Here is a 62,122-nt window from a genome sequence, read left to right as displayed (position 1 = left end):
TATTATATTTTTTTTCGGGTGAGGAATGATGTAACTGTGACAGCATACTATTGTACTATTTGATTTTAACCATACTTTTGATATTTTTTGTCTAAATGTTAGTATCTGTAGTATTAGCTTCAGATGACATGGGCAACATTTTTATAGACAATAAAACACACTTTTGAAAGTATGTTTGAATAAATCAAATGCATCCTTTCATAAACAATTTCATTTTGTTGAAAAGTGTGCGCACATGTTTGTCCAAATGAATACATTTATTAATATTTAAAACAAGAGTGCACACGCTGACATGTCTCATATGCTTTACTTACCATTGATTTGACGTGTAAGTATGAAGGATAACGATTTTTTTTTTAAATGTCAAAATATAATATTTTTAAAATTCATGAAAAAATTAGGTCAATGTCACATATATCCTATCACATCAAAAGACATGTACATCTTACAATAACAACATAGGCCAAATATAGTTAGCCTTTTGATATGGTAATTGAAAAAAACAGACCTAAACACACACAAAAAAAAACTATCAATGACCAAAGAACCATGAAAATAACGTGAAGGTCAAATGATAGCTGCAAGACAGACATGTAACAATTATTATGTATACCAAATAAAGATGACATATCCTCATGGTACTATAAGACAATAACAATCAAAACAAAGGAGTAAACAAAGACTCAAAAACCCAAAGGACAGTTACATCAACAGTTATAAATAATAAATAAGAAACAACACGAACTTCACTAAAAACCGGGAGTGAAATCAGGTGCTCAGAAGGGTAAGCATTTCCTGTACCGTATAAGGCACCCGTCGTGTTATTTCTGTATTCAGTTCGGTAATGATGGAAGGTTATTATGACTGAGGAAGAATATCAGATATGATTTTTGACACACTTTTGTCATAATGGCCATTCAGCTCATGATGGCGACCGTAAAATTTCTTGAGTATTTGAAAAATAGACCAAACCACAAAATTTAACATTGACTTTTGGCAATAAAATAGGGGTTAAGGTCAGATGATACTTTTAAGTCAGACATATACACCTTACAATCATTCTATGCACCAGGTATTGATGCTCTTATTACTTATGGAACAAAACATAAATGTAAACAATAACCAATGAACCATAAATATGAGAACATAATCAAATCAAACTTGCGAGACGTTAACGTACCCCTATTGATCATTTCATACACCCCATACACTTGCTCTACTGCTTATAGTATCTGAAAAACAGACCTAATCATAAATGTTAACCTTGATCATTGATCCATAAAATTGGAAGGTCAGGTGAACCATGTCTACGTTGCAAGGAACCTATCAACTAGATATAGTTATAATAGTACTCATAATGAGGGAGAAATTCACATGACAAAAAAACTTGTGTTCATGTTTGTTTTTGTCAGTTATTATACTGTTTCAAACGATGTATACCAATCAAATACACTAGGTGATATGAGGATTTATTAGAAATATTCATTAGAACGATGCAATATTGGTCCACGGTTTCGACCAAACCTTTTCGAAGTCATATCTAATGCGACAGGTACACTGTTCCAATTATTTACTAAGGTTTTACTATTTTCTACTGCTTGCACATGCCTCTTTGAATAGTTGCAATCATTTCGTGGATGACACATTTGCAAAGTTATATATTTGTGTCCCGTCAATACAGGAGATGATATATTTTTGTTGATGGTACCTTTGATGGATGCAACAGACATCCTATAAATATTTAAATCAGGAACTGATGCAACATAAAAACCTTCTTCTGGCTTTTTATGAACAAAGCTATTACGTTCATAAACATGACTAATCCTTTCACTTGACTGTTGCAATGACTGGTACGGGTTCAAATACTCGGATCGGTCTTTTTTGTTAAAACTAGAATTGTTCGAATCATCCGAGCTTTTTCTACCTTCCAATTCATCATCTGGTATATGACAAGGATATAGATAGCTCCCATTATTTTCAGGCTCAATATATGATCTCTCCGAACTACTTTTACTGTTAATTGATACTGTTTCCTTACTATGTTGCATTTGACATACAATTCCGACAATCGCATTGTCATCGATTTCCTCATATTCATTTTCGACATCGATATATTCATGATGCTGAAGTGATATAGCTTGGTCGTTATGTCTTTCTTTATCTCGAGCGTGTGTTCCCTGAATCTGAAGTGTCTTTGTTAAGCTGTATTTCCAAATAAGGATAGGCACACACACCAAAAGGACGATACCAATTATACAAATAGAAAATATCCAACCACCACTTAGAATCGCTGAAAATATAGTACATGGTGCAATGATTAACGACAGAGGCAGTAGTATTTCTAAAATCAACATATATAAATTGAAAAGTCTTAGTGTGTAATATGATTATTATTATAACAAATTATGAGAATTGCAGATTTCAAACTAATGTGTATAAACAATATTCACATGTGAAAAGTTCTCCATTTGACAGAGGCCTGCACTTACTTTTGTCGCCATCATTCTGAGTTAAGGTATCTACAGTTATATGAAATGCACTTATTTCTGTATGAGCATATTCTGTAATTAAAAAAAAGCCGGAGTTATACACTTGTCTTTTGATTTTCAAATAATTTAATTCAAGTGGCCAGAAAAAAAACTCAATTTATTTTTCATAGCAATGGCCTGTTCATTGAAACAATAAAATTTCGCTTCATTTCACAATGATTAATGGTCTTTTATGTATGGTGAACAAATGCTTAATTACTGCTTTCGGGTAGATAAGCATTGTGTAAGATACTAGTACATATAATCAGTAATATGTTTTAATAAGTAGTATGCAGTTCTTTATAAACCTTTATGCACATTTCCTGAATAATCAGGTCAATGATTTTGCAAACTTTCCTGAAGTATTTTTCACTTAAAATACCCCAGTTGGTTTGCATTTATGGGAATCTTATACCCATTTCCGGAATAAAAAAAAATAGCACATGTATATCGATTCTTACATTAGTTATCCCGTAGATTATCGGGTTTACCTAATCGAGATAGTTAAATTATTGAATTTTTAAGATCGAGTCTCGACGTTTTGTACTTTTTGATTCATGCAGTGAGCTGATAAAGTTCATATGATCCTTAAATTCATCCAATCATCTTCTGAAATCATCGGCAACAACAAGTTGATTACCTTTTTTTATAAAATGGTTTCGGCAAGGTTTAAATCGATAAAGAATTAGAGAAATCCCGATATACCACCGTTGATGTAAGCTGCTTAGTTAATGACTCATAAACGGATATCATGAAATTGATTTTTAGATTGCAACAATTACCTTTATCCTTAAAAAATAAGGATATCCTGAAATTGGATTGTGATAGTCACAAATATATTATCATGAAGTTTCGTCAATATTAATAATATCCTAAAATATATCTCTTGAAATATAAGGTGGAACGATTTCTTGTACAGGACTTTAAGTATTTCAGGCTATCATGCAAACAAGTTATGGACGTCCTGAAAGTTTTAGGATATCTGGAAATCGAAAAAGGGACGTCCTAAAATATTTCAGGATATCCCGAATTCCACTTATGGAGCTCATGAAATGTTGAATGTTCCAAATAATTTGTAAAATCCGTAAAAAGAGTTCTGAAGGTCATATCAGGAATTTCTGAAATAAAACTATGTTGCCTCAATACGCAGGGCATATAACCGAGATCACACAAGTTTAAATGGTGTTCGAATTTCATGTTCTTTGTTTTTTTTCAAAGCTGTTGTTTACCTTTTTTATCTGTTTCGGTTTTTTTGTCATGACGTTGCTGTTTGTCTTCGACTTCAGGGTTTGAATGTCCCTTCAGTGTCTACCTCATTTGATGTTGTTCCAATGTTTTATTGATTTTTGTTAAATATATTGAGAATTTCGTTTTACAATTTTTTTTGAACATGGATTCGTTTATTTTCGTTTGTATCAATTTGCATTGATTAAGGAAAACTTACATATTCGTGGACATTTAATTTCGTGGTTTTTCCTTAATTTGCATACAAGCCAATAGAAAAATTGTCATTCGTTAATCATTCAATTCCGTGGTTAACCTATACCAACGAAATCCACGAAAATTGGTATTCAACGAATGATAATGAATCTACACTAGATTTGTTTGCGATATGTGCTTTAATTAGTTGGACTTTCGACTTAACCTTAAACATAAACTGATCAATCAAATATATATCACTAATTAATTTGTTATGAGAACAGGATAAAACAATAATTTCAAAATTGCTGGCAATTATATATTATCACACAAAATATATAGGAGCTCAAACCGATGCATCTAATGTTATATGATCTTCTTACCATTATAGTCGTTATCATTATGAGACAATGTATCTACAGTGATATGCAATGAACCAGTTTCTGTATGCACTGATTCTGAAAAAATTACTTTATTCGTTTTATGCAATCATACTGTTAGATGCTACAGCTAGTATTATATTTTAAAATATGTTTGATATGGAGTTTAAAAATCTATATTTAACGTTATGCCCATTTTTTAAATAATACGGTCACTGCGTGTGGAGGTTTTGTTGTGGTAATTTTCACTTACTTTCCTAACAGTATTTACGGGAACGATAAACCTGTTTCCAATAAACGATTCTCTGAAATTGCACATGCCGACATATTTCCCTTAATACTTAACCAATGACCCCTAGATACGGATATCCTAAAATTGATTTGTGGAGGTCCCAAAATAACAGTGTACCTTTATATATAATTAAAAATAGTAAAGATTGAATTAAGGAGGTTTAAACATATACATAACATCAATTATATAAGGACCGCGTTAATTAAAGCAGTCTTAACCGATTATTTGTAGGGGTCTTAAAATCTTTCAGAATACCCACAAATCGAATGTTGGACCCATTACATATTTCAGGATGTCCGCAATAATCTATTGAAATCCGGAATTCGAAAAATGAAGGACCTTAAACACTTTAAATACAAAATTTAAAAAACATCGCGCCTCAATTGCATGAATTAAGAACCATTGTTTAAGTGAGGATCGTGTTTCTCGGTCCTTAGTTCTCTATGTAGTGTTATGTTGACTGATATTTGTCTTTTCGTCCATTTTCGTGTTTTGCCAGGGCGTTGCCAGTTTATGTTCAACGTTCGAGTTTAACGGTTCCTTCAGTGTCTTTCGATCCATTAAATAAAAATAAATTCATTAATTTTTTTATGACGATCCCAATATCACACATGCAAGTTTTCAGAAAGGTTTTATTCCAAATAGGCTTTAATTGAATTAAAGGAGTAGGTCCGGTAAGGACCGATTTTGGCCTCAAATTTCAGGTTCATCTGACGAAAGATTTTGACCACTTTTTAAACACTTAAGTGTCTATTTCTTTTGAATCAATTAGTTTATGTGAAAGATTTTAACTGATTTAGTCATTAAAAACGATCCGATTCAAGCTCAAATATGACAAATCTACCAAATATGCAAAAAAATGTCACTTTTCAGATGGTTTTTGTCAAAAATGAAAGTGGCCGCATCCGTGTTCATCCTCAACCTTTATATATGTTATGTATTACCATAAAATACAACTTACATTTCAATATTAAGGATGAACACGAATGCGGCCACTTTCGTTTTACTAAAAAACCGTCTAAAATTTAACTAAAATGCTAGAATTATGAAGATTTCAGTAATTTAGCATGACTTAATGGTGCTAGTACCCGATATATGTGCATTGTATTGTAAAAAACAGCCCATATTTATGTAGCAGAAGCATTCTACTGTACAATAAATAACTAAAAGTTTACATTTTAACAATTTTGTAACACTGCTATATTTTGGGGCCAAAAAGGGGTCTTACTGGACCTACTCCTTTGTAGCTAACCTTGACCATCAATTGATAATCTAAGTACATATGCAAGCCAACATAGACGCATCTAATGTTACTATTTACTTACTATTGTCTTCATAATTTTGAGACATTGTTGTTTTAGTCACGTACTTCGTGTTCTCGTCGTCTGTTTCTCCTGCTTCTATATTGAAATAAAAAAAAGTAATGAGAATCTTTCCTTTTTTTTTTTAAATCGAAATACTATTTGATTATACATTTTCTCTGAAATAGACTTTTCAAGTACAGTGTTATGATTAGTTGATGTCACATTTAAGTTAACCCAGCAGGTGTATAAATTCCAGATTTAAATTCACAATACACTGCAATGGAAATTAGATATTGAAGAGTGAAATAACAAAAATATCGAACTCCTTGGAAAATTCGAAACGTCATTATACCTGACATGCCACAGGAATTTCTCTAAGTAGAAAATGGTGGATTAAACCAAGATTTAAAGCTAGCTAAATCTCTTCCTTGTATAACAGTCGATTAAAATTCCTTTATATTGACAACAATTTATTTGAACACATCTAACATACATAATAGGAAAAATGTCGAAAAAGAAGAAAGCAGCAATATAAAAACAACATAATTTGTTAACAAAAATAAACAAAATGATATATAGACAAAAATAAAAGATAAGAATACTAAAAAATGACCGGAAATTAGATATTGAGCGAACACAATACCGGGATTGAGATAATTTGCTCTGCTATGGTAAGCTGTTGCGTCACCCTAGATGTTCATTCACTATCTATTATCTCTATGAAACTATCGTAAACGTTCAGTTATAATAAATGTTTTGTTAGAATGTCTTATTCTGATTACTAGTAAAATCTTTTGACATTTTGGTATGAAGCCCATTATATAAACATTCCTTGTCGACACCAAAAAATAAATAAAAAAATAATTCAAATAAAAAAAAATAGTTTTACCATTAACTGTTGTGCTGCGCTCAGAGGTCGTCATTACTTTTATACATCCGACAACAGGGTCACATCTGTAAATTAAAATGAATATTTCTATCAACGAATACTTTCAAAAATGTTGTTTTGGGCAACTCTTTGCAGAACTAGTCAATTGTAATCAAGTAAACAAAATATGCAAAGGTAATAAAACAAAACAAGCTATCAAAATCAGTTGATAAGGGCTAAATTAACTCAGCAGAAAGATACAAAGCAGAAACACAGACGGGCGTGGCAGGGTCTAACAACAAAAAAGACACACATTACAGATCTGAAAGTACTCGCAGTAGAAGGCATTGAGTTTGAAGTCAATAGCAATTACACAGAATCATGTATCTTAGAATAAAACATCAATCAGTTCACATCCAATATCCAATGGATTTGGTGTGAAGACGTCATTAGAGAAAAACATGACCTTGATCAATGCCAAAATATAGGTATCGATAGATTGTAGTACATTTATATGATATGTGTTTTCAGCGTGTATCACCCTCACTTGAGATCAAATGAATGGTTATGTCGTAGAGTTGTTATTTTATTTTTAGACGTACTATTTAGTATGGTTTAAATTTTCTGATAACAAAATCAATATGTATAGCAATAAAAACAATATCCAGGCAAGATGAGTTTATCTAAACGGTAGATAAATTTAATCATGCTAATTTCAAGGCTTGGTTAACAACATCACAGTAAAATATATGTACTATTCCATTTGAAAAAAGATTTCTACAGGTACAGCAGTCAAAATTACAACCCAAATCCTTGTATCTATGAAAAAGTTTATCTATCAAAGGTTTTTAGTCATTTGTTGTATCCAAATCTTTCACTTAAATGTAGACACTGGCATAGCGAACGAATTGAAAAAGAAAAATTAATAATAGAGAAGGAAACAACCGTCACTTTTGACGAACATGTGTGTATAGTTTCTACTGAGAGTCCGAAATGTCAGGGCACTTATTACTGTTAATATTTGAGTACGTTATATTTAAAAATAAGTCATTTGTGTACTTTTAGTCGGTATATTAAAGACTACAATCAATGTGCATTATTAGTTTCATCACTGCATAGAAAGTTACATGAGGACTTAAATAGTGTTTTACCTGTGCAAATAGTTACACCTACAAGTTTTAAGACATTTTATTCCATATCTATTGTCCTTACATGACAGACAAGGGCCTCCATCCCATGAGGTCGAACCTCGTGTGCACTCTGAAATTAATCAACGAAAATTTTGAGAGTTCTCATAATGGTAAAACATGAAAAGCGCCACGGACGCATGAGCATTTATTAAGCGTTGTTTTCATCTTTTTCTTCATCTTTTTTTTTATTTTCTTGTATCTATTTGAATCTTTAATAAGACATTAGTGCATATAATGTTGTTAAAAATCGAATTTCAATGTGTTAAGGGTTTGCCTTTATTTTTGGTTTAGTTGTGTTTTTTTTTTTCGCTCTCAATGTAATAAAATAACACTGCTTTTATTTTTTTTTTATTTTTTATCTATCACATTCGGTCAATAAACAAAACTAACATGTTTCAACAGAATTAGCATGTACCAAAGTTGTGTAAATGTGTTAATGTCTTAAGTCGAAATGTCCAATGGAACAAAGTGGGTTCAAAAAAAGTCAAAGGCGAGAAAATACAGATATTACCATAGCTGAAGACACAAAGCTTGTCACTTCGAAAAAAATATCTAAACAAAAATACCGAATGTAGGTTAATTCAAATAAGGAAGAAGTCCATAAACACTGACAAAATCAAACGTTAGACTATATCAACCAACGGAACGAGTGGCAAATTACTGTAATATTGCTAATTCGAGAAAATGGTGGGTTTATTGTGGTTTTATATCGACCTAATTTTCTCACAAGTAATGATCATTCTGTAGAAGTCATATGGTTTTGTTATATTTTTCGGTGAGATTGTTTTGTTTATTCTGGATTTTCTGTGTCATTTTGGGGACAATTGTTTGTGTTGATTTATGCATCTGTTTAAACAATATTATTCTTTTTTACTTTTAAAAGAAATTATTTGATTTTCTAATAGAATCTATGAATACTTTGTCTGAACTTTCAGCTACTCTTTTTTCGAGGTTATAAAATTAGAGAAAAGAAAACAAGCAAAATTTGTGTTTTTTATTTTATTTGTCATTGAGCCATTAACACTTATATTATGTATTTGAAAAGGATCCTCTTTAGTAATCATGGTTTGATAATAAAGTCAAAAAGACAACCCATCTTCTAATAATAAAGAAAGGCCTAAGGGTGTATTGTTATTAAGCTCATCCTGACGCAAAATTTAAAAAAAATCAGTCTCATTTTTGAATCATACAAAATACATATTTACCAACACATTCACCATTAACTTCTTCGTAATTGAAACAGCAAATAGATTTTCTGAAAATGAATACCAGAATTTAGATTTAAAAGGTATACTTATTATTCAATCTTGCCAACAATTTATTTTATTATCAATTTATTATACACTATAGCTTTCTTAATTGATATGTCGTATGTCAGCAATAACAAAATTACATCAACGTTAACACCCACAAAGGGTTGACTGGGGTATAGCTGGGAAAAAAAGTTTGGCTTCTTCATCCCTACGTTTACGACTTCTGCGGGGGTGTTTAACGACATTTACTACCCAAAAATGTTTTGTACGGTATTTTCCGATAATTCAACTTTTGCTAAAGCAAGCTATGTGTACGTTGAAATATTTGATACGCAGCTGCATCGGTTCGAAATAAAGAGTTTAAATTCAATGAAAGAATGCTACGCTTTCCGCATGCTAAAATTCCGGTTTTGCAACAACTCTAAATTTTACTATGCAAACCATTTTGAATGGTAAATATTTTCTAATCAAACATGTCAAACATACGCTCATGATTAGTTTAAGTCAGAATTTTCCACCCTTAATTAAAATCAATCAACTTTGCGTAACGTACCTAGTGTAGTGTAAATATTTATAATGTTAAGAAAAAGTATATAGCCTCATTACTTTGAATTAATAAAGTTTTACTCTTGAATAACATAAATGTGTAGTAAATCAATTTTCAGTAAACGGATGTCTATTTTTCTTCAAACATTTTGAGGAGGAGAAACTCTTAACAATGTATTCACTAGGACTACATGAACTAAACATCTTGACTACCATTTAAGACAGTTTGGTGGCGTATCATGCCACCAACAAACTCCATATAAATATGTTGCAAGGGTTTGTATCTCGTATAGAGAGCCAGGCATTTACAATCGCAATTTTGACCGGGCATTGCTGCGAATTCACATATCGCGCACTGCCAAATAGATGTTCCACTTTGAAATAGGTTATATTGTCGTTCGATCAGTTCAGTCACCTTTGTGGTTTCAGTGTACGGGCATAAAAACACACATTGATATAACCATACTTATATTGGTGCCGATAGTTTAATCAATAACAATAGAGAGGAAATATAGAAAACATTAAAAGTACATTGATTTTAAAAATATGTATCCGCTAACCGAGTATCTATTGTTTCATAAGTGGATCACAGATTTATCGTCTCCAAAATGTTTTGTAGCTAGAGGTCAAGGTTTTTCGAAATTAATAATGAAAACATGTCTCATTTTATACATTCATTAACATGGTCATCATCCTTAATTTCAATTAAATTCTCATTCAATAGTTTGCAGCAATCCATCAATTTACTTAATTTCTCTGGAATATTCAGTGAAGATTGTGATCACAGATTGAATAAGAGTAAACTGATACGTCATTCTTATCAATAATTCCTACTTGTCATACACAAGCCGAATAACGCAAACGGTACCATAAACAAATAGCAAGAAACACATGATTTACTTATTATATGTAAAATGATTTGAGCCATCTTTTAGTTTCATTGTTGAAGAATGTACGATCATATTTATAGTTGCTTACATCTATACAAGTACTAAGATGGATATTTGACAGCTACAGTAAATGGGCTATACTACAGATGTCAGTAAAATTTTGCATGCAACTCTGGCTCGATGAACTTCAACTGAAAATCGAAAAAAATAAAATTAAGAATGGAAATGGGGAATGTGTCAAAGAGACAACAACCCGACCAAATAAAAAAACAACAGCAAAGGGTCACCAACAGGTCTTCAATGTAGCGAGAAATTACCGCACCCGGAGGCGTCCTTCAGCTGGCCCCTAAACAAATATATACTAGTCCAGTGATAATGAACGCCATACTAATTTCCAAATTGTACACAAGAAACTAAAATTAAAATAATACAAGACTAACAAAGGCCAGAGGCTCCTGACTTGGGACAGGCGCAAAAATGCGGCGGGGTTAAACATGTTTGTGAGATCTCAACCCTCCCCCTATACCTCTAACCAATGTAGAAAAGTAAACGCATAACAATACGCACATTAAAATTCAGTTCAAGAGAAGTCCGAGTCTGATGTCAGAAGATGTAACCAAAGAAAATAAACAAAATGACAATAATACATAAATAACAACAGACTACTAGCAGTTAACTGACATCCCAGCTCCAGACTTCAATTAAACTGACTGAAAGATTATAATTTCATCATATGAACATCAGGCACAATCCTTCCCGTTAGGGGTTTAGTATCATACCATCATAACATATATGAGAAGAACATAACCCGTGTCATGCCAACAACTGTTTTTAGAATAAATGTGTTTAATTCCGATGCAAAGACCTTATCAGTGAGTCAATATTAAATGCATTTATCTTATTTATTATTAAAGTATTACTGATTAAATTTCTTTCCAGGGAAGCAAGTCAAAATTGGTGAACATTTGTGTAGGAAGCATATAAATTCTGCATAAAATCTTCTAAAATTTGTCTTAAAATCGCCAAATTTCTAATTCTGGTCTATAGATTATTCTAAATCAAAGCGCTGTAAGCACTGTAGGCAGTTAACCAAAAACCAAGGCAAACATAATTATGAAAACTGTGGCAATGTTGCTTCAATTTTTTTTTTAAGATTTAAAAGAACAAACATTAAACATTCATATATAATTGTACATTCATGTTCATTTAATGAATTAATCATTATGGCAAATAATTCATAGTTTATCAAGGTTTTCTATAGCAACGTATATATCAAGTATATTTTTTTTCATGGTCATGAGTCTCGAGTCAGCAGTGGTACAAATTCGCAATGATTGCAGTTCTTCTAGTTGATCGTAATTGTTCGTATTAGTTGACTGTTAGTATTTCAAGTTGACTTTAGTACGAGCTTGTAAAAGTATGAATGGACTTGCTTCCCTGGAAAGAAAACTGAGTTTGTGTTCTACAGTACAAAAGTTATGAGACACAAATCAGACAAATGTTTACTACTACAGGGATCAATAGTGAGGTCTGACTGACCTGTCCATAGTAAATGTAAATGACTCCCACCTTCAACCCAAGTCCATGATGTCTAAGTTTGGAATAAAATGACAGGTGTTAGGTCTAGCAAAAAGTGGTATGCATATGTGACGACTATGAGATTGACCTTGTATGTCATTCAATCTTTTTGAATATATATGGTTGAGGGGTGGGGATCTCATCTGTTTCCAAGTTATCAAACAGGAGTAGAGTGCCCCAAAGGACTCCACATACATATAATTTGCTTACATTCAGGTATCATATAATCTAGTTGCACTATATGTGTAAAATAAGAAACTTCCAGCTATTTTAACTGACCCATCAAAACTGAGAAAAAAAATAACCATTTAGTAATATGTTTACACTTTTTAAAGCATCTATCTTGCTTTACCAACATTTATTACTGATAAAGAAAATTTATACTGTCACCAGGACCATATATATTGTTAGATATACTGTTCCAAGCGGTCACAAAGACTCACATTGTCACATTGTATTGGATTTTTACATTACAATTTGTCAAAAAGTAATTTTGAGTTTCCTATGGATACCTATGGATCTTCAGAACGCTGGCAATGTTGCACCATTATATTCTGCTCTACTTCATCATCTTTGTATTTAATTGTACGTTTCTCACATTTTCTGTACAAAATATTTTCTGTTTTTTCATTCTTTTACATATATCTTTTGGTTTTCAATTCTAGTGTTTATATTTATTTACCATGCAAAGATGTATTTTGTCATCTGTCTGATTTTTTTAAAAGTTCAAAGATCGCCAAAACCCGGAACTACCCATATCCGCTTCCGGAATCGGATCCGATATTAGAATTTTCTTCTCATGTCAGCCATTTTGTTTTCAATGTTGTTTTTGTCAGATACGATTTTACACATTATTTGTCTGAGATTTTTTGTATAAAGCTAGCGGTTGAACAAAATGAACATCGCTGTCATGAATAATAATGCTAAAAACAAGTTTAGAGATCGTTTACTAGTAGACTTTGGTAAAAAGGTTTGCAAAGTTATTTTTTTTTTATTTCCTCTCAAGTCGTGCATGTCGATCGTAGCAAGTAACCAAGTCGAAAGTCCGACTGCAAAAGTGGAAGTTCGCAGACCTCGGACAACCGCTAATTGAACCCCTGCCTCCAAATTGAAAAGATACAAAAATTTCGTCTTATAATTTAAAATTGGCGCCAACAGTGGAACTTATTTTAAGACTACTGACGTAGTTGACTACGTATTGACGACAAACAATATTCCTTCGACTTTTGCCATTTGGTAAATCTAAACTACTTGTCTTTAGAAATTTTCGGCGATTAAACATTTCATACATTTGTTCTTTGACAGCTTAGCCAAAATGTCAGGGGATAATAAACTACATAAAGATTCCTAATGTGCCCTACTTCCTGTGTGCAACTTCACTTGAAACTTTTGGATAAATCGACGATCATTTAAGGTTTTTCTGATCATATTTTTTGTAATCAAGAATTAAAAGTATGAAAAAACTGTCCAATTAGTTATGAATAACATAACATCTAGCTAGATAATAACAATGGCACAGATTTCAGCATGTATTGGGTAGAACACAAATCAAGGGTGCTCGCTTAAGGCAGCTTAACTGCCTAAAAACTATATGTTGTCGATACACAAATTTCCGTTATAATGATGCAAAATAAAGGTAGGATCAACGACTTCGTTTTTTACGGTATAAATCATTTAAAGTTGTGTTCCGTGTGACAAAATCCAATCAAACGTCGAAAAAATCGTAAAGAGGACGCGGTGCAGGCCGTAAAACGTTGATTTTGATGTTTTTCACTACCAACAAGGTAACCCGGTGAACATATGATTTTTTTTTATATCGTTAAAACAGAAATGCATATGGGTTTTTAAGAAAAATCTATAGAGTAGAATTAGAGATTTTGCGATTTTAAGACAAATCTTAAATGTTTTTTCGCCGATCTTATGTGCTTCCTATACAAATATTCACTAATATTAAACGAAATCAATCTTAAATATTTCAGATAATTAAAGAGATCAATGCATTATTTTTTTGACTTTCAGTTGTAGTTCACCGAGCCAAAGTTGCATGCAAAATCTTAGCAAAATCTGCGACATAGCCCATTTACGGTTCCTTGACCTTAAGGAAATACTATTACATTTTTATTGTAATGTGATAATGCGATCTTTAATCTTTAAAACAATTTGAATGTATATACATATTATGCGATTAAATCAAAGCAATAAACTAATCATAGATATCACAATTCGATCCCTTTTATGTTAGACAATTCACTTTTATCAAACCTAGGCAATTTAAAGTAAAATAATTACAATTATTTGAAAGCTATTGTGAAGTTTGATTAACGAATGGATGTATATAAATCACGTGTACCATACCCCGTGCGATCCAAACAAACATTGCTTCCATTCACTCCATACAATGAAAATCTTATGATAAAAATCGAAACAAACACAAAGCTTATTATTGCCATATTTTGTTTTTCTATAAATTTAATTTTAGGATACTTTAATTTATGATCACTTGTAACTATTACATATGCGGAAGAATTAACTTGATAAAAGGTTAACAAGTGAATTGTAATTAAGGTACTTGAAATGTATCATTTAATAACCAAGATTTGTTTTCAATCTATTTAATAAAAAGAGGCATTACACTACGAGTTCTGATAAAAACGTATTCAATTAAAGTGGTTAATTAGTGAAATAATAATTCGCCTTTAACCACATTTGCTAGTGAATAACTCGATCTCATTGAATCTAAATTCTTTTGACCTTAAAATAAACACATTTAAATACAGATAGGTTACGCATAACTCGGCGTGTTAGCCTAATAAAAGATAAAGAAACGTCAACATTGAACAAGTAAAACAATGGTTAACCATTTGGTTGATCAAATCACCAAAACTAGTTCTTTTACATGTAAAAATGAAGATGATCATAATTTTTCGCCTATAACGTGAAATCAAATAGATTTGAAAAAAAAATTCACGTGTTCGCTATCTATTTAATTTCTCTCTTAATGCTTATATCAGGAGAAATGGTCGACGGTAGTCTTGAGATGTCACAACGACAGTTACTTAGATGGCGTTTAGACTACAATACACACCGAATACGTGCATATAAGTCCATGCATCGTACACTGTTTTATTATATACTGCACGGCAAAAGAAACGTAGCAGTAATTTAAGGCAAACATAATGGAAGAATAAATGCTATATTTTTTTTATTGAATAGGCGTATAAATAACCTTGTTATTTAACAAACTCTCATCATTTCAGTTCATTTACTGTTCATTGATAAACTCTTTCACTGCCATATTACAGATTTATTCAATTCAGGTCTACCATTAGCGTTGAGTACGTGGACGGTCATGTGTACTGTTTGTTGCATTGTGGCGTTCACGTAGACGTTTGGTGATGTGTACATTGCAGATAAATGCATTTTCAAAAATTGAAAGTCGCTGTCCAGCATTCAAACGTCCTATTGCCCGTTCTCTTTAGTCGTGGGTTAAGTCGTGGCATCAGTACTGCATCAAACAGATTATGATGACACAAAAACTTCGTACCTCTAAAGTACCCTATTAGAGGCACGGATTCAACGTGCTTCTCATCATCATGAAATGTGACTGCGAAACGTGTCCCACGGAACTATCCAAAACCCCTATTAGAGCGATCGAATTAATAAACGCAGTCAGCCAAACGGAGATTTAAACATAATCTCAGCATCATTTTAAGGTAATTTACCTAAACCAAAAGGAAATAGATATTCTTTTCAATGCGTTTGGAAATTTAGGCTTTCGAAAAATACGACGTTTCTTTGGCGGTTCCGTATAGTTTTTTTTTTTTATTTGGATATATATTTTGTATGTTATAAATAAAGTATGCTAATTTTAATCAAATCGGTAAACATGAATGTGACAATTTATACCCTTTTAAACCCAAATAAACTTTGTAAATACAGCTGTTTCTCAAATCACGCCTCTTTTGGGGAGATCTTGAATATTCATAGAAAATTAATTTTGTTTACATACTGGTTCCAAGTTAGGCTCTCTGTGTTCCATCTCACAAAGACATAACTTGGGAATGTTACCAGTACATATTGTTTACATTGAAATCTGTGGTAACCTTTCATTCGAGGTAGGGGTAGTTAGGAAAATGAGTGTTTGTTTAAACTGTGAGAAGTTCAGGGCATATAAACGTTGAAAATATGCCGCACAGCCCTATATTTTGACCTTTGAAAAATATTGTGGTGCATATGAACATTCAATTCTCGGATAAGATTTTTTTTCTTCTTCAAAACTTCATAGTAAAAGTGGTACAGTTTTAGTCGTAAAAGGAGTTCCTATGGGAAATTGCATTGTCAATATTTACAGAAATGCAACCTATAGTAATTGGTTTATTGTTGGTAATATTACTTTCAGTTCACTTGGTTACATCATTGCGGCTAATTTCAGGATAAAACCATCAACCTTCCGCAGGAAAAACTTGCGAATCTAGTCCATTAAGATCGAAATTCGAATCAATCGCAACTTACCAAACTTGCGAGTTACGAATTAACAACGGACAGCCCAGCGATCAATGTAAATTAACTACAAATTCTGAAAAATTATTAAACCAGGGTTTTCGATGTTACTAACATGTCACCACATTTACTTAATTTTATCATCGGTACAAGGACATCATTAGTTAATATAAATTTACATGCAGACTTCTTATACGTTCAGGTATTTCACATCTAATCTGTTATGAAATTCTTTACAAAGCAGAAAAATGTGCGACGTCCATGTTCACTAAACTAGCTAGTACATGATTATTTTATAAAGCCATCCGATGGGTGTTGGATTTTCTCGCTAAGTTGAAGACCCATTATTCGCCTTCGGCTGTTGTCAGCTCTTTGGTCGGGTTGTTGTCTCTTTGACACATTCCGAATTTCCCAGACCATTATGCATACCACAACTTCACACTGATTATAAATGGCCGTTTTGTAAGATAATTGAGAAAACTTGGGAGTTTACCCATATGTTCTATTGTTAGCAATGTCGGCCATGTTAGTTTGTAGGAGGGATCATCTGATACATTTGTTAACCTTATTTTAAATGAAGAATATGGTCAAGTTTATTCCCAAATGGCCCAGTAGTTTCAAAGGAGAAGATGTTTTTTTCTGAAGTAATGGACGACCGATGCTTATTTGTTTGGTAATTGTCAATGATGCCCAGGCGAATTTATAAGTCTTCTTATAGATGTAAAGAAAAGTAAAGGTCATTCAAATAATAAATAATGTCAAAGCCGAAGTAGTGATATCTACTGTTATGCGCAGGGACTTATAATTTAAAAAGTAAAATAACAAAAATACCTAAATTCGAGTGGAATTCTAAACAGAAGTCCCTAAGCAAATGGCAAAATCAAAAGCTCAAACACATCAAACAAATGGATAACAATTTTTCACATTTCTGATTTGGTACAGGAATTTTCTTAATAAAGTAATAATGAAAAATGCTTAACTGCATCATATTTTATCTAAAAATTTAAAATAAAGGCAACAGTAGTATACCGCTGTTCAAAGTCATAAATCCATGGACAAAAAACAAAATCGGGGTAACAAACTAAAACTGAGGGAAACACATTAAATATCAGAGGAGAACAACGACACAACACTACAATGTAACACACACAGAACCGGACCAAGCATCAGACAAAATCCCTCGAGAATAACAAATATAACATCAAAACCAAATACATGAATTTGGGATAGACAAGTACTGTGACATGTCTTATCGCAATGTGAATTTACACTCAAAAATAAGAGAAAACAAACGATGCAACGTTAAAATGTAACACACACAGAAACGAACTATAATATAACAATGGCCATATTCCTGACTTGGTACAGGACATTTTTAAAGGAAAAAATGGTGGGTTGAACCTGGTTTTGTGGAAACTACTATTATAGCAAATAAATAAAATTATACTATATAAGAATGAATATTACTAATTGGATAGTGAAAATCGTCACAAAGAGTTGCATTAAATCACCAATAATATACTTTGCAGCCATAATGTTACATGTGACGAAGTCTCCCTTATATTAAGTTGTGCTATAGTATACTACAATTGCAGAAAAATCACTGAACTGCTTCCATTGTCATGATTGTAAAACATTTGTGTTAGGCAGAAGTATATGGGAATTATAATGACACCTTCAAAACCTAGAAGCTATCTGCTTTATTTCAAAGGATATTTATGGAGTATGTAAGATCTAATTTATTTCTTTGTAAAACAATATGTTTTATGGTGTTTATAAGAGCTAGCCCATTCCTGTTTTACACAAGATTTATGAGGAAGATTGTAAGACTCATATAAAAAAAAGGAGATCTGGTATGATTGCCAGTGAGACAACTACCCAACAGAGTCAATTTCTTTGAAACAAAAAATAGTTAATGACATTTATAAGACATATTCCATTCCTGCATTTCACAAGATTTTTAAATGCTTATATAATACATGTAATACTAGTCCTTCACTTTAATAAACAAGATTTCTGATGACGTTTATAAGACCTAGTCCATGCAAATATTTTTCCACAATGGCAAATTATCTGTTGTTTCTTATGTTTCCCCTTTATATGCTCTTGCAGGAAACGTAAGCTTTTTGTCTTTGTACCACAGTATTCACAACTATATTCTTCTCTATTTTCTTCAGGTGAAAACTTGCATTCCCTTTTATGTCGGTCTAAGGAAGTTTTATATGAAAAACCTTTATTACAATGTTCACAAATGTGGTCACGCTTGTTCAAATGTACACTATCTATGTGCCCTTGATAATGCATATGTGTACTGAAGCTTTTTCCACACTCATGGCACACAAAACGTTGATTTCCGTCGTGCCTTCTCATATGCACATGTAATCCTGAACTGGACATAAAAGTTTTACCACAGGTATCACAAACATAAGGTTCTGAATGACGTAAAATATGATTTTTTAACGCCCATGGTTCTGTAAATTTGGCAGTACAAGATGGACACTTCAAATGATGACCATGAGTACGCTCATGACGTCGCAAGGAGCGTTTACCTACAACAATATCACATAATTTACACTTTACTCTTTCATCCATGTTTTTACCCTCCTTTGACAAATCTTTGGTAGTGTTCAAATGCTCCTTCGTGTCTGTAATGGACGTTTCATCCTGTTGAATTTCAGGTAATGAGGGTAAAATGTTTGCAATTTCTAGAATTTGTTCTAAATTTTCTAACGGTTGTGGATCTAAAATATCGAAGTCTAAATTTTCAGATGTTGTTGTTTGATTTGGAACCCTACTTGAACATGATTGTTTTATTCCTTCGGTAACGACAGAAGTTCGGTCACTGTTGATTTCAGTTTGCCATAGTTCTTTGGTACTTTTTGATAAAGCGGTCCTTTGACTTGTGGGTAATTTTTCTGTAAGAAAGATCAACAGCTTTCAATAAATAAAAGCACAAATATACAAAACATAAAATAAAACTCACAAACCAATATATAAATAGCAGTATCTAGGTTTCGATTTGAATGGTCCATATGTAACATTCTCAAAAACATGACTTCCCAGATAATAGATTAAACTCAAATTGACGCTATTACTATATCACATAATAAATCGCCCTTTCACACAAAAAATACTAATCTTTTCGGCAAGGACAAGCATTGCATATCCCAATTTATTATCTGTGATGAGTGTCCTTTTAAATATGAGTCACTTCGTACCCAAACATACTTCTTTATAAAGCCGCAATTTTACTGAAAGTATTATTTGTAGATATATCTTTTCTGTGTTCTAATGCCCTTTTAAACATTTTGTTCTTAGTTTTATTCCCTTAGAACGTAAGAAAATTATTGAATTTTAAAAGCAAACATAGTGCTTCAAGTTAGCTTTGGCATCTTAAATTTTCGGTTCATACCTGTGTTTGAATCATTTCTTTCGTGAGGTTTCCGCATATTGGATATGATACTTGACTGGTCAAGCTCGTCACTGTCGGACCTGAAAAGAAATTATTATTGTAAAGGTGAGAGATTGTGTTTATCATGTTCATAGCATGAGTATAAAAATAAAATATGTTTTAGCAAATGTTCCCTGATTTGTATCACTTACACCTTCTAAATCAAATATCCCAGGGTTTTTAATGTTTTAATCAAATTATTTCTCATCTATTGAAAATGTCTGCATAATATCAAAAGGTTATTCATAAGGACACAATGATACAGTATTTGCAGATTTAAAATTAGCCCCTACGACTTTGAAATGTATTCGATGATACACATATTTCAAATATCGTTGAGATTAAAGAAAACAGAATGGAGGCAGATAAAAATTAAGTACAAATGAATTTTGTACACGTATTATAAGGTATTGTCGAAGAACATATATATCAGCAACATGTATTTACCGATTCATATCTAGGATTGTTATAAGAAGTTATAATAGTTCAATTTTTTTATACAGAAAGTGAAATTGTCTCGACCAATAACACATTATTATATGGATTTGTATTTTGACACTGATCACTCGTTCAAGATCGTATTTTGTTTGTCGACCTACGTGTATATATTACGTAACCTCAAATGGCTAAATATTAGAATTTCCAGTTTGTAATGTTCTTAAACTTCGTATTTGATAAGGCCTCTAAATTGTTTTGATAAGAGCAAAATTGGTGAGTCTTGTGAAAACGAAACCTGCGTCTGGGGTCCAACACTAAAAACCTTGATATTTTCTTAAAACTATTAAATTCATATTGCTATCCGTGTAACAAGTAATAACCAAAATCCCGAACATTCGAAACGTAAAGTCTCTAAGCAAATGGCAAAATATTGAGCTCAACACGCATCAAAAGTCATGTTCCCGACTTGCTACAGGAGTTGCCTTAAATAGAGAAATAATGGATAAAACCTGGTTTAGTAGCTAGCTAAATCTATCACTTGTATGACAGTCGCATGAAATTCCATTATATTTACAACTATTTTTGAACAGAACAAATAGGGGCTCTGCTGTTAACATAGTGTTAATAATGTCCATTACTATAAAAAAAATATGGCAACACAGAAAAAAGGCATACATGTATTTGTATAGACAAAGCAAGACCAAAAGACAAATAAAATCTACCACAGCACAATAATACAATGACGGTATGTACAAGTACCAAGCAGCGCAAAAAAAAAGTATAATCACAAAAAAACCTGAATTCCGAGGAAAATTTAAAACGGAAAGTCCCTTACCAAATGGCAAAATCAAATGGTAAAACACATCAAACGAATGGACAACAACTGTCATATTCCTGACTTGGACAGGCATTTTCAAATGGACACCACCATAATTATACTAAACAGTAAAACTAATAATATACAAATACAAATAAAAGCATTATATAACACGTTATCAAGATGATAAACAACGCAAGTATCTAGAATCTATACTTCAAGACCAACGCGTATTATTTGTGAAGTTGATACAGAATATTCATCAACAAGGTCTTAGTATCTTCCTATGAATTTTTATTTTATAAAAACGATACTTTCTTTAACATACCCTTAGTTCATCAACGGTTTTGTGATGTTTTACAAAGTATGGTTAGCAGTTACAAGCTTTTGAATACCAAACCAGTTGGGAAATGTATATCCCATACGCAAGTGAAGATGGTATAATGATACTAAGATGGATTGAAATTTCATTATATAAAACGTCTCATTTTTCATAGATTCTGGCAATACGATGACCGCTGAAAGTGAAATCAAATGATATGGCTTCTTTGATCTTGTTTTTGTCTGAAAAAAAAATCCGATTCGAATGAAAACAAAAAGAGGTCATCAAGGTAAGGCGCACAGTTCTTTCCAATAGGAATGCCATAATTTGTTGAAAAAGTCTACCTCCTAATTTAAAGAATGTGTTGCCAATAAGATACCCGGGCATACCAATCACTTTTTCCTCTGTGTAACTCAGAACATATATTAAGCTTAATATGTTCGTGTATATAAATTGGGAGCACAACGTAGTCAAAATCTTCAGAACCCCTAAACTCTTTTATCTAATCTTGAAATTAAATCATTATGTAATGTTTTTCTATTCAGCATTTCCAAATATTTATCTGTTATTGGTTTGAAGTAAGGTACAAAAACGGTTCATAATTATTAAAACTTTTTTAAAAAGATTTTATAGCTCTTAGGAAATGTTTAGATATGGATCGAATTATGCAAGAATGAAGTTTACATATATCATAAATTGCATATTTTCTTTACGCTAAAAATTAGAATGATCATATCATATATTTTCAATTTAATTAGATTTCAACTTCATCAAAAACTAACTTGACCAAAAACTTAAAGCTAATGCGGGACATACATTGTACAGACGAACGGACGGACGATAAAAATCTTTTTAACTTTTCGTCAAGATCAGTCTTTAAATCTATATAAATCAGACTAAGAAGCATGAGTATTAACCGTTGGATGTTTAGACTCTCGTTATTTCACTCAAAGCAAACCAGACTCGAGAAAAATAGCCAAACTTGGGGAAATCGCATGAACTTAAAATTGAGCAAGTACCGGTAGGATCAATAGCTTTAACTATCCTTGCTATGCACATAATACATGCATGCATCCGCATTGGACTCAGCCCTGCACCCTCGGGGCCAAGTGGTCTTAATAGTTACTACTGTAATCACTAGACAGTCAACACTGAATGTGTGAGTTCGAACTCCGATCGTGCGTATGCACTCGACTCCAATCTTAATTGACTAGGATTGTCAAATTTTCTATTGACGGTCAGTGGTTTTTATGACCACTGCGGCTTCATCCATCACTAAAAAATGGCCGCCACTGAATGGCCCTAAAGCGGTGCTTACAAGTGGCATTAAAACACCAACAAAATCAATTCAACCCTTTTTCAAAATTTCGGTATCAGAATGATCGAGTTTCCAAGTTGCTCGGTCAATTCGAGCCAAGTAGATTGGTCAATTCGTTCCATCTTTTAAAATAGCCATTGTGTTAACCATATGAACAATTAAATTAAACTTATAAAGTTTACTGTATTGATATACGTAAACATTGTTTATTTTATATCATGCGCATATAACTCCGAGTGTGCCTGATTCACCAAAAGAATTAAAGAGGGACGAAAGATACAAGAGGGACAGTCAAACTAGTAACTCGAAAATAGCTGACAACGTGTGGCTAAATATGAAAATGACAAACAGACAATCAATAAAACACATGACACAACATAGAAAACTAAAGAATAAGCAACACGAACCCCACCAAAACTAGGGGTGATCTCAGATGCTCTGGAAGGATAAGCAGATCCTGCTCCACATGTTGCACCCGTCGTGTTGCTTATGTTATATAGTCTAATTCGGTAGGTCACATTCATGAAAGGGAAAGGGGTTGTAGAAACGACATAAGGAACTCGTGATGGCGTCCGTAAAATTTACGAAGGGATGATTTCAACTTCACCATTTGGAACTCTTGATTTAATAGCTTCCTTGTGAGCAGCAACCCTCAAACATGAAAATCATGATAAGAAATGCAAGCACGGGAATATCGTATCAATTGGGAGATATATACCCGGTATGTAGATGCTGCTTGAATATTGTTACTTAGAAATGGAAAGTTCACAATTGGAAAGCTGAAATCAACTCTTTTGTCGAAAAGTTTTGCTTTCAACCGACCCTCATTGTCAATTTCTAGATGAAAGTCAAGATATGAGGCCGACTTAACTGTATCTGTTGTATCCTTTATCTCTTGTTCCATGGGATAGATGCGTTCAACATAGTCTGTACTTAGCTTGGGTAATACCCTTTTTTTCTATGTCAACTGCATTAAAATCTATGAAGATCAAACAATATAAAGGCTTCAAATTCTAAATATTTGTGTATTCCAATCCATCATGGAATCTTCTTGCGTTGTTTGTCATCGTTCTTTATGCATTCAAAGACAGATTCCTTCAATTTTTCATACAGGTTCACATCAGGAAGTACAAAGACAACAGTAGAAAAAAAAAAGAACCCTATTCTACGTTTAAAATAAACAGCTGAGCCATGAGCACATGATACGCCCGTGTGAAAGTTTTATGCAATAATCATAAATAGTTTCTGAGAAAGTTTTAAGCAATAACCATATATTGTTTTTGAGATATGGAGGGACATATGAACCCCCCCCCTCTTTTTTTTCAAAAAAACTAAATATCACTAAAATAAAAAAAAATAAAAAAAATAAAAAAAGTATACAGATCTTTAGATTAATATAACAAAGAAGTGTGTAAAGTTTTAAGCAATAATCATAAATTATTTTTTGAGATACGGTGTGACATGTAAAAAAACCCTCCCCATTTTACAAAATACTAAATAACTGAAAATAAAATTTTGAATCATCACCAAAAGGTATACAGATCTTTAGATTAATATAACAAAGAAGTGTGTCAGTTTTAAGCAATAATCATAAATCGTTTGTGAGATACGGCGCGACATGTAAAAACCCCCTCCCCTTTTTTACAAAATACTCAATAACTCAAAAATGAAATTTTGAATCATCATCAAAAAGTATACAGATCTTAAGATTAATATAACTAAGAATTGTGTAAAGTTTTAAGCAATAATCAAAAATATTTTTGATATATGGTGTGACATGTGAAAATAAACAGCTGCACCATGAGTGCATGATACGCCCGTCGTCTTGTGTAGAAGTTTTATGCAAAATCATAAATGGTTTCTGAGAAAGTTTTAAGCAATAACCATATATTGTTTTTGAGATACGGCAGGACATGTGAAACCCCTCCTGTTTTTTTATACAAAAAACTAAATATCACTAAAATAAAACTTTGTATCAAAACCAAAAAGTATACAGATTTTAAGATTAATATAACAAAGAAGTGTGTAAAGTTTTAAGCAATAATCATAAATCGTTTTTGAGATACTGCGCAACATGTAAAAAAAAACTCCCCCTTTTTTACAAAATACTCAATAACTAAAAAAAAAAATTTGAATCATCACTTAAAAGTATATAGATCTTAAGACTAATATAATAAAGAAGTGTGAAAAATTTTAAGCAATAATCATTAATTGTTTTTGAGATACAGTGCAACATGGAAAAAAAAACCTCCCCCTTTTTTACAAAATACATGTACTGAATAACTCAAAAATGAAATTTTGAATCATCACCAAAAAGTATACAGACCTTAAGATTAATATTACTAAGACGTGTGTAAAGTTTTAAGCAATAATAAAAAATCTTGAGATAAGGTGCAACATGTGAAAAAAACACACCCCTGTCTTAGTTACAAAGTGCCATAACTCAAAAAGTTTTAATCTTGTTTTCACCAAAAAGTATACAGATCATTTGACCATCATAAGAAACAACTATTTAAAGTTTCATGAAATTTGGAAAAGTCGTTCTCAAGTTACAGTGCGACATGTTTACGCCGGACAGACAGATAGACAGACACCGGACATTTGTGTACCATAATACGTCCGGTAAAAATTTTGACGGGCGTATAAAGACACCAGCTGTTTTAGTTACAAAGTGCCGTACCTCAAAAAGTTTCAATCTTATTTTCACCAAAATGTATACAGATTATTTGACCATCATAAGAAACAACTATAACAAGTTTCATGAAATTTGGATTAGTCGATCTTATGGTGCGACATGTTTACACCAGACAGACAGACAGACAGACAGACTGACACCAGACATTTGTATAACATAATATCTTCCGTCAAAATTTTGACGAGCGTATAAAAACCAGTTATAAAATGTAAAATAAACTGTTAAGGATTGGAAGGGAAATAATCTTTTGCACTGGACACTGATCTACACAAAAATTATAACATACGGAGACATATACTTGCATATAAAAAAGTAACATAAGGTTAAATCAAAGTAATAATGAATAAACTTTAAAAATCAGTTGGAACTAATTGACCATCAACTTGGAACAACTGACCAAATATGGGACGAATTTACTTGGAAAAAGTTTACTAGCATTCATGTGTTTGTTGAACCAAGATAAGTTTTAAGTGCCTTGTTTAGAAGATTAAGAATCGGATTATTGTCAGAAATATTTATCAAGAAAGGTGCAATTGATGCTCAACGTCTATGATAGTCCCTGATGGCATCCCCAGTTCAGCAGTCAGTCAAATCTTTACAACAAATAATAAACAGCTGTGCCATGAGCACATGATACGCCCTTCTTCTTGTGTGAGATGTTTTATGCAATAATCATAAATGGTTTTTAAGATAAGGTGCAACATGTGAAACCTCCCTTTTTTTTAACAAAAAATAGATCGTTTAACCATCATAAGAAAGAGTTATGTTCAGTTTCATGAAATTTGGATAAGCGGTTCTCAAGTTAATGTGTGATATGTGGACGCCAGACAGACAGACAGACAGACAGACGGACAGACGGACGCCAGACATTTGTATACCATAATACGTCCCCTCAAAATTTGATGGGCATATAAAAAATGATCACATCATATTAAATATACATGTAGCTTTAAATTGATGATGATACTTTCATGGTATAACAATATTAAACCAAATCCTTTAAGCTAATGTATGAATAGAATAAAGGATTGAGAAAAAAAAGCAGAGACCGAAAACAAACAATACCTTTCTTCTTTTCGAGACAAGGGCTCAGAATACATGTAAACACAAGCTCATCCTTTCAAGTTTAAGCATGTATAAGTACAAGCTGACATTGAGTTAAATATGTTTGGGCAAATAATAAACATCATTAACAAGTAGCAAATTTATCTGTAAAGGTACTTTTAATCAAACATAAGGCTATTCTGTACATTTTTTATACACTTTTTCAAATGATATGCCAATGAAGATCTCCATTTAAACTCTTTCCCACAATATTCACATGTTTTCCTTTTTAAATTGTGCACAACATGAGTGTGTTCTCGAAGTCCATCTTTTGATCCATATATAACATGACAGATGTCACACTCAAATTTTGGATCTTCTTCTAGTGTTCTATGACGTGCCTTCTTGTGTTTCAAAAGAGACTTCCAGTACTGAAATGAGGCATCACACTGGTCACATTTTTCTCTCAACAAATTGTTATGTGATGACATGTGACCATTAAAGTTATATAAAGTCCCAAAACCTTTTCCGCATACATTGCATATGAATTTGAATTCTTTCTTATGAATAGTTTTATCGTGTAAAGTTAATCCATACTTTGATTTGAATGACTTTCCGCACGAGCTACATAGAAATTTTTTGGGTATAGAAGTTGTTTCAGAATTTACATGATTTATAATTGGGTCAGCATTCAACTTCTGTCTTTTATAGTTTATTGTGTCTGTATGACTAGTATGCCCTTTACGTAAATGTTTGTAATAATAACATTTAATATTTGTTGTATATTTACACAGTGTACATGTGTATATTTCCTGGATGGATTTATTGTCAACTACTGCGTCTGTAGGTCTATCAAATTCAACATAGTCATCTATTAGTTTATAATTTGAATTCCTGCAAGAGAAAATGGAATAATATCAGATTTTTTTTCAAATAAATAGGTGCTCTTAAAGATATTGGAAAGGATGTATGATTTAGTCCATTAGTTTGCGGTCAGAATGATTTACAGAAATGACAACAAAAGCCATGTGTTGACTCCCAAAAGTGCAAGAAAAATCACACAGCTAAGCAGCTGCAAAATTCATTTTTTCTGTAAAAAAAATGTTATTGCTGTTTAAAAAAAACTTTACAGAATAATATAAAAAAAATAATGGGGACAATGATGAAATACAACAGAATTAAAAGATAACACAGAAACAACAGCTGTAAGCACATTAACAGTCTATGTAAGTTGTATACCTACCTACAGATGCTGTTCTGTGCTCTAATTTACTTTGTTGAAATTGTATCCAGCAGAAGTCAGCTCGAACCAGTATCACAAAAATCGGTAAAAAAAAGACACCATGTTTGTGTATCCAAAAGATTACACAACAATTTTTGCAAATAGTTTTCAGTCTAAATTATCACACAGAGCTAAAATCCCAATTCTCATTCACCATTGTTCCCTCAGCTCTTGTGTAAATTTTTATCAATATCAGTCTAGCTGTTCAAAATAAGAGTTGGGCTTACATGATGCTATTATCACATAATGCAATTTGCAGAAAGTAAGTTTTACTATCTCATCTTTTAGATGTACGGTCACGACTATATGAATTTTCTTCATGGACATTTTCAGATGGTGTTCCTCAACTGCATATTCTTTCAACAGTATTAGTCATTACCCTTTTGGAGGAGATGCAAGTGATTTTTTAGACTTTCAGCATGTTCAGGGGGTAAAAAACTTTTTGAATTGTTAATTTTTCTTATTCCTTCACTTTTTATTCTTGTACATTTTTTGGTTTTTGTTTTGCAACATTTTAATAACATACTAAATATACATATATATATATGCATAGAAAACAGTATTTATGTTTCTGAAATTCTCCCACTTAGGCAAAAACTTTATCATGTTTATATTCATCTCCCTTAAAATACACTTTTTTTTCGTTATGTACATTGTAACCAAAAAATTGTTACCAACAAAATTCCTTATTTTGAATAATTTAATTATACACATTTTGGTCAATTCATCCCCCTTAAAAATGTTCATCATGTTCATGGACATCACTCTACCATTTTACATAAAACAGAAAGCATATCAAAGAAGTTTACAAAAGCTATAAAAAAAACTGCATTTAAAAGATACATCTTTTGTAAGTATACTTACAGTTGAATGTGTTCCTGGAAAGGTTCGCCTTGTGTTATATACATTAGTTCACTTTCTTCAGACGTGTCTACAGTCTAAAAATAGAATTACATAAACAGCAATATAATTAATTTACTGCGGTGATATCAAAGCTTGTAAGGTGCAACTACTTTAGCTCAATACAAATATCATATAAATTGTTGAATATGAATATGAATGCTTTTTTGAAATAAACAGTCATCATCATGATTATAAATGTGTTTTCATTTTTAAAGTGAATACAGTTGATTGCTCATAGTTCATCAAATTTTCTCAGTTTATATATACATGTGTGTGTCTTCCACATGAATGGATATCACATGATGTTAATAAGTTTTATCACTCTAAATCAAGATGTTTTACTCAATGACACCACTGAGAGTTATAAAAATGTATGATAAACTGAATCACTCTGTCATGCCTCTCTATACTGTATCACAGGTTAATTTAACATTTCATTTTAAAGGCCTGTTCCCAGGCCATAAAATTGAGAAATTCTATGTGACATAGTGTCATTTTGCAAGAATTGGGAAAGAAAATTTCTGGACAAACTTTTTTAGTTTGGGAAATCTGCATGATAATGATGATTATACAAATTAATTTTCATTAGGACTGGTGTCATGATTTTTTTCCAAAGTGCACTACTGACTGATGATACATATATGCAGGGTTCTCACTAATTTGAGTTCATTCCTGGACTCAAGAAATCTGTCTGTACTCACCAATTTCGAAACTGGTGAGCCCAAAGTTGCATCAAAATTTAAATATTTTGTCAAACTGAACATACATATGCACATCATCATTTAATAGCAAAAGTTTGAAAAGCAATCTGATTTTAATGTCATTTCATTGCATTATAAGGTCAATGAAGGTCATGGAGATTAAAATAATAGATTATATTGCAATAAAATATTTCCTTCTTACTGCATGTACTGTTGGATTCACCATGGCCAAAAATTACAAGTCCATGGACTCTCCTTCAAACATTTATAGCAACAACCCTGCATGAACATGTATTTTCCTGTAGAATAACTTACCACACTTTTCTTTGATGAGATCACAACTTTATGCTGACTATGCATATGATCTGAAAGATGACCAAGTTGAGATCCAAACCAGTCACACAAAGGACAAGCAAAAAGACTATGTTCATTTTTCATATGTTTTAAGTACTTGGTCATCTCTAATAATTTGTTACATTTTGAGCACATTCTTTTTTCGATTATATTACTTTCATCATCTGAAGTCATTTTACTGACCAACTGATAAAGCCTTTTTTCAATTTCATCGTCATCAAGCTTAAGATTTTTGTTACTTTCTGAGAGTCTCTGCCTTTTTTGTGGACTTGCAGTTACAATGTCATCATCTGTATCAATTGATCCATCAACTGAAATAGTTTCATCATGGCTTTCATTCTTTTTATCCCTCTCTTGACCTCTTTTGTTGTTGTCACATGGTGAACTGGATCCCATTCTAACATTTAAGGTAACAGAATCACCAGCAACTTCTTTCTTCACCTCTTCTACAAAGTCAGAATTTTGAAGTATGAAAGATTCTTCAAAAGTTTCAGACTCATTGTTTTTGTTAGTAATAAGAGAGACAGGAATGGCATGCTGTAAAGTCCTTTGGGGACAAAAACCTGTATTGTCATCAAAATATGTCACTTCCTGTTTCATACATGTATTCTTGTTCAAAAATTCCATTTCAGTTTCCACCCCTAAAACAACACTGTCTAAATCAAGCAACTTACAGAGTTTAATAAATTCACTGATCAACTCCACTTCAATTATTACTTCCCCTGTGTACAAGTATCGTACAAGTATCAGTACGATGGAACGATCAAATCTACTACAAATATCTATAAAGTTACTGATAGAACTGGTCCCATCTTTTACACTGGTATTACAAAGGGGCCCAGTAAATGCCTCTAACATCAGCCTGTGGACTGGTACCATTCTTGTTTTGGTACAGATCCATATGTCACACAAACAATCGGCTTGTTGTAATTTATATAATGCTGTAGATAGGGATTCTTTATATCGAGATTCTTTCCACTTTACCTCCTCCTGCATGGTTATCAACTACAAAATATATTGAAAAGGTAATTATTACACCAACAAATGTTTTATAAGGATTCTAACATTTTGACTGAAGACACATGCCAAGCTTTATATAATTATATATATCATACAAGTGAAAAATTGTAACTACTAACATGACTTATGTTTATTGTTGTATCATTTTTTTTGTATTGTATACAAATTTGCTTATTTTAACCATTGTTCCTCCTGTATGAATACTCTTAAGTTTGTCTTAAAAGGTGTATCATGCTAATGTTCCTTTTCAGGTATTGAACCTTTTGGTAATAGCGATCCAAACATTTAAACCAAAGTTATTGTCTAGAAACCAAATTATCTTGGCAAACAACAACGAGGTAATAGAAATATATGACCCCCAGTTTTCTTGCAGCCGTATAAAACAGTCAGGGTGTCAACATATATTTGTTCCACCTAACAAAAGTTCCAATGGAAACTTTGTTATAAACAATGTCATAATACCTGTTCCTAGTAAATTTAAAGGTCAAGGTGTCATCTTTCAAATTATGTATTAAAATTCTACTGTTCACGATGAAAATTTAAATGTTCGGGGTGTGTTGAAATTAGTGGGGGTTGTTAAAATAATGATACTTAAAAAAGTGATTTTCTGGAAGGAAATTGAGGTATGATACTAAAACAAGTGATTTTTATCTCATTATCCTAGATTCAGTACAAGGGGATCACCTGAAATGACCTGGTCATCTTATCAACACAGATGTTGGTTCTGATAATTTTAGAAACATAAATATAATCAGTCCCTGAATCATTAGTATTCTATATTTAAAGCTAAGATAAAATTTAATCACTTCTTCTAGTGATTAATTTGTACTACTTCAATAGGTGATTATTAAAGAGAGACAACTTTTACTTCCAACTTTTATGGAAATAATGTTATTACTTGAATCATGTGAATCAGTGATTTAGAAAATCACTCATTTAAGTAAGTCCCCTGACTGTAAAAATAGGGTAGGTAAATGTAGGTTGGTTTTTCATTTCATTTTATTTTCTCCTTGAATGGTTTTTTTAAATCGTTCGTTCTGTCTTGCTGTCATGAAACCTACAAATCTCTTGATGACAGAAACGTGGTAGGTGTTGGCATTTTTATTACTGCTATACCTTTGTTGGGATTGGCTTGAATTTTCTCGTTTGAATTGTTTTACATTGTCATTTCAGGGCCTTTTATAGCTGACTATGTGGTTTAGGCTTTGCTCATTGTTGAAGGTGGTATGGTGACCTATAGTTGTTAATGTCTGTGTTATTTTGGTCTCTTGTGGAGAGTTGTCTCATTGACAATCATACCACATCTTTTTTATACCATTATGATCATGGTTGTGTGAAGCTGCTTCCTCGGTTTCACTTAACAGTGAAAATCAAAATATCATCATGAATTCAGCAATCATCCAAACAGTGTGCTAAATGTCAGTAACATCAAGCTATCGTCTATTTTTACATGTGACTTTGTCAAATGTTTTTTCCCCCATAAGCAATGGAAAATATCCTAGCAGTAACAATACTGCACTATAGACTACTTCAATTTAGTGTGCATCAGTTAATGACTGCAGTGTCTTAACATGCTTATATAATCAGTTAATAGCCTTATCAAGATCATGGGTGTCTAAACACATTTCCAACTTGTTTGGTTTTGCAACAATCACGAGATTGTTCACCAACAGAGCATGCAGAGTCAGCTCAGTAACTGCAGGGCTCACGCTACCAGGCGACTTGGGCGAAGAAGTCGCCTTCCCGACCGTCACTTCGCTTTCCCCGACCCCCAAAAGCGAAAACAAGTCGCCCTGTTCTTGACGACAGTCGCTTTCAGTCGCTTCCGTCATCAGACATTTTCAATTTTTACCAAGTTGATGAAACATCAAATTTTTATTGATAATTAAAGAAATTCAGACATAAACGATTCATTATCTTTTGAAAAGAGGTTGAAGCATTGTCTTCGCAGTGTGTAGCAGGTTATTTGATAGAAATACAACTTTTTATCACTTCGTACATTTCCGCAAGTATACCGGTGCTTGTTACTCGAAAACGTACATCAACCTCAATTTCGGCGGCAAAATAAGTTTGTTACTTCATTTAAACGTGATAAAAGTTGCCTCCAGTAAATTTTAATCCATTTATTGTATTAAAAACGTCATGTTCCTTTCCAAATAACTTGTCAAACATTGTTTATTTTTGTAAATTTTCTTGCATTCGTCCGCCATTGACCGATTTCTAATCTCCGGATCTGAACCGGACCAGCTATGACCGAAATCCGTACTTTTACAATAATTACTACGGACGCACGGATGGAACAGCTGACAGAAGAATATTGATCCCAAAGGGAAAAATTACGCATTCCACACGCATTAAGAGACTTTTGGTTACATCTAATTGATTGGTGTATATAATTCCTTATATTTTTTATGGATTGTTTCAAACTATTGATTAAAGCTGCTTAACTCTGAGACTATTATACTAATATCAATATATTATGGCCCAGCTTAATAACTTTTATATTTTTTTATGAGAAACACTGAATGTCATACACAGTATAATTTTTAATTAAATTGTAATTGATATATTATAATTTCTTTACATTTTTTTAAATATTTTTTATTTTTTTAGTGCTAGATATTTAGTTGGTAGTTTCTCACAAGCTTAAACAACTTTTAATTTCAAATGTTACTTTAATTGTAATTTTTTTACTCAGATATGAATTAAACAGTATAAAAAGAACATTATTTACATATGGCCCTTTATACTATTGTAAAATCCAAACATATCGCACCGCGCGAATGAGCACTTCTCTTTCAAATCTCACCACTTCTCCCTATCAGTTTCAAAAAGAGAAGTCACTTCTCCCTATAATTCTGAAGTAGTGTGAGCCCTGAACTGGTGTAATAATTTCTAGGTGGTTTAAGGCTGAACTTAATCATTCTAGAGCATGCTACTTTAGTTTAGACATAATTCTTCTGTCCCTATAATTCATGTTTCAGTTTGTTATTATTTTATGATATATATATATTCAAGTGATTTGCGGTCTGATTCCGTTGTTCAATGCGCATGGAGGCCCTTGCCACATGAGCTTGGTCTCTGGAGGCTCATGAATCAAAATAATTTGCTATCATTATGTTTGCATGCTTTTTTATTTTTATCTATAAGTATATGCATGATGCTGCATGATTATTTTAAGTCATAGTCGGTTAAAGAACTGACCAGACCTCATGTTTTGTCTGTAAATGTATATATGCCGACTCTAAATAAAATTTACTTACTTACTTACTAAATATTTCCTAATAATTACATTAGGTGTGTGTTTCATTATAATACATTATTCTGATTGGCTAACTAGCAATCTCGTGATATTCCTTAATCAATTGCATAATACACAATGCAACTTTTCATTCATGATGACACAAGGTCCCACAATAGAGTGCACAGGTAAATGAAATAAAAACTTGATAAAAGGCGTGTTTTCATGATCCTATAGGTAAAAATGTAATTATAAGTATTGAATGCTTTTTTGTGCAACTTTATAGGGTTGTAAAAGCGTTGACCGTGCACACATTTTTAGTATGAAGCACTTCCGCGCTTCATACAAAATGTATTTCGGTCAACGCTTTTACACCCCAATATATTTACAAAAAAGAGCATTCAATTCTTAAATAAACATTTACTTTTCATTGAGTTTGCTATTTTTTACAAAAAAAAATTCAGTCCAAGTTCAGTATCTTGCATGTCTTTTATGGTGGGTGCACAACTGTTCTCAAAGTTTTATCTTCATTGTATATTCTGTTCCCGTAATTACGTTTGTATTCCCCAAAAAGCTTGGAAAAACTCTTCACAAAAAAGGGGGTGACATCACAGGCACTTGTTTCTATCCATAGGAAGGTCGACTATCCATATCGACCTTCCTATGAGGGGGGATAGGACCTTTATCGGGACTCCGGGATCGGGTGTTTTTAAGCTCGGGATTTCGGGATTGACCTTTTCGGGATCCGGGAATTCTTTTTTCGAATTTCGGGACCTCGGGATTCGTTTTTTTTAGGCCCGGGATTTCGGGATTTCGTGTTTTTAAGCCCGGGATTTCGGGATCAGGACCCCTCCTACCCTCCCTCTTCCTATGGATAGAAACAAGTGCCTGTGGGTGACATTTAGACATTGCCATTAATGGTCCGAGTTTGGGACATGTCATGACTTTTTGCATACATATCCTTGTTTTTTTCCGCTCTCACTTTCTATTTTCATTAAATTGTTTTACTGTATGTTCTTAAATCTTACCTAAACCTACAAATATTAATTTCAGGGTATTTTGTTTGTACCGGAAGCAAAATTTCAGTAGTGGATTGAGGGGAGATAATACAGACTGTGAATCTAAGTAATTTGTGGCGGGAATTATAAATTCGGGGCAGGTTAACCGTCGATTATTTTGTGTTTTAAAAAGACCGAGTGTTGATTTAATTAACAGATATAGCATCGACAGATTGAAATTTTGTTTGCTTATGTCATGTATGTGCTTGAAAGTTTTTGTATCCTGTATCTGAGACTACTATAACACAGTGTTATAGTAGTCTCAGCCTGTATGTTTGTCTAATATGTGCGTTTTGTTAAAGTTTGCATGTTATTTGCTTGTGTGTAATTCATTATAATGTCGATTTTAAAAGCTCACTAGAGCTTGCACGCGGGGGGGGGGGGGGGTTAATTTCGGTAGGGGTGTGCCTTTTTTGCCTCAAAAAACGTACCCATTTTAATATAACATTCACTGAAATTAGTTATATAAATATTTAAGAAAGAATGATCTATATACTTATATACAATATTTAAAATATGACCCATGCTTATATAAGCACTAACTCATCAAATCAGGAGACAAATTTCCGGGGTTAATTTGGGAACTTATTTGAACGGTAAACTTTGTCTGCCTTTGTTAGTCTTGTATTATTTTAATTTTAGTTTCTTGTGTACAATTTGGAAATTAGTATGGCGTTCATTATCACTTAACTAGTATATATTTGTTTAGGGGCCAGCTGAAGGACGCCTCCGGGTGCGGGAATTTCTCGCTACATTGAAGACCTGTTGGTGACCTTCTGCTGTTGTGTTTTTTTCTATGGCCGGGTTGTTGTCTCTTTGGCACATTCCCCATTTCCATTCTCAATTTTATTTCAAATGAATTGATTTAATTTAATATAATAATTGACCATTAATAATGTAAGATTCTCAATAGCATATTTATATATATACCCCAAATTAATATACAGTTATCAAACGTAAATGCATTTTAATATAGGATGTCATTAAAAAGGAGTGTCATTTTTATATAAAATCTCGCAAAATTATGACCCTTATTTTTGGCACATCCCCGTATACCCAATGATAGGAAGTTACCCCCCCCCCCCCCTTTCCTCCGTGAGAGCTTGTGTTACTTTGTTTATACTATGTATCGAAAATACATAAAACTTTGATTTGTTTATTTTATGTTTTTAACATCTTTTTTTCGTATTTCCTGTCAATTTGTATTTCGTCACGGTGTAGCAATGTGCAGTTTACTACGTGGGTCTCATTGGCTAAGCGGTGCTGCAGTACGCGGGATTGCCGATTTTTTGTAAGCTTGACACGTGAAAGTCAAATTATTGTGACAGTGAAAACGGGAAATGAGGTCTAGCGGGACACGGGAAATCAAGTTACAAAAAAATGAGAATTGCTTACGTACATAGTATAAGCGGGATACGGGAATCTGACAAAACAGTAAGCGGAATCCGGGATCAGAATCCCCAAATGAGACCCCCTACTCCACATCCGTATACTATTCATGAATGTATAAATGTTAAATGACAGAAAAACTAGTCAATTTTTAAGTAAAGTATGGACAAAAAGGATTTTTTTTTACAAAATATGTACTTCTGGATATCAATTACTGACGTATAACCTATTACAATATAAGTGTTTGTGGATATATATATATTATGATCACACAAAGCTTCTGTTCAAGTTTGAGGGTGGTGAAGGGTTATTTTCGTGCAACGTGTCAATTTGCCATTTTTATTTCACGTGCAGCCATGAAAAAGGTTCGGCGTTATCAAGTTAACCGTGTTTCGTGAAATCGGTAAATAGATCAACGTGCAAGAAATTTTTAATTATTCGTTCATCATGAAATGGCAATTTTATTTCGCGTTCTTCCGTGTAGATACCCCCTTCCTTTTACGCCCCTTAAGTTTGGTAGAAATCAAGGATAGTTTAAGAAACCTCAGTTAAGTTTAAAAAAAAAAACCTTTAACCGGGCACAGAGGGAATATTTGTGGACGCGACGGAATGTGGGATCGCTATAGCTATATATGTCTAGTTTTTGCGACAAAAGTCGCAGGCTCGACAAAAAAGGTTTCTTCCGGGGGAAAAAGATCGATGAGTTTTGGTTCGATTTGGTGCCATCTCATACTTTAAAACATGCATTTAGAAAATGGTTTAAAAGACCTGCCGAGTTATTTATTTTCAATACATTGTAGGTCAGGTTATTTATTTCCAACTATATACCACAGAACAAACCCTTCATATCAAGGCCGAGTTATCAATTTTCAAACCCCCTACCCCAGAATTATACCAAATGGTCGTCCCTTAGATTAATCACTTTCTACAATATTTATAGAAACAATTTAACCTATTTACTATCTATAGTACTGTAGGTTCAAATAGTTTTTCATTATATATGAGGGTGTGGATGGGGGCCCTTTTTTCTTTGTTCTTTGATTGTTTATACCATTTTCTCTATTCTTTAATTATTTTGGCATTTATTCTCCACTATTTATTTATACATGTACCAGAACCCCATTATTCCCTTTTCTTTATTGTTTATCTATAGACTTTTTTCACTGATCTTGTTTTCCATTATTCTGCTCTTTTTGCTCCAATAATTAAATGTAATAATACATGTTGTATGCTTATCAAACCAATCTGTAAGTAAATGTTTACCAAGGAATATTTAAATATTTCATAATAATTCATACACGGAGAATAAAAGAATTTTTAAAGTATCCACTAAATCAACGCACTGATGTTTGGGATTATCTGGAGAATCGGTGTTATAAATAGTCCATGAAAATAAAACAGGTTTGATTAATTCAATGTCTTTACGGAATACTCAAACCCGTCAAAAAATTGAAAACCAAATGATATGATGTTTTCAAAAAGTTCTGCATACATTAGAATAGAAGCTATTCTATGACAAAACAGGATCTACAAAAAGAGCAGCTAATTCAGAGACCTATGATATATATCTCTAAACCCACCAATATATATAGTTCAACTTTGCGAGAAGAAGTTAGAACCTTTTAAGTTAGTTTCTTCAAATAGTAAATTTCTCTATTTTTTTTTTTAAATAAACGGAGTCCGGCGTGGATTTTAGAATGATATTCAATTTCATCATACAAAATTTTGTTTATACTTTAATGCAAACAAGGTTCTTGAGTTTCTCTGATTATTGCACTAACTTGTCCGGCTTTTACATGCATATTAGTATGTCCTTTAATCACAGGCATTTGTCTCTGAATGCGTACTACCCATTTAGATTTATAGCGTAATATTAATTTAGGGAAATATGTATTTTTTCAGAAACAAGTGCTCGTGTTTTCAAAAGATCCAAATGTGGTTCAATATGAAGTAAGTTTTTATAGATTATGATTTATTTATATACCAATTATCGATTACCATATACGTTCAAAAATGACAGATCAATCATTGTGCCGTGTAGTAAGCTATACAATGGCCATGCATGAGAAAATACGAAGGCCTACATGCTACCCTAGGCCTGCTAAAGCAATAAACGAAAAATTTACGACAAAAGGTTGTTTATCGTTCTTGTTTTTCTCTGTGAGTTTATATCATTCACATCAGAACCCCATTATTCCCTTTATTTTATATTCATAATTACTCTAAATATTAGCACAACAATGTTAAATCTCCGCAAATTTTTGTTATTTCCTTGCCGGGATTCGAACTTACGATCATGCTTGGGATATCGAGACAACACAGCCTGTACTGTGTCTATCGCTCGCGACCTCTCGGCCACCTAGACGTAACAATGCTGAATAATATAGGGTTATTGCACGATTGACGAATATTGGGGAATATTGTCCCGAGTAGAATTTTATATTGCACGAGCTTGCGAGTGCAATATATGTTCTACGAGGGACAATATTCCCAAATATTCATGCAATAACCCTTTTAGTGTATAGCAATATAATATTTGAAAGTAAAAATTGGTTTAAACTAAGATTTGAACGTTGGTGGCGTCATGATTTTTGAAGATTTATTGCACTAGTGCAATATTAGAATTTATTGCACGCTAACTTTTGGTTACGTTCTGTGGGAAATATTATATTGCTATACAATAATATTAGTTACATAGTGTGCTAGTGACGTAGTACGGTATATATGGGGTCAGTAAATTCTATATGGGGTGAGAGCGAAGCTAGAATCCCCATTTAGAATTTACTGACCCCATAGTGTGCTAGTGACGTAATACGGTATATATGGGGTCAGTAAATTCTATATGGGGCGAGAGTGAACCCCATATATACCGTATTACGTCACTAGCACACTATGTATAGCGAGTTTATCTTACCGACTAAATTAACATGTGAAATTTAAACTTGTGACTATCAAAATGAGCAAGTCTTCGATACTGTTAGCATTAAGAAACTAGCTACTTCCATTGATCCTACAAAAACAGATGCCAACAATAATATTGTGACAGATATTTGACATATGTCATGGTATCATTTTGATCAGATTTTATTATTTTTGTGAAATTCTTAATTTCAGTAAAAATTAGAAAAGTTCTAAGTTTAAAGCAAATTATTTTTAGTTCAATATTTTATTGCAATTTTGGACAGACATTTTAATAGCTTTAGTTTGGTTTTCACACAAACATATTTCCTTTTAGTAAGCCTTATTTGTTGTATGATCTTGTATATAGATTACGTAAGAAGTTATCGGACAATGGTCAGAATGTGTTGACAGATATGATTTTTAAAGTGAGGCCGACATGTAATAAGATGTATTTCGGATTATTTCTATTGTTAATGTCCGGCTCAAATATGGTATAGAGTAAACATTGATAGCAAGATTACATATAAGTAATTAAGATATGTTTAGTCATAAGCGTCACCTATGACCCCACCTATTTTCTGTCAATTAGACTAAAATTGCCATGGTTTTTGATTAAATGTTAATTTTGATTGGTCAACCTGAAACAGTCCCCAAATTCGAATCTAAAATGTTAATTCCAAAAAGCGTCACTTTTACATGCGCTCTTTCAGGAAATAAAGACATAAAACTATTTCAAGTTTTATTGAATATTGTTTCAGGTAAGGTAAGTTAATTTAATTTTGTTAAAATAATTACGTTTTATGATTTGAAAGTGACTTATAGACCCAATGGGTCGGGTGTATTTTACTGTGTATGTAATATATTGTACTTTACTGAAATGGGATTACACATGTCACTATAATAAAAAAATTACTTACTTACTTACTTAAATATTATTCAAAGCATTCAGTTTAAAAGTTTTTCATTACATAAAAGTAACTTCTGATAAAGTCATTAATTTGCTAATGCGTTATTCTTTTTGAAGAGAAATAGAATTTATTTTCCTTTTTACTTATCAATATTGTTTGTCATTTTATATTATAATTGCTATTATAATTAGACTTTTACATGCGCTCTTTGGAAATAAAGACATAAAACTATTTCAAGTTTTATTTAATATTGTTTCAGGCCTTGGCTCCAGACATCATAAGTCATCAAGGTATAGACCCCGTTGGTATACGACCAATTCCAAGCAAACACACAGAAACTCTAATTCTGACACATACCTGCATGACGTTACTATTATTAATTAAATGTTATTTAAATAAGAAAGGTAATGATTTTGTTAATAACTATGTATACCGTGGGATAATGCACTTCTCTGGTCATTTAAAGATTATTTATTATATAAAGTAAAAGTCAAAGTGACCTCTGATTATATATATGACATTTACTTATGCAACATTTTGATCTTATTTCGGACAGTAACTATATAGTAGGTAATTTCTAATTAAATAGTAACAAAGAAAGCCACGTTGGCATAACATCATGATCATAAACATTAATTACATGATTGCTATATAAGTAGAAATTCTGCTTTGAGACGTCAAAGTTTGAATTTTGAATCTTATATATAGGTAAGTCATGATTTTAAAAGTATTCAGATTTAAAGTAAAATATTTTAAATAAGTTTAACTAGAATAAAGATAATAGATAGTAATCATAAATAAAGTTTATTCAAAATATTTATTGTTTTCAATTTATTTTTTACTATAATATTTGTACTGTGAAATTGGATTATAATTATAATGATGTTCTCTTTATTAAATAATAGAGTATTTCTTGATTTTTCTAGTTTGGTTTTCTTTTTCGTTGTTGATTCCGGCCTCCTACCGTGAGCCTCTCCTTAGATTGCACCAAAAGGCATTACAATTGTCGGGTACAACATACCATAACACTATACGAAATATATCAACACAATATAATGGTAGAGGACTATGTATAACAACGGAAAGAAACCACAAAAGCCAGGAAAAACGCCATCAAATTACAACCAACATCAACAAATTCAGGCGAAACTTGATTCAGCGTTTGATAATCTAGATATTTTTGATAAAACCGACAACGTTGTCACTTTCAAAACCGACAATCCACCATCGTATCCTGTTGAAGATTGTGACAACAATACAACCATTCCATACGACGACCAACCTTTTTTTACAGTCATCACCAATTCATCAAAGCAACAGCAACCATTTTCTTTCATCGTGGACAGGACATCCTACAGCACCAAACCACATCACACCTTTGAGACAATCCATTATCCGTAGACCAACTATTCCACCTTCTTTTAACATGTTTAATACAAGACTACCACCTCCAACAACTCATCTTCAAACGCCTCAACATTTTTCTTCATTATATCCTTCTTTGCAGACATCGACACCTTCTGCAGTTTCCAGTGCCACTTCAACATCAACTGTAAACACTGTCACATCTACCATATCAGCAGCAGTCTCAACATCATTACCAACAATAGGAACAGGAGCAGGAGCTATAACAACCACAACAACATCATCAACCTCCACAAAATGTAAAGATCACAACATCAACTCTCACAGACTGTAGTTTGTCTGTCGAGAGTCCGAGGGAAAAGGGTAACAAAGAGACCAATAATATTTGGTAGAGTACAATACAAATAGCAACCTATATTTTCGTTATAATATTTGGTGGAGGCCCGTTTAAAGCTGACATGAAAAATCAACATCAAGACCTAACAGCATGCCAGAAACTTAAACAGTGTTCCGACAATTCGAACCGGAATATTTACAGTTGAACATTAATTTTGTACCGTTCGGACTATTTAATTCTATATATTTCCAGTAAATGATTTATTTGTGAATAATCAGAATACACCATTGAACAACGACACCAGCTGAATATCAAAGAACATATTATCATAAGAGAAGAACTTTTATCAACAACAGTGACATTAAAAACTCTAAAGATATTATTGTTGTGTATTTAAATTGTAAACATATATTTTCATAAAACTGTGAGTACATCAAATGCTTATTAAAAATCTAAATTTTAAATGTAAAATTTTCAGCTATGAAACAAAATGTTCATTTTCATTTCACAAATCGTATAGCGTTTCATGTCTTAAGATTTTAAGAAAACTTTTCTAAAAGACTGTCTAAATAAGTTTTGAAATAATGTTTTTCAGGAAATGTTGTAAAATTGTATTCATTTAATTTTCAGAATGATGTTAATTAGAACTGAATGTTTGTATTTCAAATATTAATATTTGCAATCAGTCGTATTTAAGATAAGGTCAAACTTAATTAAGGGTTACATAACGTAAATATCCTTTAAGGAAATTTAGGGACTCGGACTTCTCTTGAACTGAATTTTAATGTGCGTATTGTTATGCGTTTACTTTTCTTCATTGGCTAGAGGTATAGGGGGAGGGTTGAGATCTCATAAACATGTTTAACCCCGCCACAATTTTGCGCCTGTCCCAAGTCAGGAGCCTCTGGCCTTTGTTATAGTCTTGTATGATTTTTAATTTTAGTTTCTTGTGTATAATCGGAGTTTAGTATGACGTCTATTATCACTACTAGTATACATATTTTAGGGGCCAGCTGAAGGACACCTACGGGTGCGGGAATTCTCGCTACATTGAAGACCCATTGGTGGCCTTCGGCCGTTGTCTGCTCTATGGTCGGGTTGTTGTCGCATTGACACATTCCCCATTTCCTTTCTCAATTTTATTGTTTGTAAGTTAACGTTACCTATTCTCGAGGACACTTTTAACCAATCATATTCCTAGAAATGTATAGGAGGCAGAGGCGGATTTAGAGGGGGGCCCAGGGGGCCCGGGCCCCCCCTTTTTGGGAAAAAATTTGGTTGCTTATATAGGGAATCACTGAAGCATGACTGGAGCGGGCCCCCTCTTAGGTCAGTCAGTGGGCCCCCACTTATGAAAATTTCTGGATCCGCCACTGGGAGGTAAGATAGATATTAATACAAAATTCAAACTGACTTGTATACACACTATTACTTGTACATCACATTAGCTCTTTCAAAATATTTTTGCCTCCCGAAACACTGAGGAGACACAATAATTAATGGCTATTTGGTGTTGTAAAACTAGTTTATTTGGTGTTATAACTAAGGATGGACAAGATCATTGGATTTATTTGATTAGTAATTTGGTCAGTATGATTGCCATTTCAGGAGGTGGGACATTGAACATAGCTGGTCTCATCTGGTCTTTGATTCACGATTTTCAATTTGTAATCATGTCAGTTGTCAACCATATTGATATTGCATCACTACACTTACCTAGTAGATATTACAAAACTAGACTGCAAATTAAAAAAAACCTTATAGACATATTTTTGTACATACTTGAATGAACTGCTCCAAAGATTATTTTAACAAAAATTGTTCACAGTGAAAATGTGCATTGGTTCACAGACGAGAAATTTAGGGAACTATATTCAACTGTGTATTCTTTTTTGATATTTTGTAGATAATCTAGGGTAATTCTTGTATAGGAGCCGCATGCAGTCTTAGGAAAGACTTGAAGCAATTATTTCCAATCTTTCAACAACAACAAAAAAAACAACAAGAGAGGACACGCTGAAATGTCTCGTCTGCTTTATTGATTAGATATAGGAAGATGTGTTGTGAGTGCCAATGAGACAACTCTCCATCCAAATAAAAAATTATAAAAGTAAACCATTATAGGTCAATGTACGGCCTTCAACACGGACCCTTGGCTCACACCGAACAAAAAGCTATAAAGGGCCCCAAAATTACTAGTGTAAAACCATGCATTCAAACGGGGAAAACCAACGGTCTAATCTATATAAAAAACGAGAAACGACAAACACGTATAAATAACATAAACAAAAGACAACTATAAAAATGTTGATAGTCTTTATAATATAAAGCTTTACTATAATTATCACATAAACTTAATATGGTCCAAGAGAATGAGGTCAGGGTCAGATAAACCAACCAGAAAAACATGAACACCTTACAATCATTCCATACAGCAAAAACAGTTGAACTATTGCTTATAGTTTGTTAGAAACGAACTTAACCCTGAAAACTTAACATTGACCAATGTACCATCAACTCGGAGTCAAGGTCAGATGACAATCCCAGATTGGCATATACACCTTACAATTATTGCATACACCAAACATAGTTGACCTATTGCTTAAAGTTGAAGCAAAACAGACCAAAATGCAAAAACTTAATACTGAGCTACGAACCGTGAAAATGAGGTCAAGACCGAATAAAACCTACCAGACAACTGACATGTATACCATAAAATATTTCTATACACCAAAATTAGTTGACCTATTTTATATTGTATTAGAAAAAAAGACCAAAGCACAAAAACTTAACTTTGACCACTGAACCATAACAAAATAGGTCAAGGTCAGATGACACCTGCCAGTATGACATGTACACCTTACAAGCATTCCATACACAAAATATAGTAGACCTAATGCTTATAGTGTCTGAGAAATGAATTTGACCACGAAAACTTGTTCACTGATCCATGAAATAAGGTCAAGGTCGGATGAAAACTGTCTGACAGGTACAAGGAATGTGTAAGATATGCACATGCCAAATATTAATAGTTATCCTATTAATCCTAATAAGAAAGAAACTAACAATACAAAAACTCTAAAAAAATATATCAAGTAGCTATTGAACCTTGAAAATGAGGCCAAGGACATATGACAGACAGAAACATCATAACATATGGCATCTACATAAAAGGAATGAAGCATCAAGGTATTCCACCTTCTAAAATATTAAGGTTTTAAGTTGTTAATTAACACCGCTGTCGCCAGATCACTATCCCAATGTTGAGCATTGAATTTCAGCAGCAGAAGTTGCAGGCTCAACAAAAACAGATGCATTTGTCTGCTCAAACCAGGCACCTCAATAGTGATTGTTGTGTCATATTCTAGACTTTGGGGTGCAAGTGTTCCTGGCATGTCTCGTTACGTAGAAATGATCTTAAGCTTTTTAGAATTCGGACAATTTATAGTTTGATATAGAAATCCGTTTCATATTTTCATTGTTGAAAACTGTATATGGGTTCTACCTGTTTATCAATTGTTTTTGTAATTGGTTTTTCAGTATATACTGTAAATTCAGAAATTATTGCGAGGTTTTTATTATTGCGAATAATGCGACAGAGTTGTAAACGCAATAATTAAAACTCGCATTTTGTAATATTTTAACTGAATTAAGCATGACTTTTCTCAAAACCGCAAAAATTAAAATCGCATCTAAGTTTAAAATGACAAATTCGCAATAATAAATGCACGCAATAATTTCTGAATTTACAGTATAACAGATATGGGGTTTATAAATGCTGTATTTATACAATATAGTCCACGCACAAATTAAGTTCTCTTACAAAGTAACTGCAAGCATCCTAATGAACCAACTTTTCTGAGTGCAAATTTTACTGTTGATAATGTAAATCATTAGGATGCAGCTCTTTTTCTGATTTACTGTAAGAATTATATACCTAAATCAAAAATATTATATGTTCTGTTCATTACAAATCTTCCTGATTTGGACAATTCAGACATGGTTTCTAAAAGTAGCAACCAAGTCTGGTTTAGGTATTAAATACAATCATGACTAGAGCTTTGAAAAAAATATTGATACAATCACAAATAAGACTTACCAGATGATGTTTCTAATTATTTAATGGGTTTAATCATTTATTCAAAAGGATGTTGCATGTAAAATTTATTTTTGTTTTGCTTGTTACATAATATTTGGATCTGTATGGGGTTAATAGAATAGAGAATAAGATTTTTAAATATAGATGATCGAAAATAGTAATTAAAAAAAGAAAACCAATGAGAATAATTGGGTGTTTTCAAATATATAAAGAATGGATAAATGATAAAAAAGGAAGAAACCCCCCCCCAATAAAATGATGCTAAAAATGAAGACACTCCATTTCCACCCCTACCCTTATCATTTCAAAGAAGTTGTTACTGATCAGTAAACTTGTCATAAACAAACATAAAGTTTTACATGAAAATACACACAATAAGTATAAACTGAGACATTCAGAACCATTAAAAAATTGGCAGCAGTCCTTTTGCGCCAATTACTGTTTTTCAGGGGTATCATTTGCGCCAAATTTGGTTTTCCAAATGTATCAATTTGCGCCAATATTCGGAACTCATTTGCGCCAATTTACCTGTTCACATATCTATGATCATATATATTTAATGATTAATATTCTTTCTTATTTTTTGCTTAAAAAGTATCATATTTTCGGAGATATTTCATCATGAAAATGAACATCTGGAGAGAAATGCCTTGAGATGCGTTAGACAATGTACAGAGAGAGAGAAAAAAAACTTATTGCATTGCTGAATATATTTAATAGAAGATATGTCAATAGAGAAGAAAAAAGAAGCTTTTGCTGATTATGTTTTAGCCACATATGTTGATGACCGTGTTTTGTTCCCATCATCCGTATGGGCTGAAACTATATCTACCACAAGACGTACCAGTAATGGAGCAGAATCATTCCAAAGGAATTATTATGAACTGTTTAATGCAGTTCATCCTTCAATGTTTGTCTTTTGGGATAATAAAGTGAAGTAACAAGCTAATACATACATTAAATAGGGAAGTACCCATGCAGCAGCAGTAAGAAAAAGAAAAATTTGCTGTGTAAACTGCGGGTTCCAAGTCCAAATGAAGGAGGAGGGAAGTCATTTTCTTTTAATTGGCGCAATTGTATGTTTTATTTTTGGCGCAAATGATACCATGTAATTCTAAAACAGGTGGCGCAAACGTAGCATTGGAGAAAAAAAGTTGTGGCGCAAAAGGACGCAATTTTGGCGCAAACGGATCTCTCCCTAAAAAATTAAATCATGAGACATTTCAGTTATAAATGGGGATCTGGATTAGATTTAAAGAAAAGAGGATAACTGCAAAAAGCACTGTTGCGGAATAAAGGATGAACTTATAAAAAGTAGAGTAAAATAAACAAAAAAATAAAGAATGGAGAATAATGAGGTGAAGAAATAAAGAGAAAATAACATAAAAAGTTAAAAAGAATATAAAATTGAAGGACCCTATCCAGCCTCTCATTCATATAATACGTGTCAGACACATCGTACTCTTCTCCAAAAATGCACTGGAAAAACATTCAAAAAGAACTTTTCCATGGTCCTGTACCTTGACTGTTTAACTTGAGAATGGAGAAATGCTATCCATAGACATATATGAAAAAGACAATTCATTTAACGTTTTATTTTATTTCATTTCCTCATGTAAAACATACTTATTAATATAAATGTATCACTAGGATCATCAAAGATTTCAACAACTTACTAAATATTTACCCAAATAATACATTTTTCATATTAATTTTTTTTTTTTAAGTGATAAGGAGTAACATGTATTTTAATCATGACAGCTTCTTTGTAATACCTGTCATGATCAAACGATTTATTAAATATCAATCTGCAATATATTCTTTATCTGAAAATTTATTTTATTTTGCATAGCACTATTAATGACCTTTAACAATGCTAATATAATGGATCAATAGATCACTTTCAATTATGGCCTTCACTGGAAAAATTTGTTTTATTGTGATCATCTTTATAACGACATTCATCAGATAGTGGGGTACACTTGTATCCATGCACCATTAAAGTCCATCAAGCCTCTTTGTGATCATAGTTATGCAGGATAAACTATAAATATTGTTTATCCTGTTGGTACTTAATCCCAATTCATTAATGACAGCAGTGCTGATTATCAATTTTAAGAATTTAATTTACTGAATAATTTGTGTAATATACAATGTAGCATCAATTTGCAACTGCTTGCTCAATAAGGGAAAGGAAGTGTCACATGATGCCATATTGACATACATGAATGATGTTCACTGAAAAGCAACTGAATTGAAAAGGGTCAATAGATTTTAATTTTTGAGGATGATTGCTATTGACAGAATGATTGAGGTCCAAAATAATGTTTGTCTTACAGTTTACAATTTTTATAACATAACAAATGATAGAATAATGAGACTGATCTATATGTCCAGTGTTTACAATTTATTTGACAAGATATGAGACTCTCTAGATTATCAATGTAAAATTATGATGAGAAATAATGTAAAAATGTATAGAAATTAGGAAAAAATTATTGTATTCAATTCAATCTTTACCTAACATAACTAAGTTGTCATTTAAGACTGGATCTTATAATAGTTATCAAAAGTACCAGGATTATAATTTAGTACGCCAGACGCGCGTTTCGTCTACATAAGACTCATCAGTGACGCTCAAATCGAAATATTTATAAAGCCAAACAAGTACAAAGTTGAGCATTGAGGATCAAAACTTCCAAAAAGTTGTGCCAAATACGGCTAAGGTAATTAATGAATAAAATAGCTTTGTATTCAAATGAGAGATCAAATTGTATAAAAACATGATTTTAAATTTCCTCTAAAGAACTATTTTTTTAGATCACAAAAAAATCATACCAATAAATCAAATGAATTAACACTCATGATAAAAAATATAACAATTTAACAATATATATATATATATATAGATGTATATAAGACAATTTTCAACAATAATAACATGAAATATCTGTGCATAAATTAACAAATGAGTGAGTCATAATTCAACTGTATTTAAACAACCTCTTACCAACATGACCAATTACAACAATATTGATATTTGATATACAACTCTCTGTTATATATATCTGATATGAAAGGAATAGTGCATACTCTACAAGACATCTTTTATGGTGAGCAGAGTGTCAAAGTGATGATCAAAGTGAAATACATTGTATTTTCTGAGACATTGTAAGTCCCAATACAAGTTTTATTTTACCAGATCTCTAGTATCATGGTTCTGTGTAGGCATCAGGAACCTCTTTGAAGTAATATTGAGAATGAAAATAGGAATATGTCAAAGAGACAACAACCCAAGAGCAAACAAGTCTTCAATGCAGCAAGAAAATCCCACACCTGGAGGTGGGCCCCAGCTGGCCCCTAAATAAAAATGTGTTCTAGTTAAGTGAAAATGGACATAATACTCAACTCCAAAACATATAAATGAACTAAATTTAAAAACAAACAAGACTAACAAAGGCCAGATACTCCTGAGTTGGGACAGGCGTAAAAATGTGGTGATTATTTTTAACCTTTATCATGTTTTTTCTATTGTAGATATTGTTGTTGATGGCAGATCTTTAATATCATCTGTTAAATTCTGTTACAATTTGTTTTATACTAAGGGCTTTGTAGGGCTTGACATTTTATATGAACTATTTTTTTAATTGTGTTGCTATCTTGTTTTTTGTTTACCAAACATCTCCTAAATTATTCAAATTTTGTGCAGTGTATTCTTTAAAATTTAATGGCTTTTTTTTATTTTTAAAAATATCAATTGTTTTGCAAAATTCTCATTAAAATGATTTTATAATTATTCTGTATTTACCGGTATGTATTACACTATTAAGGTGGTATGGGAGTCTAAAATAAAAATGATAGAATTTGTTCATACTTTGCCATAACGTTGTATCTATTGATACATGTTGAAAAATATAATAAAAATGATAGGTCACCGCGCATTTTCTCAAGCTACAGGACGGGACAAAATGACACATTTTGTATGGATTATACAGGAAAAAACACCATTTTGTAATTAGAAACTAAACAAAATGATAGAATTGTTAAATACTTCAGGAAAAGATAGCTTTCAGACACTGCTTTGAGAATATCAAAAGAAAAGATAGGGTCACCGTACGTTTTTTCCAGCTAAAATACAAAATAGGAAAATTCCATACAGAATCCTTCAGAAAATGTACTTTTTTAGAGTTACCTCCCCTTAAAATGCCCATTTAAAAAAAAAATAAAAACAACCAAAAATAATTAACATTTGCAAAAATATCAATATTTAGAAGTTATATTCTTATAAATTGGTACTTTTAAATGAAAATGTACATTACACATCTGCATTCCTGCATCAAATTTTGCTAACTTGATGGAAAATCTGGACCTTTGATTCTCTGTTTATTACAATCCAAGATGGAGGAAGACACCCATACCACCTTAACTAATTCATTTATTTTCCATAGTTATTCTTTGCACTTTCACATCCAATTTTTCTGGATTCTTCATATTTTTTTCTAATATTTTTCTTTTCATAATTTTATGGTTATTACTGTCATGACTGTAATTCTATAAACATCATCCAGACCCTCATATATGATTTAATATTATAGATTGATATATATCACATTTCTCACATCATAATTACTGTAAACCAATAATTTTCGCGGATACTTTGTTTTGTGATAAGTCCTTTCTAACCTATTTCACGGCGATTTAATTTCACGATTTTCAAATTTGATGTAGTTGAATATTAAAAAAAAGATCCAAGTTTTACAAACTCACAACGAATTATATTCGCTTTATTTATTTTTCTACTTGCAAAAGGCACGAAATAAATCGCTCACAAAAAATTGTTGGTTTACAGTATTTGAGTGTTCTACATAAAAGGTATCTTTGTATGTTTTTCACACAATAACCATAAATTCAATAAATGTTATGAATCAATATAGTTCAAACTGGTCAAACAGGTTTTTCAGTCATCCATTGTTTTCTGCTCAAAATTGTATTGCTAGTTATAACAGAACTTTGCTTCTTTATTGCAGGTTATGCAATGGTAATACAGTCAGGGGTACTACATGTACTAGTAATTTTGATTTACTTGAAAAAGTAAATAATGATATACTTATATAAGTCAATTTGTAGGATACTTAAACACGTGTATTGTATTTACTTGTATAGGTAAATTATTTTTTGGCCTAGTTATGTCCCTTAGACATTCAAATATTTTTACTTATATATAGAAGTAAAAAAGTCTTCCCATCTTCTTTTCTTGAATTCTTAGAACTTCTTTGCTCGTAAAGAATTTTGATGTGTCTGTTCTTTACAGATTTTTTAACTAATCATTTCAGTGTAATTTCAGGGACAATGAAAATCTCATTGTATCTGTTATCTTCAGAACACTGCTCATTTACAAGCCCCCAAGGAGCAATTTTTGAAGGCCTTAAGATCTTTGCCAAATCAGTTTCTTTGTTGAATTAATGAGATGAAACATTGAACTCTTGAAAAATTGTTAAATGCATGATTTTACATCTCAAAACTTGAGAATTTTGTGGAATTGTAAAACATATTTACTTATACATGTTATACAAGTAAATTTTTGAGAAAATTAAGGGGAGATTATTCAAACATTATAATTAACTTATACAAGTATATTTTATTTACTTCTTCAAGTATTACTACTAAATAAAGATTACAAGCAGTACCCCTGACTGTATTACAACCTAATAAAACAAGCAAAGATAGCTTGATTGATCCTTCTTCAAACACATGAATATCTGCTATAACAATGTAAAATTGTGACACTTTCCTATGAAAATCCATGTGTCCCAGGAGGTTGAAAATTTCCATTGCTTGTCATATTAACTGGATGATACACATTACCAACTATAGGAACACTACCAGCTATTGGAGCAGTGAAATTTTCAGGATTTCTGTTAATTAAGCCTTCATTTGTTCTTATCATCAACATTTCAATATTTCTTCTGACCATTCCATCATCTACAATTTGAGGTTCCAGAACCTGCTGAAATTGTCTATTTTGGTTGGGTTCTTCACTTATTATTAGTCTAGGAGAAGGCTCGGTAGATGGTTTTGGAGTTTCTTTAGGTTTTGAACTTTCTTCTTTTTCTTGAATCACTATTTCATCTGTTTTCCTAGCGTTAAGTAAATCCATATAGCCTTTTCCCGTCTGAAGCATGTTTTGATGCAACTGGTTCCTTGTTACTACATCTACTTTGTGAACCAGTCTGATATGTTTATGTAAGTTTCCTCTCAATTTACATGCATAGTCACACAGATTACATGTAAATGGACGGTCCTCCTGTTGGAAAATATAAAACATAAAGTATTATTTAAAATTAACAAAACCTCAGTCTTTTATAATAGAACAGAATTCTACTTTCCCTAACTTATGCATATATTTAATCTGGGCAAGGGCAAAAAGATCCAAAATATTTTTCTTCTTCGCTTTTTATAAATACCCTATGCTACAAGTAAGGTTTGTTTGAAATCACTTACAATGCAATTTTAATTAATTTGAATTTCCATGTGGCATAACTCTTGTAGAAATTGCTTCTGGCACTGATTACCAAACTTGTGGATGATCTTTCTAATGATGCAATTTTCAAAATATTTTCAAAGTTTTCCAATGGTACTATATGTACATATATGTATGATAAAATTACACAGCCCTTAACCATGATTCTAAAATTAAAGCTTTGTAATGTTTATGCATAATCAACTTTTTCAATATTTCTGATAATTTGGAGAAAATAAGACTTGGTTTAACATAGCTACTTACAGAATGTCTGGACTTAATATGGTTGTTAAGTTCTGACTTTCTCTTGCTTACATATGAACATAGATGACAGTCAAATGTTCTTGCTGAAATGCAAAACAAAATAAAATTGTAAGACTTAGGCCAAATATAAATATATGTATGGTTTGAGTTACCCTATAGCTACCTACCCTACTTTTTAATCTTAATAATAGGCTACCCAAAAGATTTTTTTGATATTTTTCATTAAGCTCTGTTTAAGTCAGAATGTTGCTTCCAAAGACTAAATGTAAAAAAAAAAAAAAAAAAAAAAAATCCCCACCTACCTACCCTTACTTTTTCTTGGATGTAACTGGAACCACACATACCATTTGATTTGAAATTACTAATACATGTAATTAAAAATTTGACTTTAATACAAGAGCCCTCATTGTCAAACTATTGTAAAATGCAGTATGCAAATTAATATAAGGGCATTTTTAAGTTCCCAGTTACCATAGTAAACTTTGTTTTCCTTATGTTCCTTTGATATGGCACATGATGCTTAGCTAGCCATAGGAAGGTAATTTGCCAAAATACAAGTCTTTTTACAATATTTTTCATGTCAGAGACTTTAATAGCCGACCATACAGTATATGAGTTTTTCTCATTGTTGAAGGCAGTACAGTTGCCTAAAATTGTTTATATCCACTTCATTTAAACTTTGGTGGATGGCGGTCTAATTGGCGATCATACGACATCTCCTTATTTCTATATTGAGAATATTTCGACTAACTGCTCACAAAATTTACCTTCTCTTATAACTATTTTATTGCCCTTAGCAATTCTGAATCATTTTTATCTGTTTAAATGGTTTTTATTACACACAATATAGATAAAAAAAAATTCAATCAATAACTTAATTTTTGGTTATCAAGATTATCATGTCTGTCTGAATTGAATTGTTTCATACTTTTCATGTCAAGGCCTTTCATAGCCAACTATTTAGTAGAGGTTTTTCTCATTGTTGAAGGCCATCCAAAATTTTCATATAAGTTGTTTTAATATACAGTTAATTCAATTTTGTTTATTCATACCTCCATGTGTACTATTGATATGGTTTTTCAGCTGATGTTGGTTAAGGTAAGATTTCCCACACTGTCCACAGGTATGATTCTTTTCTCCTGTGAAAATATACATGAGAACAACATGAACTATTGTCCAATAATGATATCCACCCTGAAAGTGTCCATAAAAAGTGGTTGATGGGCATTGAATTTGAAATTACAATGACACATTTTTTGTAACATTCATTTTCATTGGTAAATTAACGTCACAAATTTTCATGGAATCACTTCACAATTGAAATATGGAAATATACAAGCATGCGCAGATGATGCATCACAGATTTTAAAAGTATGATTTGACATTGTTATCTTTCATAAGGATGGAGATAACAATACTGTATTTTAAAATGAGACAGCAACAACTAGCTTATAGTGATTTGATGGTCGAAAATAGTTGTTTACTGGCTCCGCTTACGTGTCCATCAAATCACCAATTGATATCATCTGAGCTTAACATACAATATTTTTTATCTCTTCATTACATTACACAGAAAAGTATGCTCACATTGAGCTAATTCCAAATTTTAGAGAGCCCTGATCGATGTGTCCTAGAATAAACTAAAGTGGAACAAAAATTTCACAAAGGACTTTATAAGATTATATATATATACATATAATATGTAGGTCACTATTTCTTTGATTGTATGTGTTTGTATTTTGTATGTATGTCCCTCTTGTTTCACATGTCAATGTGACTGAGTGTTTTTAAATAAAGCATACTGTATTGATGACAAAGTTTAGAAAGCTCTGATTTGTTGTTCCTCAGATATATGCAAATATGATTTCATACATGGCCTTTACATGTATATATCATGTATATGCATGATATGAAGAATATATATAAATATTAATATGTCAACTTACCAGATGCTCCGCAGGGTGCAGCTTTACACGACCACAGAGGTCAAACCCTGAACAGTTGGGGCAAGTACGGACACAACATTCAAGCTTGATACAGCTCTGAATTTTGATTGTGATTAAAAAGTTGAAACAGCATAGGTTTCTGACACAGAATGAATGTGGTCTAATGTACTTTAAATTTACCTATTATGGTCCAATATCCAAAATCTAAATACATGGCCATGGATTGATTCAGCATATGATCAAAGAATCCCAAGAATTCGATTTTTGATGAAAGTTTAATTTTGGATCCTTTTGTCCTCAGTGTGGACCAATTTGATAACAGGGCCCAAAAATCAAAAATCTAAATCCATTCTCAATTTTATTATTAGACTATTCAGACAAAAATTCTGTTGGTCAAATAAGTAATATAAAAACTTTAATTCCTAAACAGTTTGGCCCTTAACCCCCTAAATCAATCCCAACTTTCCTTTTTTGAAATGGAAACTTATGGTACAATTTCAGAAAGATCCATACACTTACACACAAGTTATTGTCTCGAAACTAAAAAAATAATTATTTTGACCACTTTTGGGCCCCTTGTTCCTAAACTATAGGGACCAAAACCCCCAAAATACACGGTTTGATTCAGCATATTTAAGAACCCCAAAAATTCAAGAATAAAACCCAATTGAAATTGGTCAAGAAATAAGCAATTTAAACAAAGTATTAGAAAAGTATTTTTTTTGGCCCCTTTTTCCTAAACAATTTGGGCCATAACCCCCAAATCAATCCAAACCTTCCTTTTTTGAAATGGAAACTTATGGTACAATTTCAGGAAGATCCATACACTTCCACACAAGTTATTGTCTCGAAACTAGAAAAATACTTATGTTGACCCCTTTTGGGCCCATTTTTTCCTAAACTATAGGGACCATAACCCCTAAAATCAATCCCAAGCTTCCTCTAGTGGTTATAAACCTTATTTTAAATTTTTATTGATTTCTATTAACTTATACTAAAGTTATTATCCGAAAACCATCCGTCTTCGGACGACGTAATAGCAATATACGACCAAATTTTTTGAATTGTATGAAATAGTTTGTAATTTAAACACAATTATGATTGTTGTCAACTTATTTAAGGCCATTCAGACAGCATTGACCCTCTGTAAATAGTTGAACGTAACATTTTTTTTAATTCCAATATTTGTTATTCTAAAATAATTACCTGAGTGTCTAATTTTATGAAATCTTAGTTTACTACGATTGATACAGTAAAAGTCACATTGGTCACATCTGTGTCTGAAATATTAAATAGACTCATGTCAATCATAAATTAGGTTCAACTTTTGCATAAAAATGTGAAATACTACCTGCTGACTATAGGGTATGGACTTTACTCAATGTTGAAGGCCCTAGTTCAAGGTGATGTATAGATACTTTGTATCCAAGTCATTTATACTCTGGTGAATAGTTAAAAATTACTTGGTTTGCGTCCTTCTGAATCAACTATGCAGTCTGATCAAACTAAAGATTCTGTGTTCACCCTTTATTTGCAAGAGTCTGCCAGATTAAGTTTTTTTTTTTAAATAGGCCTTATTGTGTCAGTTATGGGTACTGTTTATACAAGTTATTTTTATTTGCTTGAAAAAGTAAATATTAATATACTTTTATAAGTAAATTTGTAAGATACTTATACAAGTGTATTTTATTTAATTGTATAGGTAAATTATTTTAGTGGCTTAGTTAGATCCCAAAACTTCAGATTGTAAAAACAATTAAGTTAACAGTGTTCTCCCCAGAAATTTTGGATAGCATCACATTTTGCGTAAAAAAAAATAACTGTATTTTTTTTAATGTCATTTAACGCGTCGCGTTGAAGCTCTATTTCCTTTATGTTTTAGTTTATATTGTTCAATTCATAACTGAGAATACAATTAAACTATAACCATAAAAACAGTTGTTTCAGTTTATGTTTTCTTTATTCATTTATAGTTACAGAATTAATGTTTTCCTTATGTGCCAAACAAAAATAAATATGTGGTTTCAGTTACCCAACAATAAGTCAAATGAATGAATGGTTCATTATACCTATAGTGCAACCTGTATATATACAAAACTAAATATCTAGTACACAAAATTAACTATTTTTTATATTATATTAAGTAAAGATATCGTAGCAAAAGTAGCAAAAAAAAATCAATTTAAAAACTTTTTTTTATCATGTTTATGAAATTCATTGTTTCATGGCACTCAATGAATTAGTCCCAGCAGTTTCTTATCTTTACATTAAAATGATATGTATTTTTAACAAAGCTATCTAACAAGTTATAGTTATTGACCAAGCAAGTCGGTATATGGGATTTAATTTGCACAGCTCGAGTGACCCTGTTTAACCCGAACGACGAAGGAGTTCGGGTTAATGAGTCATCTCGTGCTGTGCGAATTAAAACATATATACCGATTTGATTGGCCAATAACTGTTTTAACACATGACGTCAACAATTTTCCCGCATAAATCATATCCGCCCAACAAGACGTTGAAATGGATGGATTTCATCATGAATTATCGGAGGATGATATGATCTTATCACAAGTATTAGAAACATTGGAGGATGAAATGGAACTGAGAAATGTAAATATAGAGGACTTTTTTGGAGAGTTTCCTAGTAATGTGATGGATGAGAATGCATCTGGAGATTTAATCAACACCTCAGCTGTTTCATTTGACCTAGGACTAGACTTAGATCTATGGTTGCAAGTTCCTTCGGAAAACGGAAAGATCCAAAATGTCAAGGTACGTCTTTTTTTTTAGAATTATCTGCCACACGCCGACCCATTATTGCATGATTTGAGGTGTGGACCCATAGACGGATCCAAGGGATGGAGTGCCGGGTCCCTCTTTTGTGGAAAAAAATGGTTAATTATATAGGGAATCACTGAAGCATGACGCGCGCCCCCTCCTTTTAGGTCAGTCAGCCCTCCCCCTTAAATAAAAAGTTCTGGATCTGCTACTTAGACCCTTGATATAATTATTTACGGAAACTTCCGACTTGTTTTATTGTTTAATTGTTCTCATCCGGAACATTCATGAAATATTTGCCACTGCCGAATTTTGCCTCTGCCATGTGTTGAATTCATGTGATATTATCTTATTTTAGGATGAAGAACCTAAAGATCAGGAACAAGGAGTCGAATCAAGGTTTGCAGAAATGACAGACAATGAAATTGATACACTTATTGAAGATGCTGAGAACAAAAACACAAAGAAAGCCACAAAATGGGCAGTTAATGTCTATGAAGACTGGAAGAATTCTAAAATTCGTAGTGGTTTAATTATACCAAACCTGAAGGATTTGTCTGTTCAAGATATTAACAGCATTTTAGGAAAATTTGTAGTAGAAGTTCGGAAAAAGAATGGAGAGAAATATCCAGCGAAAACACTTTATCTTCTTGTAACTGGACTTCTAAGAGGAATGCGGTCACACGGTGTTTCTAATCTTAACTTTTTGAACGAGTCTGATGACAGATTTCTGAGGTTTAGACAAATACTTGATGCACAGATGAAGAAATTAACATCAGATGGGTATGGTATAAATGTTAAACAAGCAGATCCAATTTCAGTTGAACAGGAAGAAATATTGTGGGACAAGTCTGTGTTTGGTAATCATTCATCCGAAAGTTTATTGCATACTGTTTTTTTCTACAACTGTAAATATTTTGGTCTACGTGGTCGTGACGAACACCGTAATCTGCAAATTTCTCAAATACAATTAGGAGAAGATGATAACGGAAACTATATTGAATTCCGGGGTAAGGATAATAAAACGTATAATGGAGGGCTACGCCATCGCTATATTGCACCAAAATCTGTCAGACAATATTTAGAGAAGGATTGTCAGACCCTAAAATCGTATCAGATGTATATGAATGCAATATACGAAATTGATAAATCGGTTAGCAGTCCTTTTTATCGTAGACCTGTTTTATCAGATGGTTCTGTTAAGTTTGACCACATACTGGGTGCTAATAGATTAGGGTCACTCATGAAGACAATATGCCAAAAGGGAGAATCAAAGGGGAATTTTAGTAACCACTCGGGGAAAAGAACACTTGCAACTAGATTGTACCAAGCAGGAGTCAGTGAGCAGATGATAATGGATAGAACAGGTCACAGGAGTGAAAAAGCTATTCGTACCTACAAAAGACCTGCGGATTCTATGCTAAAAGATGTCTCTAACATTTTGAATCCATCTAATAAGCAGATAAAACTTGAGGATCCCAAACCAATAACCGATACTCGTGCAATCCTTCCTGAGCAAGTTAATATTGAAAATACAGAAAATGCATTTAATGTTTCAAAACCAAAAGGAAAATATCGGGGATTGCCAAGTAACAGCTCTTTTCAAAACTGCGTGTTCAATTTTGTAACGAAGATGTGAACCTCACAGATTTTGTTTTCAATTTTTAACACTGAATTGTTATTTTAAGTTGTTTTTAAGCCGTACATAGAAATGTATGAAAAAGCGGGTGTTTTTTTTCAGTTTTCATTGTGTCATGTTGTGACACTGAAATCTTACATATCAAGACTATAATAGGAAGATGTCGATGATACTTTATTTTCATTTTTTTTTAATGACAATTTTTTTTATATTGATGGAAAAATAATTTTAGTATTAAATCAACCTGTGTTCTTTATCTTATTTAGACTTGTACTGTGTTGATTGTAATGCTACTACATTTGTTTTGTATGTTTTCTATTTTGATGTTTTATCAAGTGACTGATTTTTATGTCCGAGTATAGATACATGTATCCACTTGATATTTCTTACAAAATGGAGAAAAACAAATATCTGTAGTAGCAATGGAATCAACAAACGCAAAGTACTGTACAATAAACATCTGTCAAGGACGTGAAGTTCACGTGACCTGTGCAATTATTGAAGTAGTTAATGCACACCTGACCCGTGCATTATCCAGATTATACCACAGTAAGATCAAAGGAATTTTGCCTCTGTCATGTGTTAAATAGTCTGTTAATGCGTAGTTTTCTCTCTTGGTATATTTTTTTCTGTCTACTGTCCATCTGTTGTCATTATCGTGAAAATGCAGATTTTTGTCATATCTCGTCTGGTTCCTATCCGTAGTTTACACAAAAATGTGCAATGGCAGCTGTAGAAAAATTTACGAAAATGAGTCCGAGAATAAACATTGTTTGACAAGAGATTGTGAATGAATAAGACGCTTTTAATACATTAAATGGATTAAACATAAACTTAAGCCAATTATGATAACTTTTTAAAGAAGTATTAAACTTATTTTAGCTGTAAACCAAAATTCTCGCTCTCGTATTACCGGAAGAGAAAGAAAGTAATTTTTGGAGAGTTGCACAAATAAACGATCTTTTTAAAAAAAATAATAATCGTTTCAAGCTTTGAAATTTCTTAATACAAAACGTAGATTTCGAATTGTTTTGTGATTGCATTTTTCCATGTCGAAATTGGTGATTGCAGACACGTGGTATTAGTCGTGTCACAAGTGTCAGCTTAGGATATTTGCATCCAAACAGTTATCACCCTGAGGGCAATTAACACCTAGCTATTTAATCTCTTAATAGCCTATAGTGTCCGACTTAAAGGGATTACAATTAAAGGTGATATAATTTTTATGATCATAATCGATAATAGATGAAAGTTCGAAATTGAGGACAGGTAAAATAGCATCTTCAAAATAATTATAGCGTTGCGGGAATTATTATAGCATCACGGTGAAATAATATAGTGTCGCGGTACGTGGCCTGGGGAGAACACTGAAGTACTGAAATAAGTATTTTTTTTGAGAAAATTAAGGGGAGATAATTCAAACCTTATATTGGCACACATACCACATCTAAGAAATATGAAAATAGCAAATTGACTTAGGTATATATTTTTTATTTACTTCTTCAATTATAAAAATAATAACTTCTACAAGTAGTACCCCTGACTGTATGTAAAAGCCTCACAACTGCAAAAATGTATGCATGAATTGAAAAGGCATAACATAATTTCTTGAATAAACTTTTCTACAGACTTACATCTTCTGATTTGGTGGTAATGGTTGTCCATGTTCGTGATGTAAATGCATGGTTAATTTATCCTTGTATTTGGTTCTGTATGTACAAATTTCACATAATAAATAGGTTCCATGTTCTTTCATTTCATGACTCTGAAATAAAAAGGAAGTGTACAGTTACAATATATGACTTTTAATGATGGTCTTGATGGTATCTACAAACAGACAATTATAAGTCCAAACAGTAAGGCATAAGGAATAAGGTAGTGCTTAAATATAAACTGTAGAGAATTCTGAAACAAAAAATTTAACATAAAATGGCTGAAAACAGTAGAAAATGCTGTGATGAAGAAACATAACTGATAACTTTAGAGGATCTTTCCCATAGTTTTGTAGCAGAAAAAAAATAAACTCCATTATTCTTTTTCAGTAATGAATATATATTGTGTTTATATTCTACAAGTATTCTTCAATATTAAAAGGACAGTGACTTACATGTATACATACAGTAATTTTTAATTTAATTTTTCACTCATAGAAAAAGAGGTAGAATACAAGGCAATATTCATATATATATATAATAAAACTGTTTTAGTTTACAATTTGCACGTACTATTAAGGGCGAAAAAAATCCAGAATTCTTTATATTGCCAGCACATTTCAAATATGTTTAAAGGGAGATAATTCTTAATTTCAGTTTTGTGTTTGTAAAAATCAATTTCATCTATACTTTTTTTTATGTGAAACAGAATGAAATGAATGTGTTACTTGAAGCAAATAAAATATTTTTGAATGTTTTGACAAAAATGGACCAAAGATTTTAAAGCGTTATGTCCCTTGAACTTACTATACATGACATTTGGTCTGTTATGGAGAGGTGTCTTATTGGCAATTATACCACATCTTCTTTTTTATATGTATATAAAACATGTCAAATTTTTGGTCTACTGTCTTAAAAATACAGAATTG

General features: G+C 32.2%; 4 protein-coding genes across 5 annotated transcripts in view; 1 reads left to right on the top strand and 3 right to left on the bottom strand.

The window, feature by feature from the left end:
- Positions 1-1,455: 1,455 nt before the first annotated feature.
- Positions 1,456-14,707, bottom strand: LOC139526162 (uncharacterized). The gene is made up of 8 exons (XM_071321293.1): positions 14,604-14,707; positions 9,187-9,236; positions 7,943-8,051; positions 6,813-6,877; positions 5,945-6,019; positions 4,331-4,405; positions 2,490-2,561; positions 1,456-2,290 (listed from the first exon to the last, which is right to left on the bottom strand). The coding sequence occupies exons 1-8, from the start codon at positions 14,696-14,698 to the stop codon at positions 1,473-1,475; spliced, it is 1,359 nt and encodes a 452-aa protein (XP_071177394.1). The 5' UTR covers positions 14,699-14,707; the 3' UTR covers positions 1,456-1,472.
- Positions 14,708-18,656: 3,949 nt separating this feature from the next.
- On the bottom strand, positions 18,657-35,444 carry LOC139528029 (zinc finger protein 83-like). 2 transcript variants are annotated; one of them, XM_071323811.1, is made up of 5 exons: positions 35,363-35,444; positions 30,035-31,078; positions 28,980-29,053; positions 20,161-20,240; positions 18,657-19,663 (listed from the first exon to the last, which is right to left on the bottom strand). In XM_071323811.1, the coding sequence occupies exons 2-5, from the start codon at positions 31,067-31,069 to the stop codon at positions 18,744-18,746; spliced, it is 2,109 nt and encodes a 702-aa protein (XP_071179912.1). In that variant the 5' UTR covers positions 31,070-31,078; positions 35,363-35,444; the 3' UTR covers positions 18,657-18,743. The 2 variants fall into 2 exon arrangements, with proteins under 2 accessions (XP_071179912.1, XP_071179913.1); XM_071323812.1 differs by lacking the exons at positions 18,657-19,663; positions 20,161-20,240 and adding an exon at positions 26,994-27,727.
- Positions 35,445-47,971: 12,527 nt separating this feature from the next.
- LOC139528028 (uncharacterized) overlaps positions 47,972-62,122 on the bottom strand; it is a 22,749-nt gene continuing 8,598 nt past the window's right edge. The window contains exons 4-9 of the mRNA XM_071323809.1: positions 61,176-61,306; positions 56,328-56,401; positions 54,228-54,314; positions 53,176-53,258; positions 50,813-52,695; positions 47,972-50,213 (exon numbers count right to left, since the gene is read on the bottom strand). Coding sequence (XP_071179910.1) covers positions 52,183-52,695; positions 53,176-53,258; positions 54,228-54,314; positions 56,328-56,401; positions 61,176-61,306 — 888 coding nt within the window. The 3' untranslated portion in view covers positions 47,972-50,213; positions 50,813-52,182. The remainder of the gene's footprint in view (positions 50,214-50,812; positions 52,696-53,175; positions 53,259-54,227; positions 54,315-56,327; positions 56,402-61,175; positions 61,307-62,122) is intronic.
- LOC139528027 (uncharacterized protein KIAA1958-like) lies at positions 57,425-59,802 on the top strand. The gene is made up of 2 exons (XM_071323808.1): positions 57,425-57,896; positions 58,261-59,802. The coding sequence occupies exons 1-2, from the start codon at positions 57,645-57,647 to the stop codon at positions 59,539-59,541; spliced, it is 1,533 nt and encodes a 510-aa protein (XP_071179909.1). The 5' UTR covers positions 57,425-57,644; the 3' UTR covers positions 59,542-59,802.

Source organism: Mytilus edulis, chromosome 6 (assembly GCF_963676685.1).
Source record: "Mytilus edulis chromosome 6, xbMytEdul2.2, whole genome shotgun sequence".
NCBI classification, from domain to species: Eukaryota; Metazoa; Mollusca; class Bivalvia; order Mytilida; family Mytilidae; genus Mytilus; species Mytilus edulis.
The sequence above is the reverse complement of the archived record's forward strand: the minus strand, read 5'-3'. Positions and strand labels throughout refer to the sequence as shown.

Excerpts from the sequence above, each read along its gene's own strand:
- LOC139526162 (XM_071321293.1), bottom strand. The coding sequence starts at position 14,698 with ATGGCAATAATAAGCTTTGTGTTTGTTTCGATTTTTATCATAAGATTT. Across the intron at positions 8,052-9,186 it reads AGTTAATGGTGAATGTGTTG|AGTGCACACGAGGTTCGACC; the intron begins GTAAATATGTAT and ends GATTAATTTCAG. Across the intron at positions 2,562-4,330 it reads TAATGATAACGACTATAATG|AATATGCTCATACAGAAATA; the intron begins GTAAGAAGATCA and ends TTTTAATTACAG.
- LOC139528029 (XM_071323811.1), bottom strand. The coding sequence starts at position 31,069 with ATGCAGGAGGAGGTAAAGTGGAAAGAATCTCGATATAAAGAATCCCTA. Across the intron at positions 29,054-30,034 it reads TCTCATCAAAGAAAAGTGTG|ACTGTAGACACGTCTGAAGA; the intron begins GTAAGTTATTCT and ends TTCTATTTTTAG. Across the intron at positions 20,241-28,979 it reads TTCCAGGAACACATTCAACT|GTCCGACAGTGACGAGCTTG; the intron begins GTAAGTATACTT and ends ATTTCTTTTCAG.
- LOC139528027 (XM_071323808.1), top strand. The coding sequence starts at position 57,645 with ATGGATGGATTTCATCATGAATTATCGGAGGATGATATGATCTTATCA. Across the intron at positions 57,897-58,260 it reads GAAAGATCCAAAATGTCAAG|GATGAAGAACCTAAAGATCA; the intron begins GTACGTCTTTTT and ends ATCTTATTTTAG.